Raw genomic sequence first — 72,089 nt, 5'->3', positions numbered from 1 at the left:
ATATTGAAAGCAAAGGTCTGTCTTGTCTTTCAGATATACTTTCACTGAACAATGAAATGATGTAACAAAATGTATTCACTATTTTAAGAAGAATTTCTGTTCAACACATAAGCACTATAAATAACTTGAATATAAATGTTGTTCATAGAAGCATAATCCATTCGCGTGTACATTTGTTCAACGCATTGTTTTCCAACCACCGCATTTATATTCCGTGTCTGTGAAACTGACTGAAAACTAAGTACTATCACGTGTAAATCAATATGCATTAATAGAAGTTAAAAACAAACAAACAACATAGCAGCAAAAACGAGAACTGTGTTGTCCGTAATTTGTATAGGAATAACGCCCAAAACCGTCGAAACGGCTTTCGACGTTATTTTAGAATTGGCGCAATGTATTCCCGCCATTTCAAATTGTTAACCCTTTTATAGAAATATCTCTTTTTCCATTCCGGTGACCCTATCGTTTAATTTCAAGGTTTTTATTTAGATGTAAACAACGCATATTCTGTTGAATACTCATCGAGACATTATTGGTCAATTTGTTTTAAACATTATTGTTTTATAGTTATTTCACATTAAATAAAGGCGGGAAAATTATTATATCAACTTATCGCTATTATTTTCCCCTCAGAAATTGGTAATATTATTGAAATAGTTGTATTAACAACTTGGTTAACAGAACAAACCAGTTTTATGGGAAACCAACTTTAAAAAAAAATATTACACTGCTATTGATTAGAGGTCCGTATTTCCAAATTCCATGAAAGAGACGGCGTTCTAAATCGAAAACGAGGTCGGTGACCCCATTGTTTTATTTGCTTATTTTGAAGCTTTTACCTAACCTAAAGTAAATATAAAATATAAAGAAGATATTATTGGTAGATCTGAATAGAAGGATTAGTCTTTAAGTGGGGACCTTACTGTATTGTTGGTGAAAAGACGGGGACATGTAAGTCATTTTTTAGCATGACCCTTATCGATAGAAGGGTGACCACGATTTTAATTGTTAAAAATGTTAGCACTGATCGTATTTTTAGATAAGCGATTTTGAAGATTGAGACGTGTAGATAGATACCTTTTGAACGAGTTAAGTATTTAATATTTTTCCATTTCTAAGCTTCACATTTGTTTTTTGTTTGTGAATTATATTAGAAAGAAGCAAAGACTGGTGTCCAGAATATGAACCAGCATACAATAAATTAAGTTATGTGAAAATGATAATTCTGTTCAGCTAAAGATGTCAAACGCTATCCGTATTAATTACCCGAAAAAGATAGGGTATATCAGGGTAGCGACTGACGTCTGACTAAATAGAAGAATGGGGCTCTATATTGAAGTACTACTTTTTGATAAATATTCGTAAAGTAATAAACTAGAGATGTTCTCGCTCGGACACACACTCCTTAATCTAGTATATTATAAGAGCATAAAACCTGAAGCACGGGTAGGCACTCTACTGTCTCCACACGGCACTAAAGACAAACTCTGTAAAAAATAAAATATAGAATAGAAATTGGGATTGTGCCAAAGAGACGACAACCCGACCATAGAACAAACAACAGCAGAAGGTCACCAACAGGTCTTCAATGCAACGAAAAAATTCCCGCACCCGGAGGCGTCCTTCAGCTGGCCCCTAAACAAATATATACTAGTTCAGTGATAATGAACGCCATACTAAACTCCAAATTGTACAAAAGAAACTAAAAGTTAGAATAATACAAGACTAACAAAGGCCAAAGGCTCCTAACTTGGTGTTTACCTATATAGTATGTTTGTTTTGTTCACGCATCGTTGCCATTATCATGAAATATGATACTACTGTCATACAAGTGAAAGGTTTGACTAGCTATACAACCAGGTAAAATCCACCTTTTCCGACATAAGAAAATGCTTGAACCGAGTCAGGAATCTGACAGTTGTTGTCCTTTCGTTTGGTGTTGTATACATTTTGATTTTGCATTTTGACTACAGACTTTCCGTTTTATATTTTCCTAGGAATTCAGTATTTTTGCTCAGACAGAGAGTTATTACCTTAGCCGTATTTGGTACACCTTTTTGGAATTTTGGGATTATCAATGTTCTTCAACTTTGTACTTGTTGTATTTGTTTTGCTTTCTATTTTTTTATCTGAGTGTCACTGATGAGTCTTAGGTAGACGAAACGCGCGTCTGGCATATCAAATTATAATCCTTGAACAGACAAACAGAAAAACAAAAGTACATAAAATACAAAATCGAAAACTAAAGACTGAGAAAGACAAAACCCATCTAAAACTACTCAACCTTGAAAGGTGCATGTCAGGTCTTCATGCGTCACTTGACATTGACCTTAGTTTCACGGTCCAGTGTTAATGCTATCCATTTGTTTGACCTGTTTGAGCTTTTGATTTAGTCAATTGATTAAGGACTTTCCGTTTTGAATTTCCTCGGAGTTCGGTATTTTTTGTGATGTTACTTTTTACAACACATATATTCCATTCTTTGGAATTGGTTCTGTTTTTTTATGAATAGATATCCATTTAATTTATTAATATGCTTAATACATTCATTGAAAATATGTGTGTTCACTGTTGTGTATGTGTCAATAAACTATCGGCACTCCTATGAATGAAAACCAATGGTTTAATCTACATGTAAATGAGAAACGAGAAAGATTTGTGAACCACATCAACAAATGACAACTACAGAGCATCATATATTTGATTAAGGAAATGTGCAAACAATTGCAGCTGTTTTGAATTATGCATGCATGAGAAAGCACCTGTATATGACGTATATATCCAGTTGCTGTTATATCACATACACAAATATCGCGTTTCTTTTCATGGTTTATTTGATAGTGGTTTGATGCTTAATGGGAAGATAAAGAACTGTTAAGGCAAGTAACATAGTTCCTGCTCATTCAGAAACACACGTTATGTTATTAAATAAATGTATAAAATGTCTTAACTAAGTAAAATTAGGGTTAAATCATGTTTAGGTAAAACATAATATGCTAATTTTTTACAGGGTTAGACACATATTATTAATTTGTTGATTAATTGACTAAATGTATCAAAAACTTCTTAAAAGAACTCGTGTGTATAGGCCGTTAGTTTCTTCGTTTGGAATGTTTTATAGGTGACTAAACGGTACGGGCTTTGCTCATTGGTAAACATGGTAAAGGCCATACGGTGATTTTTAGTTGCTTTATACGTCATAAGGTCTCTTGTGAAGCGTGAAGCAATTATTGGCAATCATACAACATCTTCTCTTTTTTTTTATCATGTTTTTTTTAATTATACATGTTGTACATGTAGTACTTCATTCATATATGTATATATATTATAAAGGAAGAACTTGCTTGAAATATTCCTGTTTTAATTTTTGCAGATAACAGGGATTAAAGCACTAGTTGGAATAGCAAGTGTAATATTGTTATCTTTCAAAGCAAGAAACCAGATTTGAACTTCCCTGTTTAATCTAATGTAAAGGTAAAGCAACTTTCTGTTAATGTCAGTTTATTCATATATATATACAAATAACACATAGCTAAGAGGGTGATAGAGCAGATTGTTACCCCGAGAAAACATTGTCAACCGCGCCGAAGCCAAGGTTGACAATGCTTTTTCGAGGGGTACCAATCTGCTCTATCACCCTCTCAGCTATGTGATATCTTATTTAGTATACTGAATGTCCTATCATTAAAGTCTTTTTACAGATTAATTTTATTTTAAAAGTGTTGTTCTACGACGTCATGTACATAACAACGTTACGGGTATTAAAAGACTCCTGACTTGGGACATTCGGAAACCTGCGGTAGGGATAAATTTAACATGTCAAACATATAGATTTTAAGGTTCCTGTATATTTATACATCCCTCATTTTCAATGTATGAGGTTAAGGTGGTACCCAACACATTCACAAAAAATTAATTTGGCTCGTTTTATTTTCATAAAATTGAAAAGTATTCACTTTGACCCTTTGACAAAAATATAAAAAAAATCAAAATTTAAACCAACCATTTTGTTAGGAAATTATACTGGTTAATATATAGCAGTTTGACAAACACTAATATTGATCGTTAAAAAGCTTAATATTCCCATAACAACACAACGTAATTAAAACTTTAAGCTGATTTTACAGAGTTATCTCCCTGTAGTGTTAGGTACCACCTTAAACATTTCTTAGATCTATTAGGGTTAATCCAGAAAAGCACTAATAATGCACTAAATTCATAAAATGCCTTCTCATAAAATAAGCTCATCTTAGATACCAAGATGGCATTTGTATTTGTGCCAGACGCGCGTTTCGTCTACAAAAGACTCACCAGTGACGCTCGAATCACAAAAAAGTAAAAAGGCCAAATAATCCATCTTCAATTTAAATAATAAAAGATCGGTGTAACTAACACCAGTGTTTATACAGTTTCAATAACAGCGAAATAAGACCTTGATGCGCTCATCTACTGAATCTGTTGCAAGTGGATCAAATACAAAGTCTTTCAACTCTTTCTCGCCTACGGAATTGACGTAAGTCTTTGGATCAGCATCATTTACTGATATACTTCCGGAAAAAGACCTGTATTTACTGTCGCTGTCGGATAAAAAGTACGGAAGACACGGTTCCCCCTGTTTGTCTGTAACGCTTACATATGCCTGACTTGTGCCGAGCTTTGGATTCCTGACGCCAACAAATGCGTAACTCCACATAGGGATACCTACATCATTTACAATGTAATTTTTATAGCTTCCTCGGTATGTTATTCCATTGGATTGGACAATTGCAACGGTTTGTTCACATAGATCTGTACTGTTATCTTGATATTCACATCCAGAAATGTTAGTGTATCTAATACTTCTTTTTATAGCATTCTGATAGATTATTTTGATTGGAACAAATACGCAGTCGTCCATTGTCCCGTTGTTTGATATCACTGAAATAGTATGTTGTGGTGAAGATAAATGATTTGTTTCTATCCATTTTTGTTGATTTTTAACTTTTCTAAGTTTTTTCCCAACCGGAATGGCTCGACATCTATTATATTTCACATCACATTCTAGATATGGAGAATTTGAACAAGCAGGGCATGCTGGGTATTTTTCGTATTCATAAATATACTTTGTAAAGTATTCACTATACCCATCAATTTGTCTTAATGGAAAAAATCGATCCATGTGATCATAAGGGTTGTGCATTTTACTTTTGGATATGACGAAATCGTCTTGCGGGTGTTTGTTGCGATTCTTTAATTGTATGCAAAATAATTCCCAAATAGAGTCAATAAAAGGATGATGAATCCAAAAAAATGGTCCCTGAGAACTCGTTTCAAAATTATTCATTTGTCCTCCGATAAAAGAATGAATATTAGTGTGTATTGCCTCAAGGTTTGTTCCTCTGTCAGCCGTTGGATGTACTATTTGACGATGGGTTTGTTTTTTCAAAATGTTTCTAATTTGATACGGATATATTAGATCACCATCTTTGCCAAAATGTCGAACTAAGGGTTTTTTCAGGATTGTTTTCCAGTTGGCAAACGGTCCGTTGATTACTTTTCCATTTCCGTTTCCCATGAAGTCTTCAGTAAACATTCTTGATTTTCTCGCGATTCCTCCTATTGCATCTAATGAGCTTTGCCAATAGCACAAAGTAATATTTGGGTTAACTTTCCTGAGTAATTCTTCAAATCTGAAAGAAATGATTAATAAAGAGAAAATTCATCGCATTTGAACCGGGAAATATTGTTAAGGTTTATACAATTAATTTAGATGCATTAAGCGCCCACCCCCTTCAAACCCCCTAGTCCTGCTTGTTCTCTCAATGTTCTTCCTCATTATCCGTGAATTATCACTTTATTAACTTTCCTATACTACAACAATTGATTAAGTACGGGAGGTCTCGAGTTCAAACCCTGGCTGGTCAATCAAAAGACTTTAAATTAGGTATTTATTGCTTCCCCGCTATAAGCACGCGGTATTAAGGAGTAAGAACAAATACTGGCCGGCGTTCGGAGTCAACATAATGTATCCGGTTTAGGTTACATATCTTTCTGCGGACTGTTACGTTGTGAACTAGCTTGTTAAATTACAGCCTCAGGGTATCGGTCCAATACAAAGCTGGTAACATATTTTTGATTCATACATTAACATTTTCTCGTCATGAATAAGCATATTAAATTGCAGTTTGACGTTAAGGAAATATCCACCACCATCATCATCATCATAAATGACAAACTCTTGAATTGTTAGTATACCAAAATAGGTTTTGTACATGTATGTGTATATTGGTGACATAAATAAAATACGATCATTATCTGATTGTATTGTCTGCCAAAAGTTCCATATTATTGTAAGGTCGTAGACAACATTACATCTGACAATCTAAAAAAGTAATACATTTAATGTACGTGCTTATATAATTTCATAAATATAACAAATACGTTAACATATATTCTTCCATTATTTGTCTGTAAGAGGTCCGTTATTGCAATTGATACTAGATACATTTTTTTCTGTGCCAATGATTAGAAACATGTTTTGCCGGGTCTGTTTTAACACAGTGAATCAAAATTCACACACGTTTACTTTTATTTATGTATATTGATGTATATACTTTTATGTTACGCTATAATTTGTTCATGTTAGGGTAAAGGTTTGCGTCTGTTAAAAAGATAAAATCTGCTACATTTGTTTGCACCTGTCCTAAGTCAGGAGCCGATTAATCAGACGTTCTCGTTTGTTTGTGTGATTCATTCGTTTTTCTCATTTCTAGGTTTATATATAGATGGCCTTCGTATGTTGTCTGCTCTATGGTTGGCTTGATGTCTCTGTGACACATTCCCCATTTCTCAATCTTATACCGTTGGTTTTCCTGTTTGAATGAGTTAACACTTAATTTCATGTTGCACCCATTTATAGCTTGCTTTGTAATGAAGTCAAGGCTCCGTGTTGAAGATCTTACTTTGACATATAATAATTGTTAACATTTTACACATTTTGAAAAACAAATAGAGAGTTGTCTTAGGCAGCAACCAGGGGGGGGGCAATGGATTTTTTTTTTTGCGACAAGTCGAAAACAATTTTTTTCTTTCAATTTTAGCATAACATATAGTGGCAGTTGAGGGTAAAACAAAAATTTTTTTTATTTCTCAGGGTGAAAGAAAAATTATTTTTTTCTCTAAAAACTGGAATCAAACTTTTTTTCCCCATAAAAATTCATATCCCTCAGAAAATCAAATGGTTGCTGCCTTAATTACTAGCTTATTGGCACTCATAAGACATCTTCTTATATTTATTTGCCTTACTTCAAAATAAAAAATCTGTGCCATCCAGGGAAGTTTGGACCATAGTGGACAGAATATACCATGCGCTTGGTGTGCATGTTAGCAAAATTGTCATATACATTTGGTGAAAGACTCTGAAAGAAAAATCGACATACAAGAACAAAGGCATACATGTACTTTAAACACAAATATGTTTTGTTTATAATATTGAAAGTGGTCTACAAACTTTTTAATTTCATAGAAAATAAAACAAGTTAATCATTGCACGTTCGGCTGTTTCCGTAAGATAAAAGCAGATTCACTCGATATAAAATCAATTCCTGTTTTTATTGTTAGATAATTATGCATGGTTTCGAGTTGCATGCGCGTGACATTAGTTAATGAGATAACAATTGTATTGAACTGAAAATATTTGTCCGATATTTAAAACCTAGCAGAAACTGTAGACTATCTTTGTTTTTTGCGACACTTTAACAAAACAGGAAGTTGTCTAAATGACTTCGTTTTTTCCCGGATTGGACTAAATGCGATAAGGTGTATGCTTGTTTAATGAAAATAACACGCTATAATATGCCACTAAGCGTCATAGCAAACGTAAGGGATACATGTCTATCCCTTCCCGATATATCCAAACCCTTTTAGTTTTTGCAAGTAAGTCAAAATTATACACCACTCTAAAAACGTGAATGGTGGCAGATAATGCTTATATTTTACTAGGTAGAGACGTTATAAAGAAATGATTGTCCGTTTGTGATTTAACTTTAAAAAAAAACATTTGGTAGCCAATCTATACCAAACTAATTTTCAAAATCGACTATGTTTGTTTTCATCAACGTTATAATACTTTTTTGACCAAAAATCGTTGACGTACTAAAACTGAGAGATGTGATAATATATTAAGAGGAAAAGAATGCTGATAAAAAAAAAACATTTAATTTATTTGTATTTCGGACATTTTTCATTCGTTTGGTTTGTATTTCTAGATAATGTGTAACCTTTCCAAATTTTAACATTAGTTTATTTCGACATCATGTGCCTAATGTAATAATTTTCACCAGATCCTATTGTGGTTCTCCTTATAAAAACAGCAGATAGACAATGCAAAACATACATAAATGCATTTTACATCATATACGAATAAGAGGAACTGTTAAAAGTAGATTTCCGTAAAGGGTCCTACGACAATATAATCCATACAAGACTTATACATATAAAAAAGAAGATGTGGTATGATTGCCAATGAGACAACTATCCACAAAAGACCAAAATGACATAAACATTAACAACTATAGGTCACCGTACGGCACCCCATGGCCTTCAACAATTAGCAAAGCCCATACCGCAAGGTCAGCTATAAAAGACCTCGATAAGACATGTATGTTTTCCTCATAGTCATATAATATGTAGCTAAAAAAAATTAGGTAAAAGTACAAGTTCAAAATGTTTTTTATTCATGTTTGATTACTTATTTCCGATTCCATAACTAGATCTTTTTAGTTCCTGAGATTTTTTTTTTAATTTCACGAATATATCGGAAAGGAATATTGTTGTCGCTAAAAGAGATCAGAAAAATGTATCGTTTAATAGCATCAACAAAAGAAGACCCAACAACAATGATATATACTCACCGTATCTTGCTTTAAGGCATTAAACGCTGCAAAAAGAGCCTCTCTTTCATCTTTGGGAATAGCTCGGCATTCACGTCTTATACGTTTGACTGGGTGCCAATAAAAATCTTCTCTGATTCGCAAGTGAATCTCGTTTCCCTCATCAGCAATCCAATCCGTGTTTCTAAATTTCTCTTGAATGCACTCATACTGAGCTGTTTTATTTTTCACGTGACATATCGATAGGTCGTCTGGTAGTCCGGAATTTACGACATCACAATTGACATCATTTACACATTCTTCACAGATGAGTAAGAGCAACACGATGAAAATCATGTCAAGCTAAAATGAATATTTCAAATAGATGAAATCGGATTTTTGTTATTTCTTGTCAAAAGATAATGTTGAAAAGTAGGAAACAGGATAGCCGTGAAAGAGTAAGAATAAAATGCACCTACGAACAACGGCAAAATGCATTTTAATTCAAGGTTTTCGAAGTGATCAACCGCATCTTACCATGTAAAGGGAAGAACGAATAGGTGAATAAATACAGATCTTCAAGGTATCAGTATGTAAAACGACAAAAGGTAAAAAAACAAGTAAAACACAAGACAGTAGAAACCATAATTGTCAAACGCTTGTTTATAAACGGAAAGCTTGTTAAAAGCTGATGAAGAATCCATGTGTACATGTTTTGGTACTGTAATATTGGTCGCTGGACTTCAATACGTTGGACGTATATTTCAATGAAATAAATCTCAAAGGGAAAATGGACGGTTGATTTTAAAAGTTCAGTATCACTAGCCTTCAGCACTGAGGTTGTGGCTTCGTACAACTCACGTGACAGGAGCGTACAACACGCTTACACTATACGATTGTCAGAGTTTTTCTACCAAAGTTTAGTGTTTCTTTCCTGCCACTCTGGTTTCCCCGACCAACAAACCTGCTACAATTATAACTTAAGGGCATAATTCATGATTCCAGAAATGAGTTTCTGAAAATGGATATACATAAAAGAACACTTTACTGTGTAGGTTTAAAATAACTTGAATTCATATGTCTGATAATATCTAGGTAATTAATATTCGTATATAAAAATCATGCGTTACTCGTCGTCCGTTATAGAGGAAACAAAAAAGGATGCCGCCAGCAGTTATTTCTGTCTCCATTCTGACAACGCAATGTCGTTTATGTGGTGAAGTTTATTCCTTGTTTGTGTCATAATAGGAAAACCGTTGTTATTTTCCTCTCATAGGCGACATTACCAACATTTTCTTTATTTACCATTTTTTATAATAAAAACCAGGACAATTCTTTTTTTCTTTTTTTAAACTATTATTTTATCATTCTATTTTAAAAAATGAAGTCAAATTGAGAATGCCGTTTTATTACGGAGTTTGTTGATAGTATCCATAACATCCGGATTTTAAATCAAGTCTTTGACATTTTGAACTTTTTTTCGAATAATTCTTAAGAACTTTTTCCAATTGTTCAAACACTATATTCTAAATATATACACTTCAGTTATTCGTAAACATTTTTTAAGTTGACTTCCTCTATCTGCCATTGAATACAAAATAATACTACTTTTTTCTATGCATACATGTATACAGTCCGCCAAAAGTTAAGCACCACCGAAATATAACTGGCAATATTTTTTTAACTATTGCGAAAAAAATATTAATGTTTGGTGTTATGAATTACCTTCAACATACACTAAGAAAATCAATTACGACCAAAAAGATTGAACTCCGTTAAAGCAGTCAAGCAACCTCTTATCAAATGTCATCTGCGCGTTTACAAATACACAGTTTCTCCAGGTGGTCGTGTAAGTGTTCGTGCATTGGTCAGTTGACTTCTCAGAGGCAACTGAAGAGCAAGTCTTGGTGTATAGAGACCTGTACTTACAGGAAGGCACTCCACCGTCAGGTTTTAATGGGATACTGACTATCTATGCTTGAACATAAGAAGCTGACAAAACACTCATTGTTCAGATGGTAGTCAGTTTCTTTTACTGCCAGTAGACGCCAAAATACGAATTTCGTGGGGAAACAAAACGGCCTATGACCAAAAACAATGTTTGCACAAGGACTGCATTCAGTGCTGGAGGTGTTCCAGTACGGGGTTGCTTCTTATACCGTGATAAGCTGGGTATAGCATAAACGGACAGACAAACAGAGATTTGAAGCCTTTAAACATTGTAGTCTCTCATTTTAATAATCCCCAACTTGCGTCTACATTGCCAAGACTCGTGTACATGGACGACAACGCTAGAACACACAGAGCAAGGATTTTAACCGATTCCAAAGAGCAACAAGCCATTTTCACTATTGTTTAGCCTTCCATGTCCCCATACATAAACCCTAACAAACATGTCTGAGATGCCATTGGCGGAAATCTCAATCACAGAGATCCACCTTCACAATATTTTGTCGATTAAAAATGGTATTTGTTGTTTAATGCAACAGATTTCCTAAACTAAAGCTTGAAGGCTTATACCGAGAATGAAACGTCGTGTTTTGAAACTCTACCGGAAGTGAGGTTGTTTTGCATGCTATTGACTCAAACGTCGTCATTAAAATTGCCAAACATACCAAAGCTTATGTGTAGAAAGTTTTAATAATATTGGGTGATCATTTTTTGTAAAAAAATAAAATCAAAGTGAAACTTAAATTCTGTTTCTGAATTCAGTAATTTGCACTATTTCTATGAACGGAAAACCAACATGCATAGAACCTTCATAAGTGACTAAAATTACATTTCTGGTTTGTTTATGGTATACATTAGCAAAATTGCTATATGATTGTTTAATTTTTTTCGTGGAAAATTGATTTTTTAAATTTGAAAAAAAATCTGTGCAATAAAAACAGGTGGTGCTTAACTTTTGGCGGACTGTATATATCTGTAATATCTGTAATAATGTACATACATGTATAAAGCAGACCGTTGATTTCCTGTTTGAATGTTTTTTACACTAGTCTTTCGGTGTGAGCCAAGGCTCCGTGTTAAAGGTCGTGTTAACTTTTAAACTATAATGGTTTACTTTTTATTATTTGTCACTTGGATGAAGAGTTGTCTTACTATCGCTCATACCACATTATATAAATAACACTTACATGTAGCTGAGAGGGTGATAGAGCAGATTGTTACAATGTACCCCGAGAAAACATTGTCAACCGCGGCAAATCATTATACTTCACGTTAAAATGCTATATTTTGATTGGCTAATACGAGGGTGCCATTTACTATATCACATGGCTGAGCGGGTGACAATACACGTGATGTCATAAAATACTTCTGAAATAAGATTAATATGTAAAAGACCATAATGATAAGACATTGAGTATAATAATTTAAATAACACTTAGCTGAGAGTGTGATTGAGCGTATTGTTACCCCGAGAAAACATTGTCAATGGTGGACAATGCTTTTTCGAGGGGTACTAAACTGCTTTATCACCCTCTCAGCTGTGTGTTATTTATATTATATCTATTTTGCAAGGAAAGAATAAATTTGAAGCGTTTCAAGCATGTAATTGTGTGGCTTACAGTGCCCGCATTGGTGTTTTGTTTTAGCTAACAATTTACAAAAAACGGACGAAGACATATATGTACATGTACTTACTAATATATCAAAATAAAAGCCAGCCCATAGACAGAGCCCGCTTTTCTTACAAACCTATTTTGTCTTTGATGTTAAGTCTAGGCAGCTGCTGTCACTAAATTTCGTTTCTTACAAATTAAAAAAACAAAATAAAATATACCAAGAGAAAAGAGAAAATAATATATTACATTTAAACACACAATCCATACCGAAGATGCACAGCTGCCTTTGAACGTTAATGATAATTGGTTAAAAATATTATAAATGCAAAACAAATTATTCATGGTCTAGTAACATATTTCTTGATTTGAATTTGATAACACTGTTTAGAACGTTTAAAAGAATTTGATATACATTGTAAAGATATTCATGACATTTATTATAAATCTGCAGTAAACTCGGTCTAAAATATTAGACTAACATTATAATTACATTGATAAAATTGTCCTCATCTGGGTTTTTTTTTTTGTTTGGTGGTTTTTTTATGTTTTTTTTTTTTTGTCGAGCATTTGCCCATAGTTTTGCGATCGTTGTTTGCATCCTGATCATTTAGATTCATGTTGTATGTTGTTAAATTTTTGTCAAATCTATATGGAATTTATCAAACTTTGACAGCTTAAAGATTCTTTATGATATTCAGAGCATATTTATGTCAACAACATTTTGATAACATTATAACATTTCCCTGTTTCTTTTTTTAATATGTTAGATATCGTAAAATTAAGGATATAAATCGATGTCTGACCCCACCGTTTGACCCTTTTATTTTGACCTGCTTTGAATTTATTGAGTTGTTTCTGCTTGTATATTATTATACGAGTGTCTTTGTATTTATCATAATAATGTCTCAATTAAAGTTGAAATTATAGAGTTGTTTCCCGTTGTCCATTGTTTAACATCATATAATACACTAGTCAACAAAAGAAACGATACCCGACTTTGAAATAAAATTAATCAAAAAGTGTTTAATATAAAAAAAAAAATGAGATACAATATTTTAAAAAGCTTTCATTTGCAATGTATTCACAAGTGATAATAAAAATCAAAACTTGTCGGAAAGCATCTTAATTCAGTGTAAACGATCGTAGGGTGCAAATAAGTTTTGCGGAAAGTTGAATAAAAAATCGACACATAATTTTCTAAGTCCTAAATAAAATTTATAATTTGTTTAAAAATATTCAATATGCTAATCAAGTAATGTTCATGCATGTTGTAAGTAATTGGTTGAAATATTGTTTTTTATTTTATTTTTGGAAAAAAAGTGTTTTTTCAAATCTCCAAAAATGCAAAAATATTTTTTTTATTTTTGTCTCAAATCAATGCTTTAGATATGAAAACAACACACAGTAAATTTGGAACCTTTTGGATAAGTTTTAAGATTGTTACCGCTTTTTGAATATCACTTAACACATACTGTCTATGGTAAATCAGTTGATAATGTATACATTTTAACGATTTCTCGTGTGGACAAACTTTGCTTAACAAATAAACGAAGAAACTGTATGATTTTTAAAAACAACTTGATGGCAAAACCTGTCTTTACCTTTAAATAAGAGGTTGGCATCATTTTTTGGAACTTATTTTTTTTAAATTGTAGTTTTATGTAAAAGTTTGTAAAAAAACAAAAAATCGCGAAAAAAACGTCACGAAAGGAAAACAATTTTTTTTTTTTAACAGATTAATATTCCATAATAATTAAGTATTACTACCTTCATTATCGGTCCATTGAATGGAAAACTTCAATTTGAAAAAAAAGTCTTGTATCGTTTCTTTTGTTGACCAGTATATATATAATTATATAGTATTATACAAGCGAGTCTAAATTAAAAACTACGTTCAAACCTATGATTGCGTTGGATAAAAACCGCATTTTTTATACGTGTGCATGTAAAACAGATTTCGTACCAGTACACCTTACATTATATAGGAATTTCTTTATTGGCTAATACGGAATTACGTCTCATAGTTTTATTTGAATGTCTTATCAAAAATTGTCAGGGGCGACGAATAACTCTTCCAAACTGAATCCTCCAACGAGCAACCATTGTACATTGTATACCTTGTAGAATAACCCCAATGAATTGAAGCCTCCTTCGAACAACCTTATTATTTACCAGTGAAAAAAAATACTTCTTCAGATTTTTTTTGTTATTACAAAGTTACTTAGTTTTTTTAATTCAAAATACCAAAATGACGTCACCAAACCTTAATTATGGCATCTTATGACATATTTCATTCGCAAATATTATTAAAAGGGGAACGACTTTAAAGTCATTTTATGCTATATACATGTACATGTTCATGTCCAACAGTAGTTGTCGTTTGTTTATGTAATATATACGTGTTTCTCGTTTCTCGTTTTGTTTATATAGATTAGACCGTTGGTTTTCCCATTTAAATGGTTTACACTAGTAATTTTGGGGCCCTTTGTAGCTTGTTGTTCGGTGTGAGCTAAGGCTCCGTGTTGAAGGCCGTACTTTAACCTATAATGGTTTACCTTTTAAATCGTTATTTGGATGGAGAGTTGTCTCATTGGCACTCACACCACATCTTCCTATATCTATGTAATCACATATTATTGAAGTAACATGGGCAATCATTCATTTTGAAGAAAAATAACCTTTGCGGATTGAAATTAAAAGTGTGTATAAGTGTGTTGAAAAAATATTGAAAAAATCAATTATGGCTCGAGGATGGGTTTTTCCTTTTGGGTCGCCCGAAGTGATATTACTTTTAGAGTAGCAAATTCAAGAAAATTGGTCGTGTTTGAGGATCTTCACCATAATGATTCCTTCCAAAAATTAATCAACTTTTTCATTGTACTTGTAGTTAACACTGCATATTTTATTTTCAATTCAAGGAACTTATTATTTGGGTTGTTGACAAGGTTTATCATATATCCAGCAAAGTTTAATTTGTTGTATGCAATCATTACCGAAATACTGAGTGTCATTTGGTTGAATATAGATTGGTTAGCATGCATAATGTTATCGTACATCTCTTGTTTCGTAAGTGGTTGATTATAATTGTTTGCCAAACGTCCAGTGGCAAGTATTGGATACATTTTCAACACAGAAAAAAATTAAACAATAAATACAATAGAAAGGTCCATCACCGGAATGTATGTGGGACATGCAGACATTACGTAACGCAGGTGGATAAAAGGTCCGCTGGTGTGGGACAAAATAATTTTTCATAGATTTATTCGCACTAAAATATAGTTCCCTATTTTGATCAATCTTAATACCAAATATGTTAAATGTGACTAAATACCAAATGTTAACCAAATTGCCTGACGATTTAATGTTTTTCATATCTAAAGCACCGATAGTCTGATGTAACCTACACATGCACAGTAGTACAATGCTGACCCTAGATAACCTTAAAATATTTGTGTTTTGTACAGTCTTCGCACTTGAGATATTGTTTTACATACATGTTCTGAATGTTCTGCTCGCGACGTTGTTCACGAATACTGCACGTCTTTTTTTGTACAATTTATTAGGAACAGAAAAAAAAATATTCACACTATCTTCGATGTATATAAGCTAATATTACAATTCTATTAAACTTCAATTCAACTTCATAAATACTATGAAAATCAATCATGAATTTTCTATGCACATCAATATTATGTCATGCGAAAGGCGATATGTATATTTTCTTAAAATTGAGATGAACAGCTACATTTGAAGTCAAGTGAAAATCAACAATGTGATGTGACTACGACAATCCGTTAGTCGTCTATCTTAACTGTTTGCATTCTGATTACCTTAGTAACCCACATCGATAGAAATATATTAATACAAAATCATTGCAATGCATGTTGGCTCGTCATAGCCCTATTAAATAGACAGCTTTCAGCAAACGTTTAACCAAAGCAGAGGTTTTGGTACATTTATATATGAAATAACAGCATAAAAAGTACTACATTTGTTTCAAAGTAGGCCTAATGTGTATACTAAATGGTCCTGACGTATATTGGTCGAAATTGAGTTTTGACTCCTGCACAGTAGGTTTACTTTTTTAAACTTCTAATATTTACATTTTTTTTTAAAGTAGTTTATTTTAATAAGTTGTATTGCAAATTGCAAATTGCAACACTTTATACATGATTTAAGTATGAACCGAGAGTGTCTGTTAGGCATTTGTCTCAGAAAATAATTCCTATAGTGTTATTTTACGGTACATAGTATTTTTTATACTATGACAAATGCCTGCATATGTAACTGCTACATGTAAATGCCAATATTCTGGGTTTTTTTTCGAAATAATAGGTTCTCAGCTCGATTAGTCAAAAATGCCCTTAAAGTGTGGTTTAGTCAATATATTTCGTCGGCTATAAAGTATAAAATGAACAGTGCACCGTGCTCAATTTCCTTATTTCCATATATATGCGAGGCGAAGAAGGTTTATTTTAAAGATATTTCTTTGTTGTTGACAGCTGAATCTGACACAAGTTTAACAACTAAGCAATGTCTTCTTCCAGCGATGGATGTGTTATAGAAATAGCCATTTTTTTTTATTGTATTTGGGTTGCGATCGAAGCAAGGAACCTATATTTTGGTCATGAAAATTTAAGTCGTAACTACATGTACAATCCCCTTCCTTTTTATGAATGTGACCTACCGAATTAGACTATTTACCCGATTTGTTATCACATAAGCAACACGATGGCTGCCACATGTGGAGCAGAATCTCCTTACCCTCCCAGAGCACCCGAAATCACCCCTAGTTTTAGTGGGGTTCGTGTTGTTTATTCTTTAGTTTTTGATGTTGTGTCATGTGTACTATTGTTTGTCTGTTTGTCTTTTTCATTTTTAGCTATGGAGTTGTCAGTTTATTTTCGATTTATGAGTTTGACTGTCCCTTTGATATCTATTGTCCCTCTTTTATACCGACTCCGAGGAGACCAGTATTTGATTTGACTCTTTAATGCTGTGTATTTAGATACAGTAAAGCCATATTTTATGTCTTTAGTTCGGGGATATCCAGTTATAACCCATGATTACCATCTCTCCGGTAGAACATGCTACTATATAACGAACGATGTGATCAAAATGCTTAAGTTTTTAAAGACTAATTTTCAAACCTGCAGTATAAATTGAGGTGATAGCGGCTTAGTTTGGTTCAAATCGCATGAATCGATTTACAAAATATAATTCAACTTAACAAAAATAACACTTAGGGAATCCTGGAAACTTCAAAAGGGAGCATTGCCTGACGTGTCGACAGGGTAGTCGTCTCCTCTTACGCTTGTATCATCTACTTTACAAATCTATAATCATTTTAAATGACATAATCAAGATCATCGCTATTTTACAAAATTTTCCATTACTCTTGCTGACTGATAATTACCTTTCTCAGCGGGGGGCACGTGGCGTTGTCAATGTCGTCAAAGGTAAAATAACGATAAACAAATTAGCATTGATCATCTCAACTCGATTGTTTTTCTCACTTTCGCCGTACCGACTCACGCCAGAATATTAATTTCGTTGAGATGATTAACCATAGTCTAAAAATATCACTTAATCGGAAGATATGCTGATCAGACAACTATGTTGGTATCTAAGGAGCAAAGATTACAAAATCATATCGCTTGTGTGTTGAAACACAAACAAACCGTATCGGTCAAACAATTTGTGATGATGAACTTACAAGTGATGAAGTGTTTCGAGTATTCCCTAATGTTAATCATAGAATGAAATTCAAAACAGTGTGGCTGTGGCTATTGATTGACAGATTCAATTCATCTATTGACTGGGACAATTTACGTGAACGTTTGTCTGTAACGACTACTGTTCACGACGAACCTACAATAGACACCAAAGGTTTCTAAACGCCTTTAATTATAAAATAATTCCAAAAATTAAATAGGAATAATCTTTATGTTTTGATTTATATAATTAATATAAATCAAAACATCGTGTTATTTCTGATTAATTTTTCGAATCACTTTATTTAGGTGTTGAGAACCTTTGGTGACCCCATAGTTTAAGAGTCTTTTGACAATGCATAGTGAGCAGTGCTCGTTACATACAAACGTTCACCTAAATTGTTCTAGTCAACGGATGAATTTAATGTGTCAATCAATGGCCACAGCCACACTGTTTTGAATTTCATTCTATATGATTTTTAGACGACAAGTTTAGTATTTGATATTTTTTCTTTCAATCGCATGCCAATTACTAGTAACATGATTAGGGAAACTAATACTGGTTTTCTTGATGTTTAACGGCAATCAAATGTAAATTAAAACAAAATTCATGCCTTCCATCAGGTTTAATAGCAAAGGAACGCCATTTTAATTCTCGGATCAAGAGTATCCGCCTCTAAAGGATTAAATGGATATCCATTTTCCTCTGCTTCCTTAAGGGTGTCATAGTACATCCTTGGTTTCTTATTTGTTACGGAAATTACTCCTGGACATGACCGATACTTTTTCGCTTTTAGATCAAGACAAAATGCATCACATGGCTGGTGGTTTTTGTCGGTAACACTGATGAAAGCCTGACTCGACCCTGTTCCTGGATCTTTAACTCCAACATATGCGTATACCCACTGAGGAACAGAAGCATCGTTTACAATATAATTTCTATATGTCCCGTGGTACGTTATTCCATTGGATTGAACTATGGCTACAGACTTTGAACATAAATCATCATATCCGGCTCCTAAATATTCACATCCGCCGATAACATTTTTCTTAATGGATTTTTCGAGAGCATTCCGAACAATAATTTTAACCGGGATATAGACCCAGTCTTTATCATCTCCTGCCAGTACGGTGAAATCATTCTGAGGTGTAGATAAATGGTTTGTTTTTATTCTTTCTGGGGGCGTCTCCACCCTTCTACGTGGTTCGTGAATCTCGATGCCTACACATTTGTTTGATGCATAGTCACATTTTAGATATGGAGAGTTCAAACAAGTAGGACATTTTGCAAAATCACCATACGAATAGATGTTATTGGCAAAGTAATCGCTATAACCATCTATATTCTTCATTGGAAATAGATGATCCATATATCTCTCGGGTCTGTGCATTTTGTTATCGACGATGACGTAATCATCTTGTGGATCGATGTTACGATGACGTAACTGCCGACAAAAAACGGTCCAAACTGCGTCAATGAAGGCATGATGAATCCAGAAAAACGGATCTTGAGAACTAGTATTGAAATCATTCATTTGACCACCGACGAAGGCATGGACCATATTATGCATCATTTCGACTTGACTGTTAGGATCCGATGTCGGGTTCGTTATTTGGACATGGTGTTTTTTTGATAATACGGTTTCTATATCTTTATAAGAAATGGGATTTCCTTCTCTTCCTAAGTCTCGGACGAGAGGTTTATTTCTTATTGTTTTCCAACGTGCAAAAGGTCCTGTTTTGATGGGACCTCTAGCGTCACCAAAAAACTCTGATGTAAACATCAAGGATTTTTTCGGGTTTTTCATATGATGGTCTAATCTTGAATCCCAGTAGCATAATGTTACATTTGGGTTTACTTTTCGAAGAAGCTCTTCAAATCTGAAATATCATTGATAAATGAATACAAATTGTATAATTGTTTACCATAATTCGTCAAAATGAGATAGATCAATGAGACATCAGAAAACAGTGTTTATATTAATATGTCAGTTGAAGACAAAAAAGAGGATCCCGAAAAGGAGGCCAACAGAATAGTCATTCATACACAAAAAAAATTGGAAGAAATTTTATGATCTATTTTATATTATAACGAACAAGACAGATATGAAATAACAATACATTATTCGAGCGTCACTGATGAGTCTTTTGTAGAGGAAACAAGCGTCTGGTGCAAATACAAAATCCTTGTATCTATGATGATTGTATTTATTTAATCTACATTACCGACTTCAAATGAACAATTTTGTACATACTTACTTTAAAATATACATTTTATGCCAGCCAAAAAAGTTTGAACCAAAGTGAACTGAATTTACTGCTTCGTTTGTATGGTAATCAGCAACGAAGTCATACACATTCGGAGACATACTCTACAAATAAAACCAACATTACAAGATTATTTGGAGGCGTATATCAAATGTCAATATAACTGTGATTTTCAATAATTTTCAAAGTTGTAAACCCTTAATTCTGGTGAGAAAAAAAATAGTGAAGCGGAACGAAACTTCAACTTGACCTGTAACTCATGATGGTTAGCTCAAATACCAAAAATCAGCCCAATATCTGAAAGCATTTAGAAAAAAGGTCCGTACAATTAGTTATCAAAAGTACCAGGATTATAATTTTATACGCCAGACGCGCGTTTCGTCTACATAAGACTCATCAGTGACGCTCAGATCAAAATAGTTAAAAAGCCAAATAAATACAAAGTTGAAGAGCATTGAGGATCCAAAATTCCAAAAAGTAACTGTGATTTTCAAAAATTTCACATAGTTCATTGCCATAAATTACAGCTAAAATAAGCAGAGCGGAACAAAACTTAAACTTGATCTGTAACTCATCATGAGTAACTCAAATACCAAAAATCATCCCAATATCTGAAACCGTTTAGAAAAAAAAAATCCGTATAACTGTGATTTTCAACTATTTATTAAAGTCCAAAGCCCGTTATTTCGATAAAAATTAGCGGAGCTGAACGAAAGTTAAACTTGATCTGTAATTCATCATGATTAACTCACATACTAAAAATCAGTCCAATATATGTAGGCCTTTAGAAAAAATATCCGTGTAATGGTTTGTTGCGAAATGACGGAATTACGGAATTTCGGACAAGGGTAAAACTATATGGCACCGACAACTTCGTTGCGGGTCCGTTCAAACAAAAAGACAACTGCACTGGAAGAGATATAGTTTCAATGTTGCACAGTCATGCTAGGGTTTTTGTACAAGGCAATACGTACCCTTTGGATTGCCATGTTATGAAAATATAGTCTACCAATAATATAACCATGATTAATGGATTTCCATAGGAAGTAGAGTGCATTTACATGTTTAATAGATTTTTTGGTGTCAATTATTCTACTTTTTAATTATACAAAAAAAAACATTCCATATTTTCCAAATGTTAAGAAGTACTAAGTTTATTGGACTAGCAAGACAATACCATCTTAACCTTTTTCTTAGTATAGAAAGATAAACATAGTCGTCGATTTTTATTTTTGATAAATAGGTCTGGTTTTTAAATATTTAGACCTACTTTTTTTTATAGATTGCTAAATGCATTCAGTTCAATTTTTTAAAGATATGATTATATATATATATATTATGTATATCCATCTTATATTTTAAAAACTATATGATTTAAGTCTAATTTAAAAAAAATCAACTTTTTTCACAGAGTGAATCTTTTTATTTATTTAAATTCCAAATATTTCCAAAACGAACAGAAAATATTAAAAATTACACTTAATCTTTTTAGTAATGTTTCTTCTAAAACAGCTTACTTTATCTTTCTTTAAAGCGTTTATGGCATCAACCATTTCTTTAAATTCTTCTCTCGTTAGTGCTCTACATTCTCGTCGTATCCTTTTTGTTGGATGCCAGTAAAAGTCTTGTCGTAATCTCAGTTTTAAGCCATCTGCATCGTCACGTGACCAATCTGCTTTGTTAAGATTTGACAGTATACACTTATATTGCTTTTGTGAGTCACGATCCCTACATTCGGAAACCAAAGCCGGATACTGGTCAGTTATGACATTGCAGACTGATAATAATACGGAATGCCATAGGAACAATAGCAGTAGTTGTAATGTAGGCTTCATTGATATCTAGAAAATATGAAAATGCAGTTTATTCATCCTAATTCTACAATTGAGAATTGAAATTGAAAATATGTCAAAGAGACAACAATCGAACAAACGAACAGATATCAGTCGATTCTATTCTTGAAAGAAATATATTTGTAATGTCAAAGATATCAAAATCGCAGGTCGAATATGTTTAAATATATGTGTACGAGCATTTAGTAAAAAAAAAATATTCTTACTTATAGATAAAAAAAAAAAAGAATTGTAGGCGTAAGTATAATTTTAAGAATTTAAGAAGTAGAATTAGGCTTTTTTCAAAATGTACAATACTCATTTCACGTCACAGTTTTGTATTTTATTGAGTGGTGAGTGGACAATTTTTTTCAGTGTGGCCACAAGAACACTTGAGAAATGGTTTGTCTATAGCTGCATTTGTTTTCTTCTTGTTATGTGTGTATTCCTCAGGGTATGTAACTGTTTGAGCTATCTCTTCAGTCAAGAATATATGTTCAGTTCAAATTAAAACATAATTTATCAAAACACCATGATAAATGCAAACAGGTTTGGTTACTAATCCAAAGAGTTTTCTTCTATTCATAAAGTCTTATAAAAACTAACAAATTTTCTATGATTTCTGTAACTGTTACTGTAGATTATCATTATATGCAAAATTCTAACTGTTTTTTTTATGTACGTTGATGTACATTTTAAACTTTGAATAGAACGACCGACGTGCAATGCAATGCGCCAGAACAGAACCCCATCACACATTAAAAACAAATTCATCATTGCATTATTTTCATTCCACATAGTACATCTCTTCCTGAGTTGAATTTAGTATTGAATCATTTGTGGTGATTAAATAGGAACCAATAATCCTTATAATCTTATTAATTTTTGTTCAAATGAGTGCCTTATTAGAAAACTCATAGATTATTTACTATTTGTCTGCCTGTAAATTTACTCCTTGCATAAAATTCTGATTCACACATATTTTCGCCGTCAAACAAATGCTTTACATTAACTTCTTTTTTTGTCATATACACAATGAGTTCTTATATTGCACCGCACAATGCACTCGGTAAAAAAAATGAATATACAAGTACATTAATACTCGTATGGTAATTTGTCCCTTAAATTGTAAAATTTGAAAATTATTAAGTATGACGTCATTATAAAACATGTACCTTTCATTCCAAGCTGAGGTGAAATGTACAATAATCCATTTACATAATCTTACATCACCTTTTATGCATACAACACTACATATACAATGGAAAAATACGTCAAAAATATTTAAGATGTAATTTTGAACGTTAGAGATGAAACATCTTGACCGATCAATATGCTACATGTTAAAATCAAATGTCAAAAACAATCAAAAACAGAGTAAGGTAAAGTAATAATGGTTGTTTTCTACTTGTTAATACAATTCAAGGAAGGTTGTAGTTAGCAGTTTAGATTTAATATAATGAAAAATACATAGCAATGGGAAGATTTGTTCCGTTTAAGCATTCTTTTCAAACGTACATGTATAAGATTGATGAAAAAAGAAAAAAAAGAGCTGAATTTATTGCAATATGTGAGATATTTAATGGAAGAAAAAAAACAGCAAACTTACAAACAACGTATTAAAGATCAATGGCCTTTATATAAGCGATCGTAAGTGAACACGTTTTGGCTGGATGGCTTTTTATTGGAGAGGATTTGTTGAAATGGGGGTCATCTGAAGGTTTCTGGGAGGTATGGGATAGTGGAAAAGTTTTGGTGAAATGGTTGTGAGAAGGAAGGCTTTGGTGGGATCCGATTAGTGGTTAGGTTTAATAGAAAATTGGTCGGTGGAAAAAAAATTTAAAGCATAGAAATAGAAGTTGATTTAAATGTATGATATATGATATCATAAAAAGCATTTTGAATGAAGTTTTCCAATTTTTAAAAACAGTTCCTTTGAAATTCTGCTGTCGATTGTTTATGTTACAATCACTCAATTTTAGTTATAAACTTTTGTTTTCTTTAACAACCATTTGTCTTAAGAAAAACGAATAGCTGAACTTCCTCAGATAGATGGAACAATCAAACAATGGTTCGTTAGTCAGAATATAGATGCACTGTCGTAGTCCGTTCATTTGTGGACATAAAACTACTAATACTACTGAAAAGATCCTACTAATTCATTCGAGGTGTATTCGTGCGAAGTCACGTGTAAAACAGCTATCAACCCCTACAAGCTGTCGTCTTCTAACTTTTTTAGTCCATACAGTGTAGGTTATCTCCGTTGAAATCAACCATCCGTAAAGTTGAACGAAGACAACATAGTTCACTAGGAAACACATTTGTATAGTATTTTTTTTATCTGTCATTTTTAATATTACTTTTACTGTTAAGTCATTTTTTTAGATATCCATTTGACGTGACTGTGTGCTTATGTATCCCATCATACTTTAACGACAAAATTATCTTTGTTATTAATATTACTTTTACTTATGTATCTTGTCATACTTTGAATGACAAAATTATTTTATTTATTAATATAAGTCTGTTTTTGTGATATACATTTGACGTGATCCTGTACTAATGTATACCGTCATACTTTGAACTACACAATTATTTTATTTTTATTTATTATTATTAATTTTACTGTTAAGTCTGTATTTTGTTATATCTATTTTCCGTGACTCTGTATTTATGTCCCGTCCTACTTTGAACAACAAAATTATTGTATGTCTACCTGTGAAAATTTCAAACGCGCAATATTACACCAGTACTGAAAACCTTACATACTTTATGGGTATATTTTACATAGATAAATAAAATCGTATAATATAAGCGAAATGAGGATGTTAAATTGGTAAACGGAAAAAAAGTCAAAGGAAAAAAAGTCACAAAATCCCTAGGAAAAAAAGTCACAAAATGTTTAAGTAAAATTAATTATCAGAAGTCACTATGTACAAGTCTGCAATAAAACTGCATTGTGTTTTTAATGCATAGAAAAAAGTTATAATATACTTGTACCAGATAACTTATCTTAATGATAAATTTTTAATCTTTAAAAATCATAAAGGAAATATATATAGACTAATAAAAGCGTATGGTTTTTTTTTCAAACTAGACTTTTTAACAAACAGGGAACGCTGATTGTTTCCTTTTATATAATATTGAGCATACCTTGTATTGCATTTTCATGGCTCCTATGAAGACAGGAAGTGAAAGGTCTAAAAAAGGGGGGATGTGCCACAAGAAGCCACACATCAATATCAACAGTCCCAAATTAAATACTGAAGCTATGAATAATGGCAAAAAGTTGTTTGTTTAGCACTAAATTGAAGGATACTTATCTTCAAAAATCAAAATTTCATCTAACTTGAATTCAAATTGAAGGAAATTGTTGCTGTTGAACTCACATCTCTTTCACGAGAGATATAAAACAAAAATAATTACAACAAATCCACTAGCATGTACACGTTTCATTTAAATGATTTGCGATTTATGTCTAAATTTCCAAAGTTAGTCGTATAAAATTAATTAAAAAATGTCAATTTCCTAACAAAATATCTATTAGGAATGTTTCTCCTATTAATACATGTATGTGCAGACCATAGGACTATTTCATACAAACAATACATATTGTGACTTTTTTCCTGTGACCTTTCTTCCTGTGACTTTTTTCCGTGACTTTTTTTCCTGTGACTTTTTTTCCTACATTCGTTAAATTTGATGTATGCCTTTTTGTGCTTGTATGTTACATTTGTTAATTGTTTTTATAGTGATTAAGATGATAACACAATGTTGACTGCTGTACCCCTATTTTTTACATTTTACCTATTATGTCTGTTTGTTTTGTTCACGAATCGTTGATAATATAACGGAATTTGATGCGACTGTAATGCAAGTGGAAGTATTAGCTAGCTATAAAACCAGGTTCAATCCACCATTGACATAAGAAAATGCCAGTACCAAGTCAGGAATATGACAGTTGTTGTCCATTCGTTTTCGAATTTTCCTCGGAGTTCAGTATTTTTGTGTTTTTACTTTTTTCAGTAGTTTTGTTATTCAAGAAATGATTGATGCAGGCTATACTTTATTACAATTTTATCATAGGTAGGCATTATAATCGTTATTCTTTTTGCCCAAGCGATAGTGAGAGCTAAGATAACACGAATATGATGCCGATTCATGTTTCAACTAAAAAAAGGTATAGCTTACATCAATTATTTCGAAACTGATTAGGACATTCAAGGTTAATTCTATGTTCGATGTGTAAAAGTGTAGGCTCTTCCAGGAGCCTTCCTTTTTGTTTGTTAACAAGCAAATGACTAGCAATATGATTTTTCAGAGGGAGGAGTTTTTAACAGCCGGCATGAACGGTTGTCGTATCTAGGTCAAATATGGAAATTTCGAATTGCAACACATTAGTGTTACACCTCAGGTAAAGTTGACTTTAGAAGAATTTGGCTATTTATTTTAGGTATTTTTGACATATACATGTAGCTCTTCAACGGTTCGGTACTTATAACCTCGGACTTAAAATTTTAACTGTGAGCGTTCCTGGTGAAGGTAAATTCAGAAAAGCGCTTCGGACGCATTTAATTATCAAACGTGTTGTTTTCAATTTTGTTCAATCAGTCATAAGCAATGCACTTTTGAAAGTTAATGAAATATATTAAATGCATGCCAATTTGATAAAATTCATTATTTTGCAGTAGTCAATATACGCTTGTGCAAACATTTTTTATTGGATTAAGAGCATGGGTTTATTCACAATTTGAATGAAGCACGTCATATTTGAATGTAAATTCAGGTACTGAACATTTACGATAGTAGACGATCATTTTAAAAGCATATTTCATTACATTGCGCTTAACCAAAAATGTTTTTGAATTTTGCAAGGAAAGGGGATGAAATGTGTATACATACCATTTTCGACCAACGGCCGTGATCCCTGCTTTACTATCTTCGAAAAACTATTTTAACCAAAAAAGTTTGAACATGGTGAAATGAATACTAGTACTTGATATAAAATATGAAAGGCATCAGAAAAAGGATGAAATAGGTTCCTGTTGAGATATACTGCAGAAGTGATAAATGTACCGAATGAAGGAACCATTTAATACAAATAAATCTAGGGAAAAAATTTTCAGAGAAACTTACAGAGTACAGAGTAAGTATTATATTGAGTGATAACGAGAAAATCCCCCATCCCCTTATGAAAATAATAATACAGAAATAAATAAACCCCATTGAGACCCACACACATATACTTCGCTTTCATTATTATGATGTAAAACATCTATTTAGTGGTGTCAAATTTAAGCTTATTCTTCGTAACATATTGAAGGTACAAGTATTTCTTGGTTTATATAGGTTAAACAGATTATAGGATTTTTTGTTTGTACAATAGAAATAAAAAATTCAAATACATTTCAAGTAACATATATATTTGAAAATAGAAAAAATGAAGCCATTTATATGTTTAAATAGGTCGATGATTTTTCAAAGGAACCCAGCAATTGAACTATGTGATTTTAATTGAATAGCTAAAAACTGTTTATTTGTTAGATACAAAAGAGGGGAAACCCCTTCAACAAGACAATGTCCCCGTAAAAAAAATCGGGAAATTAACGGTGCTACAAAAATTCAGATATTCAATAACTTTTTTGCAGATTAATTAACATTTGAGACCGGAATTGCTTATTATTTTGTATGTGTAAGATTTGCATAATTTCAAGAGATTCTATGAAAATCAGTCCTGATCATCAAACCTGTTTAAGGCAAAAACAACTACAATTCAATATACATTATATAATTTCGTTTTTAATCCTCCATATTTAGCCCCTCCTCATTCCCCTCCCGGTCCATCTTCATTTTTCCAATCTTAAATTGAATAAACATTATGCTCGTTTATAATGTTCGTTTAATAAGTTAGAATAAGAGAGGTTATATATTTCGATTGATTTTTTCAAATAATCAAAGCGTTCCATTTTATCTTGATTTGTATCTATATTTTATCTGTAGTGACAAAGTATTGATTTCAATGTACATGAAAAGGATTAAAATATATGTTTACATATACTTTTACTTTAAGTATTAATTAATGAAACGACAGTAAGAAGTAACATATTGCATCTAAATAATTGCTAGGATATAATAACTACATGACAAATTTTAGATCTTAGGTGGTATCAAATACATTGACTTAAATAAATGTGGCTTGTTTGATATTCATAACATGCTGACAAAATATTAACTTTTTGATCCTTCGCCAAAAAAATGAAACTTTCACAAAAATAGAACTATCCATTTTATTGGAAACATTTCGTTGGATATATAACATTTTAACAAACACAACTTTTTATAATTGAGAAATTTGATACATTTTGTATTTCCTTAACAATATATTGTGATTGAATTGTTTTACTGATTCTCACAGGTTTATCTCTCTGTAGTTTTATGTAACACCTTTATGTAAACTGCTATTCTCCATAATAATCTTAATGCGGAAAAAAACGTATTCGACGAATTAAAAGGACTATTGTGTATATTAACTTTGTTAGCTGTGCCAGTACAACAGAAAAATAAGCATAAAAGAGTGGAAAGGCTACAAAAATTGCAAAAAAAAATCATATATCTTGTTTTAGCATTCAAATCACTAAAGAATCATGTAAAATTAAAAAAAGTGTCAAGATTTTTGGGTGTTAAAATCTATAAAAAAGGGAATATAAAGACACAATAAAAAAAAAGATAGAAAAATAGACGAAACAATTAAAAAAAAAAAAGAAATGAAGCCCCCCCCCCCCCCCCTCCACATTCGTGAACATCCTGTATAAATACTGCTGGTAGTCTGTTAGGCTCGGGTGTAATTAGCATATACCTCCTCAAATTTTCTATCTCTTAAACTTTCAAGTTTTCAGTTAGGATTGTTCCTGATATGAGTACATAAAAAATAAAAACTTGTGACGTACCAATTTATAACGAGTAATTGCAATTGTATATATACATAACCTAATCTAAAATAATATTATTCATTTGTGAAGTTGTTTCCCCTATATTAGATTATTGTTATCCAATCCCTACATTGAAGAATCACAAGAAACATATATTTTTTTTAGTTATATTAAAATCGCTTTTGATTTTTCCATTTGATTAGATACTTTAGTTTCATCGGAATTCAGTATTTTTGTGCTTTTACTTTTTTCATTTATTTTTGTGGGTACCAATTTTCGTGAATTAAGGAGAAGTAACTTGTTTCTGGATATTTATTTTTATGGTTTTGCCAAAGTCTGCATACACCTTTCGAAAATTTGTTTTCTGTTGAAAAGTTAATTTCGTGGTTCACTTGTACCCAAAAAATCCAAGAAAATTGGTATCTAATAAATAATAATGAATACACATGTTCTTTAATTTGTTACTTAAATTTCATATCTATAAGAGTCTTCGCATATTTACAGATAATATATGAATACAATGTATATAGTTTTGTTTTTTTGGTTTTTTGTGTGTTTCTCTGTTAAATACAGGTTTTAAAACTTTTAACGTTTTGGGTTTACGCATATATTATGTGCAATTACAAAGTCGATTTCTATTCGCTGATTAAAATGAGATCCAAAATTAATTAGTTAAAGTTCTCATTAAAAAAAATTCTGCTTCACGTATGCAACAATGGGATAGGATTATTGTATTATTATTGAAGAACATTGTTCAACCTTTTGATCGCAATATGATACACTGCACAGGGAAAATAGTCCTCAATATAAGAACAATTATAATCATTGTTTACTATTCTAACACGACGTCCTTCAAACGCTTTGAGTACACACCCGTGGTAAAATGTAAATATATTGATAGGGCTGTTCCTATTGTACTCCCACGTCATATGTTTGTTGATGAAAGAGCTACCCGACCTCATAGAACAACGACGTCAAAATATAAGCATTATACGGGAAAATACACGCTTGTTAAACCGAAAATCATCACAACAAGCAAACATAAAGAAACGATGCTAAGATGTGATATAAGCCATTTGTTTAAAAATATGTAAGACATATAAGTAAATTAAGAAATAATTCATGGAAGCCATAGATTTGTTGGAAATTTACACATGGCCTGGGCCGTGATATTCGAATTTTATCCTGAGCGTTAGCGAGGGATAAAATTAACGAATATCACGGCCCAGGCCATGTGTAAATTTACAACAAATCTATGGCTTCCATGAATTATTTCGATTCTAATAGGACAAATAAGTTAATTTAGATACGGAAGCGAGGGTTGGTATGCCGTGTGTGGAGCTGTTCTTTTTTAGTCCTTGTTAGATAAAGCTCAAATATTCTCATACATTTTTAACTTGCATTAATTATTTCGTTAATAACCGCTAGAAAAAATATGTTTAATTCTCAAACCCAATATTTCCGATTTTTAATTTACATGTTTTCTCGTAAGCTACCGTCAAATCCAAAATTGACATTTCGTAAAGAAGGAGCTGCCATGTTGACTCGCTGAATCAAAGGCAATAGAATAGAAAACCTCAGAATTCAATTTTAATACAATATTATACGAACTTCGTTGGTTACAAAAAAGTTTTTATTTTTGTGATATTGACTAAATATTGTTTTTATATTGCAACTTAAATTAGTATATTTTTTTAAATCGTAACATAAATATCAAGCTTATTTGCATCCCTTAATGAACCCCTCATTGTAGAGAAAGTGCTCCATGATGAAATTGACATTGCACAAAATATACAGTGTTACTATATTTAGGAAATGAACAAATCTAGTTGCAATACATTAATTCTTTTTATTATGCATCTGAATAAGAATAAATTTTAAGTTCTGTAATGTTTTTGATTAATTAAAATTAGTAATACAATAAAATTGGCAAAGCGTTTGCAATGTAGGTTCAAATACATGTGGATTTACGTGGGAGGTATATTGTAACATCCATTATTATGTATATCTCTGAGTCTGCGCTAAGTATAGATATATCGAGAATTTTCACACAGTGTTGTTTACAAAGCGAAAGAAGCACGTCATATTAGAATTATCATTAAATTCACCCAAAACTATCTAAAAACATTATTGTTAATTGTTTAACATGTCACTAGTTCCGTTCTTTTACGCCAATTGAATGGTGCGTTTATTTATGGGAACGGCAAATATCAGCCTCTACCTAGAGCGCTTCGATCCAAAAGAAATAATTCATGGGGGCTTGAATATATCTAGATTTTAACACGGGTTGTCCCTGTATGCCGATATTTTACCCCTCGCTATCGCTCAGGGTAAAATATTTGTCATAAAGGGCCAACAGTGGTAAAATCACGATATATTCAAGCCCCCATGAATTATTTCTTCATTAGTGTTATAACATTATTGAGCTTGGATTATATATTCAAATGATTCAGAAATATTATTGATACTTCCGCCAGTAACTGTAATATACTTGCCTATATCTTATTTTAAATATAAAACAATTGTCTCTTTCTTTAGTGTGATTAAATGTATAAACGTTAAAGAAATTCAACTGAAGCCTATACATCAGTATTTATTTTTTTTTAGAAATACTTTCAATTCAGGTCGATTTCAAAATAAGGGATAATACTTGCACGTGGTGCACTTCTTAAAATTATTTTTTCAAGTCTTTATATCTATCTTGACAAATACTAAATTTAATGACATTTTATTTTGAGTTTTAGCATTTTTATTCTTCAAAGATTGAGCTATTGAGTTGAATTAAGGTTAAATATATTTAAAAGGACGTCAAAAAAATATAACGTGCGGAATACAGTACAAATTCGACACTCAACAATCGATTTCCTGTAAAAACAACATAAATATTATACTAGTTAAAGTCAAAACTAACATCCTGGTAGAGGCTTATCTCATTTAAGGAAGAAGACAGTTACATAATACAAATGACTGACAAAAACCCTAGACCACAACCGGACTTTAAAGTCAGTTAACTTACAGAGTATCCTTTATATTGCAACACATGTGTTGGCCTTAAAACAAAAGCTTGATTACAGTAAGCAAATGAAAACAGATATAATAGGTGTTCTTGTTTCACTGTTTCTTCAACAAAACACAAATGGTTGATTGCAGGATAAATGTATGGTATCATACATGTATAAGCGTACAAATTAATTAAATATCACTATGTTTACAGTATAGTTAAAAGTATGAACTAGCATACATTTCAAAGTTTATGTAGATAACTATTGCCACGTATAAACTCACATTTGATCGGAACAACACAACAAGTAACATTTCGACAATGTGGTTCAGTGAATCACTGTAACGTTTTCTACCATTGATTGTTGGAAGCTTAACGTGCATTGGCAAATAGTTCATCGATGTTTATGACGAGATTATACATTCGTTTGATGTGATTGACCTTATGGTTTTTATCGTTTGATTATGAACTTTTCTATTTGAATTTATCTCGGAATTGTTTTTTAGGAGTTAATTAAAGCAAATATTTGAATATGTTGTATACATAGAATTATTCTTATCCTATTGTATGCAACATCAAAATGTCAAAAATGTAAAAGTTCACTAAATTGAATATACTTCATATCAGTCATGTCAGTAAGGAATGCATCTTTTATTTAATTGTTCAGTGAAATTACAGTGTGAGTTATCTTAATGAAAACAAACTGTTCATAATTTACAATTGTACAATAAAGTCTTTCGTTATAATACATGTATTTGTCTGTTTTGTTGATAAGCAGTATAGTGCCATTATAAATCTATGTAGTTGATATTGATATTTTTTTTGAACAAATATGCAATATTATAATTTTTTTATAATTCTTAGATTAATCAATTGATTGATTAGTGTTCAACGCAAATTTCATCACTTTTATACAATTAAATGGCGGTCAGTTTTTATGGGTCGAGGAAGTCGGGGTGCCTTGAGAACACATTCGACCTTCGGTAGACAAAATGACAACCCAAGTTAAATAAAATTGAAGTCGAAAGAACCTGCTTATTCCGGGTTCGAACTCGCCATCTGTTTTTAATACCATGAAAATTAAAGTTTCCGTTTAAAAAAAACACGCATAAACATTGCTTCCAGTTATCATGGTTATATAATATAAATAGTGTTTAGAGTTTCATGTCATAGTAATTTTTTTTTAAGGTAGAACAAAATGAATATTATCCGATGAAAAATAAATGCTGGGTTATGGTGCAATTATTCATAGTGTTGATTGTTTTTTTTCAGTTTTTAACTTCGAACAACATAGAAATAAATTCCAACAGATGTCGTTGTCAGTACTTAACCAGATGTCTGTTGTCAAAATGTACTGGGTGCAATTTGATTTTTATACATACATGTTGAGGTCAATAAACTTTGGATTCCAATGCAGTATGATGTTCATATCAAAACAAACTCATGGTCATTGAACATAAGTGTGATTTATGTATCAAACGAACGACATTCAATGATATTGATGAAAATATTTTAGTTTCTATTTCAGTATACTAGAGATTAAGAGGAAAACTCTCTTAAAAATGACCAATTTAGGTTAGACGAATTGGAATTTTTGCTAAAATGTGCGTATAATAAAAATTCGTAGTAATTGCCTTGGTTTTCCATGTTCAATTGTTAATAATTAAAAATACGCGCATGCGATTTTCTTTCATCCTGTAGAAATTTTTGTAATCATGTCAAATATTTAAGATTTTTTTTTGGTCTACGAAAAAATAAAATAAAGATGTTATGACACCACATTTTTATGTAATTTTAAAAAAATGGTACCAAAATATTACAATCATTCCTTATGATTTAATTCTCAATTCTATTGTAGGGCGTAAATCATGAAAAACACGTCGATGATATCACGGTCACATTACAAAATTATGTTGATGAGTTGAAAGACAAAATTGATGAAAATACGACGAAAGTTATCTTGTCCAATCTAACTTACGAATATATTGTACATTGTGTTTTGGTAAAATTTCGCTGATTGTTAAAAGACAAAACAATTTTATAAAAAGACAAGCTTGTAAAGATCAAGTAAGCAGTAGTTATTTAAACGTTCCACGCAATTGTCCAAAGCATAGTCCTAACATATAAAAATCAGTGCTCTGTTAAAGTATTATACGTTTTAACAAGTCTCGATTTTTAATTGGGAGAACCCATTACATGTAAGTGACATGAAAACATATTTTTATATGTAAATGTTCTTGGACATGTTGTGTTATTCTGATACAGATTTTTAGTGTGTAGTCTTTTTGGGGAATAAAGGCAAACTGAATACTTTAAAAAATAAGGCTTTCCTGAGAATATAGATTAAACAAATTTTTCAACAAGCATTTTCTTTGAATTAAAAGTACACACTGTATTTATATACATGTATATGAAATCATGAAAAGTGTACGTGATGAAACCATGTTTCTTTACATGTTTTATACGGATTACAATATGAAACATAATCAATTATTCCACTGTATGTTAATATTGAAAGTCAAACATCATTTGATTGCTAGAGACTATCCGACGTGATATTGAATAAAATTCATATTCTTATCCGAGTTTATTATTCCTTTTCAACTTTGGGATACATGTTTACATAGTAATAGTATAGTTATTATCGTACCAAAATTATTTCAGACTGAAAAAAAGACAGAAAAAAGCTTTTCAGAGAATAAATATGTCGTGTGTAGCAAAATTGTGTTTACACATGTACAAAGCATAAATTACCAATAGCACTGAACTCCCTAAATTACCTTTCATCAAAATTAAATACAATGCATTTATTATTTATAAGCGTTAAAGAGATCCATCATTTATTGATGTTGAATTTAATAATATGAAAAAAACAGTAACCAAACAATCCGAACAAAAGAAAATATTGCGGCTATAATTTTGTATTTACCATGAAACTCTACATTGTAAAGACTCACCAACGAAAGGAATAAATCAAAAAATATAACGATTTGGTTCTCCCAACCAGTAAAAACTAAAAGGTTGAATTGTAAAAAACCCAACATAAGACGACCTCAACAAGTGTAAGTGAACTTAATACCATATTAATTTAAAAGCCCGCTGAAGATATCGGTCTGGTTGTGTTTTCCAACCTTAATTTTCGTGTTGAAAATCATTATTGTCTTTTAGACCTTGGTTTCTTTAGTGTTTTGTTTTTATTTCACCTGTTGGTCTATCCATTTACATTTGCATAAACATAAATATAAATGTGTGTTGTAGTTCCCTTGCCCATCATGTTTGGTTTTTTTGCAATGACGAATGCCCGCTCTTTTTATGTCAGTATAAAAAAAAGTCAACTAAAATCCAATAATTCTGATAACCAATATTCTGTTAACTAATTATTGGTGTAACGCCTCGTCAGCGCAAAACATTATTTAGTAGACTTTGGTCGGGTGTCTATAATATTTACTTCCTTCCTTTTTGTTTTCCGATTATATACCTGTATACTCTTGTCTTTATCTTTATGTTATACCCTTTCTTTAATTTTTATTTTGTCTATTTTTTTAACTATTCTTTAAACCAATTCTTATTAATTTCAATATAAAATTCAATTTTCTTAATTGATCTCGATAAAATGGATCGAATAACTGGTATGATTAGGATTTTTGAATGAAAAGGTTTTCAAGACCTCCTATTTAATATCACTTTAATGTATACTATCGATTAATTATTATTCGTTGAATACCAATTTTCGTGGGTTTCGTTGGAACAGATAAACCACGAATTCAAATGTTCAACGAATGACATATTTTCATACGACATTACAGACATAGTTTGGAAAAACCACGAAATTAAATATGCACGAAAATGTAAATTTTCATTAATCCACGAAAATTGAAACCCACGAAAATAAAAGAATCCACATTACCATGATTATCCTGATTTCATTTTTTTTTCTTTAAAGAAGAAGTTTATTCATAATTTCATGTAAGAGAGATTATCGGGTATCAAAATTTTAGATTTTTAGTATATATTATTTTATTCAATTACAGTATTAAATATTGACGTGTCATTATCTTTGATATTATCTTGATTGTAATAACATTATATATTAGTAAACAATCAATCAATTAATCATATACTAAATATATGTTTAAACTTTCCCTTGACTTTTATCATTCATTCAAAACAATTATCTATTCATTGAGCATCTGTTCATATCCATTCAATTATTCAAATTTAAAAATAATATACAGATCAAACCTGGAATAAACTTCATCAACCACCAAAAAGTAGGCTATTAATTTAATACAAAACAAAGATACTTACAATGAAAAGCCGGCGTATTATTTTATCTCTCTATTGAATACATGTAATAGCAAGTATTATTTTAATGTAGATGTTACAAGTGTAATTTAACGATCAATAATTATCAGATGTTACTCTTGTTTTACTTTGTAACTTGTTCAGAAAAAAAATAATAAAAGAAAACTTGTAGTTTTTATTTAGTGTGGAAAATTCACATGTAAATTGACATTTATCTAAAACAAATATTCAGAAAATAACTATATTTCTTTCCTGAACATTGTTTGTTTAAATAACAGTAAAAGCTTATTTGAAGTGTTGAAAACGTTTAAAATGTTTCTTATATGGACCTGACTATTTATCGCCTGACGTATTTTGGAGGAAGTTGCCACATCTGCCTTTGTATTAAGTTAAATCACTAAAAAACGGATCTCCGAGGAAAATTCAAAACACGGAAATTTCCTTATTGAAGGTCAAAATCAAAAGCTCAAACACATCAAACGAATAAGTAATAACTGTCATATTACTGACTTATATAGAACTAGTATTGTCTGAAGTAGACAGTGGTGTTTCAAACCTATTTTTATAGCGTTTTATATTACGCATGCATGTTGGCCCTTAGTTGTAGGTTGATAAAGTTAAACCCTTTTTATTGTGGGTTTATGTTAGTTAATTAGGTAAGCCGTGATGGAACAAAGAGAACTTCGTATTTTTTTTAAATTAATTTTAGGACGCTAAAATTTGCTTGTCAGTTATCCTATTTCAGCAAAGTTATATATTCTGGCTCTGATTATACTATTCTCGAGCTAACAACCTGCACTCAATATATATGTTTCACTATCAAAATCGAGCGTGATGTATTTTTCCTTCTAATGTTCTTATTTTTCCCGCTCGAATTGCCTTGTCAGTTCTCGTATTTGGTCAATTTTAAATATTCAGACTCTGAAGTATAAACTTTTCTCAAGCTAACAATCTGCACTCAAAATATATGTTTTACTGTCAGAATCGATCGTGAACTTTTGAGACAAATTAATAACAAAAATGTGTGTCTTGTTAATATGCTGTAATTTGTATTTTGTGTTGTCATTATCTTATATACTTTACAACAATTGATATAAAAATTAATTTAAATTATATATGAGTGTATGTTCGATTTTTTTTTCAGTTTGTAACACACATGTTTTTGATTTGTGTATATGATATTAAAAATTTATATTGTTAAAACAAAAACCAGCACATTATTTTAAAATCATATATATGATACATCATCATAATGTGACACTTTATGCCTGCAGGATAAAGTCCTGTTTATTTTGATATATAGTATGGAATATGCATATATTAGTAACTCATCAATATGGTTTTTTTTTTCAAAACATTTATTATAAGATATTTCATTTGATGAGTTGATTTTTAGTTAATCTGACTCTTTTTTTTTAAGTACAACGTACCAATTCTAACCTCCTTATTTTGGCTTTAAAATCCCCCATATTTCTGAGTTTGGATATCCCTTTGGTATCTGTGTTGTTTGAGCATTTGATTTGCCATTAGATGAGGAACTTTCAATTTTGAATATTTTTTGGAGTTTTGTTATTTTACTCTTTACTTTTTTTATCCATGTCCATGTAGTTCTCCTATTTGACGAGTGATAAGGTTGTATTGATTGGACATTTTGCTAAGTCAGGATTAAAACCTTTAGATCTGTAAATGTTTAATACAAAATGAATATAAAAGAAATGCACTACGAATTAATTGTGTTCTCGGACCAATATGTGTATTGTGTAATAGATGATGACGAATTATTTATTTCATTACAACAGTTCAGCACTGTTATTGTTATAATACAGTTGGGCGGCATTACATTAATTCATATGTGCTCAGAAAATATAAAAGAGATGTACATGATATATAACATTTGTAAATTTCTTTTCCGCGCATTTGATCGTAAACAGGGTTATTTATTATCAAATACTATATAGATCATTATTCTTTTTCAGATGTATTTATTTAATAAAGGCAACAGTAGTATACCGCCGCTGTTTGAAATTCATAACTCGATTGAGAAAAAAAAATCCGGGTTACAAACTAAAACTGAGGGAAACACATCAAATATGAGAGGAGAACTACAACACAACAGAAACACAATATTAAAATGTAACACACACAGAAACGAACTATAATATAACAATCGCCATTTTACTGACTTGGTACAGGACATTTAAAAAAAAAATAATGGGTTGAACCTTGTTTTGTGGCATGCTAAACCTGCCGCTTTTATTGCAATGTTAAATTTAACATTACAATGACAAAATTACATGATAGGACTACAATACAAACAAAAGGGAGAACGTATAGGACAGAGAAACACAAGAAAAATAGCTAACAGAAGGTGCCAGGTTTACAATCCAAAACGCTAGACGCGTGTTTCAACTATACAAGACTAACCAGCGACGCTCTGATGAAAAAAGTTCGAAAGCCAAATCCAAGTGCAAAGTTGAAGCGCATTGATGACTAAAATTTTCAAAAAGTTGTGCCCAATACGACTAGGGATGTTCTGCATGGTATAAGCGAACAGTAAATTATGTATATGTTACAGGCATTTTCTAAATTTGGGCATTTTGTAAAATACCTGAAAATGTTAGACATTTTCTAAAATGCTTGCAGATTCAAACATTGTACATAATGACTTATTTCTAGGCATCTTATAAAATGCCTGAAAAAAAATGAAAGCATTTTACAAAATGCCCGACATTCATTTATAGATTGAAATGAAATTTAATATTGAAAGCGTTGAACACCGGAGCAATTTCATTTATCATAATTACTGAAATAAAAAAAAAGTTAAATAAATATAAATCAAAAATAAATTTGACTGAATAATTCCAAATCAAAACAAGCACAGAATTGGACAATTTTTTAAATCTTTCTGAAAATATTTGGATGACAAGACTGATAAACATCTGTGTCCTGATTTTTTGCAAACACATTGATTGACGCAAAAATCTGGTTTTAATACTTCGACCACATTTGGAGATGGATGTTCACTAATTCTATGACTAGTTTAAGATAAATATTGCAATTATCTAGTGAGTGTTCATGTTTTATTGTGTTTCTTAGTGAATTATTTATTTCAAGGAAAATTGGTGTTTATTTATATAAGAATTTCAAACTCTCACTGGAAGTGCATTTCATAACCATTTTAGCAAGTTGCCTAGCTTGGAGATATATAGTTACTCTTGTTGATCCATGTTTATACACAAAAGTATGGTTTTTATCAAATCACTCTCCTTTTTTAACATGTAGAAAAAATGGGAGATAAAATTATCAATTATATTTTATATTTGGACCACTGTATTTATATTCAAGTAAGAATCTCTGATAAAATAAGACATTAAGGTCAGAACATTGCTATTTGAGAAGTTATTAACAAATCAAAACTAGTAAAATTGAAAAAGTGTCATTTCTGTCACTATTAGTATCTAGATGTAGTTTTCTTTGTTTGACGCATCTGTTACTACCAGTCCAATTAGAGCTTGAATTCAGTGATACAGTGTTTTGACAACAGCTTTATGTGTTTTTAATGTTATAAATAGAGCATAGAAGGAAATTAAGCCAAGCAGAAGTCAATATAACAAGTTTAGTGCTGTTATAGGTATAGAACCACTAATTCAGGACTGGTCGGAACGAACATACAAGAAAGCAGTACATATTTTTAACAAAATTGTTCTTACGCATAGCTGTATCTTTGCCAATTGCAGGTATATTTAGTTATTTGTGCTATCAAATGAAAGCTTTGGAACTTGGGATCACTGTAGAACTCTTGTTGAAAGATTTCTTTAAATTATAAAGAAGTATATGAATTTTTGTTAGAAGGGTACGTTTGACCTGTTGCTCAGATCAGAAGTTCCTGTTTTTGTACTATCAAACTTCAGGGAACCAGTACGCTCTAATATGCAATTCAAGGTATCTTAATTTTTGCAGCACAAGTGAGGATAAGGTACAGTTTTGACAGGAAATAGCTGCCACTTTATTTGAACTTAACACAAAGAAGCCATTAATGCTTAAAATTGCAGAATTTATCATAGTAAGCAAGGGTTAAGAATTAGTGATTTTACACCTGTTAATAATAATTTCTGCCCAGTTTTATGGTTTTAGAATCAATTATTGCAGTCGGTCAAAATCTAGTCGTTATAATTGTGATCCGTGGATTCTGAACGATAACTGAAGTTGATTACACAACTTTAATACTTTTTTGTCGAAATTTTGGTGATATATTACCATGTTTCCAAGTCTGATAAACTTAGTATGTGCTAGCTTTCTGAGAAAAACCAAGGATCTTGTTGAAAACTGTTTCTACAAAACACGTACCGACACATGGTGTCAATCTGAATAAAATATCAATTGCAGTTATCGTCCTTTAATATGGATGTTTACAATTTTCTCAATAATTTATTAAATAAAACATGTTTCGACAATTAAAGTTGAAAAGTACATAGAATGATGAAAAACCATCATGCAAATGATAGCCAAATATCATAAACATCCTTTTGTAAGATAAAACTGCAAGAAGTCATTTGTAAAAATACCAAATCGAACAACCTTTTGGTTAAGATTTAAAGTTTCATGTCAAAAACAATTAAACTTGCTCCTCACCTAATGAAGTTTAACTGAAGGTGAGTGTGCCTTCCTTATGATACTTGTAGACAATGGTGTTCTCCTGGATGTACTGTGATTTTTCACAGCGGAGTAGAACATAAGCATTGCATCTGCCAGTCATTGTCATAGAAGTGGACTAAGTCCTATTTGGTTGTTAATTGCCTAGGAGGATGTCTAAGGAAAGGTAATAATTAATGGTAAGTAAGAATGAGAGAGTGAGTGAAAAGGCTGGAGAGAGCGAGTGAGAGAGAGTGAATGACCTGGACAGTGAGTGAGTGAATGAGCTGGAGAGAGAGTGAGTCAATGAGTTGGAGACAGAGTGAGTGAAAGAGCTTGAGAGAGAGTGAGTGAGTGAATGAGCTGGAAAGTGAGTGAATGAGCGAGAATGAGAGAGGGAGTGAATGTGAGTAGGCGACAGAGAGAGAGTGAGTAAGCGACAAAGTGAGTGACAGAAAGAGTGAATGTGCGAGTGAGCGAGTGGGAGATACAGTGAATGTGTTAGCTAGAGTGAGTGCGTGAGCTAAAGCGAGTGAAAGAGCGTGAGAATGAGTGAGTGAATGAGCTGAAGAATGAATGAGTGAATGAGCTTGATAGAGTGAATGAGCTAGATATAGTGAGTGATTGAGCTTGAGCGAGTTTGAGTGAATGAGCCTGAGATAGATTGAGTGAATGAGCTGGAGAGAGAGTGAGTGAATGAGCTGAAGAGAGAGTGAGTGAGTGAATGAGCTGGAGAGAGAGTGAGTGAATGAGCTGGATAGAGAGTTGGAGAGAGAGTGAATAAGCTGAGCTGCAGAGAAAGTGAGTGAATGAGCGAGAATGAGAGAGAGAGAGAGTGAATGAGTGAGTACGCGACAGAGAGAGAGAGAGAGTCAGCGACAGAGTGAGTGACAGAAAGAGTGAGCGAGCGAGTTAGACATACAGTGAATAAGTGGGCTATAGTGAGTGCGTGAGCTAGAGCGAGCGAGTGAGCTAAATAGAGATAGAGTGAGCTAAATAGAGATAGAGTAACCAAGAGAGAGTGGATAATGAGGGTTGTCAGAATTGATGTTACATTATTTATTTTGTGTTACAAATATAATAGTGTCAAATTACAGCCTTCAAATTGTTACACTAAGGAAGTTTACCCTTTTTTTGGACATTCAGCATGCACACAGTTAAGATTTTACCTGAAATTTTATTTTTTGCATTTTCTAGCACTTAAAGCAATGAACCTTGTATATTATGACTAGTTTAAGAACAATATTGTTTTTGGTTCAATTATCTCATATTAACTTTTTAGCACTTTCATTACCATTTTTCATAACACACTTAACATTCAACATCATTTGGTATCGTAATGAGCACACACATCACACATGCAAATCTTCTTTTTCATATGTTCCCAGAAGATTCGATGTACATTATTATGATTAGTATGAATTGTATAATTTGGCTAATAGCTTTTACCAGACTGAACTCAGTAGATCACATCTGCCCATATGCATATCGGGTGATGCATATCTGTAACTGGAGTTTACTTGAAGCAGTGAATATGAAGATACTCATATATTGGCACCACAACCATAAACCGCCTTGTTACGTGAAATCCATGCTTTAGATGGGCAAGCGGCAGTCATAATTCCTGTCCTTTATCCAGAATAATACAATGCAGAAAATACCCATATGAATTATAACATGTATAACCAAATCACATTATAATCTGAAAAATGTATGAAATATTTGCTACTGAAGCAAACGATCAGACAATATGAACAAACCTCTTTTACTCTGTTTCATTTGTTTCACTTCACTGCTTTGAATCTGGACTTTTTAAAAAATCGTTTGGAAAGTTTGTTCTATTGAAGGAACAATTTGTTCTCCTGTCTTTATGACAAAATAGTCATAACTTTACTATCTGACATACAGAGTGATTACATACTTAACGTAGTTTCACTAAATAGAACACATCATATGACATGATATTCTTCTTTTACAAATTGCCTGAAACTGAACAGGAAATTCGTGGAATTTCGTTTCAAAATTTCAGTCATTTTTACAAAATGACTAGGTATTTTTAGTCATTTTGTATAATGCCTGTCAAGGGTAGGTATAAAATGTATAAATTTAGAAAATGCATGTAACATACAAATTATATATTGATGTATCAGTTATTGTATTTTCATATTTAAATTGTAATTACATGTCATTGTGCGGATGAGCAGTATTTGCTTACAGTATTAAAATTATTGATACATTAAATGTGTCATTCAAACAGGATTGTGAAGAATAGCAAACAAGTAACACCTTTACAAAAACAATATAAAGATTACTGGATTTGTTATATAAATAAGAAACTACTACATCATATAGTTAAAATAACAATATTGATAGTATATGTATTCTTTGAAGTCATTCCTGTACCTTGGTGAATTTGAAAGAAAAAAATGAAATCTGCTCTTCAACTTACCATAGACGCTAACGTCATCGTCATTTTTCATCCCCTGCTCTTCTTCATGTTTCTATGAATGATTTATTCAAAACCTGTTGAGTATTTATAACATTTATTTACTTCCCCTGTAGAAACTGTATTCACTGTACACCTTATATTTGTGTTTGTCACAACTGTTACAAAATAATAAAATAAAAAGATACGAAATCTAAGGAATATTCAAGTCCTTTGTCAAATGGCAAAATCAAAAGCTCAAACAGATCAAACGAAAGGAAAATATTTCAGACTTGGAGCAAGCATTACCTCATGTACCAAATGATGGATTCAACCTGATTTCATATCTTCCTAAAACTCTCACTAGTTTGCATTCAATTATACTGACCTCAATGTGTGAACAAAGCAAATAAACATAATAGGTAAAATGTCTTAAAAACAGGTAACATCAGACAACGTTGTGTTATAATCGTAATCAGCAAACAAACAAACATGTCGTCACAGAAAACTAATAAACACTTACTGCTATCATCGCTGATATGGACTCTTATTCCCTAGACCATACTCATTGTAAAAGATAAAAGGTAGAAAGGGTCATCACAAAAACATTCCTTTGCCATGAAAAGTCTTGATTCAACTAACTTTGGCAATATATTTCAACTTAAATTAGTTTACTCGAAAATGTATCACCACTTAGAGGATCAGTCTGATCCTTTCGTCTGTTATACTCATACCAAACTCTTTACAAACAAATTTTTCAATTACAAACGCGTGTTACAGAATGTCAACATTGACGACTTCAAGAGTAAACATCCTGAAGGCACATGTGCAAGTTCACCATTTATACATAAATTATTATACACTAATAGAGAGCCGTGGTATAGTGGTTAGTGCATTCGACTACTAACACAAATGTTTCTGGTTTGATTTCCGTTCGGCATGAAAATTTAAGGAACTCAATGTTCCACTCTCCCTTGACACCCTTGCGAGTATGGTCTTGAGGAAACGATAAAAGTCCGTCGGAGGGGGACGATAAATGGCTGACCCGTGTTAAGAGAGAGCTATATCTCTTTTGCGACAAAGAAACCCTTGTAGATTTCGAAAAAGAGTAGGCTAATGCCGCTACAATGCAGCACTCGCACCCGCAAAGTGGAAAGGAATTGATATAAGTTGCAAAACTTGTTTCCCAATCCACTATAAATAAATATGTTTAAACTATTCAAACATACAATAATGCTGGCCACTTTAAGACCTGTACATGGGCGATAGCACTTATTTGCGAAGTTAGTTATTAAAGGCCCAAAATATCCTAAATCCATCATTTGGCAAGTAACACAATTTCAAAAAACTGTTGGATTTAGTAGACGTTTATGTCATGCAACGGAAAAAAGTGGTCGTATACGTTGATATTCCTTCCTAATGGGTCAAGGATGTGAGAAAAACTAGTATTAAAACATTCAGTGGTGAGTGAAAACGCATGCTACAAGGTTCATTGATCTGTTACGACCCAAATGTAAAAGCACCTATCGTACCTCATGATATATGTGTTGTCATACCGGAAGATAAAGCTTCTTACAGCATGGAATAAGACAGTTGTTATCCATTCGTTTGCTGTGTTTTGGCTTTTGATTTTGCCATTTGATTAAAGACTTTCAATTTTGAATTCTCGGAGTTCAGAACTTCTGTTACGATCCAAATGTTGCTAAGCACCTATCCTACCTTATGACAAATGTGTGTTTATTCCCGAAAAAAAAAGACTCTTACAGCATTGTTTTGTGTTAATCATATAAAAAAAAAAGCTTGAAAAAGCAAAAGGTATTGACAATAACATTTTTAATTCAATTTTAATCCCACTACGCTTATCATGGAGGAAATCCGGAATAAACATAAAAATAAAAAAACAAAAATTGATCACATAAGAATATACAAATGAGGAGATACTGATGCCAATAAGACATCTATTCAACAAAGTTCACATTAAGCGAATGTAGGCAATTTTAGCCAACGTGCAACAGTGACAAATACCTATACCGTATAGTATTGTATACAAGGCGTTGACATCTGAACAATATGAGACGATTCAATTAGGAAAATAGCGACTTATTCATAACAAACCAACTTGCAATAAACAAATATGACAGACATAAACATACAACACTTAATGAACTACATACTTCTACCTTTGAGCAGGAACATACAGGATTTGGATTTATTAGAATAGTTTACTGACGACAAACCCACCGCTGAACCTGAGATATTGGTGTAAAACTTCAAAATAAGACCAAAGTATAAAAGTCAATTGAAAAGGGCTTTACTCCTCGGATCGATACAAAAACTAAGGATAACAGTAGGTAACCGCTGTTCAATCGTCACGAATTAATAAAGCAAAAAAAACAAATCAAGGCTACAAACTAAATCGCAGGGAAACACATCATCTTTTAAAGGAACTCTAAGGAACAACAGAAACACTGACCTGCAACAAAACAAAACACAAACATACATACAAACAGACTGTTTGATAATAATTGCCACATTACTGGCCTGTAACAGGACATTTTAAGAAAACATGGACCTGATTTTGTTGGATTGCCAAATATGCCTATATGGCAATATTAAAATTATTATAATTAAAGTGTCCAACGCAGAACACTTCAAAATAAGTCCTTAATTCAAGTCTCCTTTTATAAAGATTTTATAAGTCCTGGATTAAATATAAGGCTATATGGTAACCAAATAAAAATGTGACAAATTTTTGTATGTAGAAGAAATTAAAAGAAAAAATGATTAAAATCATCACGGGTATACCACAGCGACAAAATAACTGAATGTAGCTGAGTACTATATTGTGTTGAAATAATAATAAGGTTTCGTAGACTAAATGCAAATTAAATAAGCACCGTTTTATTATTTACCCCGGACCATTTTTAGTTTATTCATTTTTAAATTTTGACAAAGTCTGTTCCATTCCATTCCCGTATTGCTGATGGTATAAATGTGTAACTTCTACTCTTAAATCTACAAAAAAAAGTCGCATGATATATTTACAACTTCTCAAACGATGTGTTGTTGTGTTTGGTAAATTTCATTTTCTATTGAATAATAATATAATTCAGATATAGTGTTATCGGTGGCTGACATTGTCGGTATTGCGTTTTGAGAATGAGTTATTAACAAACAATCAACATTTCATGGGTAATAACTGTGTTCCCCATTTTTCTTAAAGCTCGTTATTTGGAAACCAGGAGTTATTACAATTTACTGCTTGTTCCACTATGCATATATGATATGTCCTTTCACTACTTATTCAAAGTTTAGAGCCTACATATATCTGGAACGCATCTATATAATCGATCTTGAAATAAAGGACATAATAGATTCATATATTAATTTAAGGGTAAAAATTGGTACTTATCAAAACGTTTAAACCCGCTACATTTGTTTGCACTTGTCCTAAGAGAGGAACCTAATGTTCAGTTGTTGTTGTTTGTTTATGTTGTTCATAAATATTTCTTGATTCTCGATATATATAGATAGGATCGTTGGTTTTGCAGTTTGAATGGTTTTACATTGGTAATTGTTATGGCCCTTTTTATCTTCATGTACGTTGTGAGACAAGGCTCTCTGTTGAAGAACCGTAGTTTGACTTTTATTGGTTTACTTTTACAAAGTGTGACTTGGATGGACAGTTGGCAATCTGGAGATTTACAATATAGATCAATTGAAAGCAAATCTTTATGTTCCAATTGTAATTTCGAGTGTCCCGTAGTCTTTTCATTAAATGTGACCTGTTGCATTATATGTATCACCGATTCTGTTCTAAAATTAGCAACACGATGGATGCCGTATGGAGTCCAATCGCATAACCCTTTCGAAGCACCCGAAAAACCAAGGCATTTGTAGGAAATTATGTTAATCACTCTTTAGTTTTCTAGGTTGTGTTTTAAGTGTGTGCTGTTGTTTATTAATTTTTTTTTAAACTACATATAATGATATATCAAAATTAAATTAAATTTCATGTATCAGCTTTATACGCATAAGTAAATGTGCTCTTTTGTATAAAATATTAAAGCCAGGTTTTAAAACTAAATGACAGTGCTCTTTATTTTTAAATTTAGAAAAAAAACATTTCGTTATTGGACAAGTTATAAAACTGATCATGGTTGTGTTTTAAAGCCTTTATATACGAGATATATTACAAAGGTCTGCATATAAAGGACATAGAGTACAACAATGTTTTTCATAATCAATTTCATTTTCAAACACCTTGCAAGACCTTGCATTTACTGTGTATCTTCTTATCGTCATGTCTCTTTTTAGTGTGGTGCGTCGCCATTTCCTAATTTTTCATAAGCACTTGTGTCTTTTAAAGACACTTTATTGATTTGAATTAATACATATATACCTCAGTATAATTAAAACACTTAATAAGTATGAATAGAATAGAGAATGAAAATAAGGAAGAGTCAAAGAGACAACAAATACCTGTTAGTAAATGTATTAACGTAGATTTTCCAACACCCATATATGTATCACCTGGTTACTCTCATTTGAACAGCGTTTATACAAGAAAAACTACAAGTATTTCAAATAGATCGCTTTTAACTGATCAGATCATATTATCAAATAAGTTTCTAAAATAAATGTGTTGGAAACAACCATGTGCTTTACCGTTATATAGATATAGGAAGATGTGGTGTGAGTGCCAATGAGACAACTCTCCATCCAAATAACAATTTAAAAAGTAAACCATTATAGGTTAAAGTACGGCCTTCAACACGGAGTCTTGACTCACACCGAACAACAAGCTATAAAGGGCCCCAAAATTACTAGTGTAAAACCATTCAAACGGGAAAACCAACGGTCTAATCTATATAAACAAAACGAGAAACGAGAAACACGTATATATTACATAAACAAACGACAACTACTGTACATCAGATTCCTGACTTAGGACAGGTGCAAACATTTGCAGCGGGATTAAACGTTTTAATGGATCCAAACCTTCTCCCTTTTTCTGAAACAATAGCATAACATCACAACATAAAAAAACATACGATAAAATATCAATTGGCAGACTTAACTCAATCCAAAAACGTATGATTACACAATGAACGAATACCATTAATAATGTCTGTGATGTATTTTCATTATACCCAAGAAATTATGTCAACAGTGTAGTACCTGATATTGGTAACCTGATATCATCATGTACCGTATTAGCACTTGACAGAAAAGATTCAGATGTTTATTGAATTAAAGAATTTCTTAAACAAAAAAAAGGTGAAACATGCATACTAGATAGTTAAACTCCTCAGTGGAAAACAAACTAACAACGCAATTACAAAATACTACCAAAGATAAATAGTTGAAAAAGTACAACGCTGAAAACTAAAGACTTAAAAAAACTACTTAAGTTAAAACAAACTTTATATTCAAGCAATTGGTAACACTCCATTTACTAGTTGAACATGTACATGACTTTCTTGTTCAGCAATCATTAAGATGTCATCGCTTACAATGTACATTTCAATCTAGTGCTTTTTAAAACTTATTACTTTTAAAATACGCAATATATTGAACACTAAATGTCCAGTGACAGCTTCATTATGGTGGTTTTGGATATTTAAAAGCTGTAAATATATCTTCAACAACTTAGTTTTCTTAAATAATTGAAGTCGATAAACTTAAATGATAAATAGTACATTTGATGAGTTAAAGCTTTTTATTCTATAATAATATCATTTGCTTATTACTTTTCGGACGGTATTCTTGTTATTTTACGCTATCATCATGAATTATCTCTCTTTGCTTACCAATATAATAGTAACTAAAAAGATCATTCTACACACTTTAATACATACTGTATATGCACAATCAAAGGGAATTCAGTTTAGTCTTAAATGATTATAAATTGTGTGGATATGAGGTTGAACAGACAGGAATCAGCTTTTTATAACTTATACTCCATACACATAAGGAATTATTCTATTCTTAAAACATGTATCAAATAAGTCATGTTAAATTGATAACAATGATTCTTTTTTTTTCAAATAACTCTAGACTAGTGACAACTGATCAATACATGGGAATTTACCATTGTTTACTTTTAGCAACAGCATTGACAACTTATTCAAACAAACGTTCACTGTCTAAATAATCTTCAGAGATTCAATACTAACAGTAGTGTTTATTGTTTAATTATTATCATTTAATAAGTTATCAATTGAAAACAGTTTTTTTTTCATTTATTGTATCTATTCTTTATTTACAAAACAAACAAACCCCAATTTTGGTCATGGCATATACATAGACAAAACAAACATAATGAAAACTATATTTGTATGTATGGTCCGATCGTTCAGTTTCACTTTCATCGGTATAGACTTTCGTCGTTCATTTCCAGGCTTCATGTTGTTACTTTGTCCCTCATATATTTGAATTCGACGATTCATTTAACTTTTAATCTATCTCACTGTGAATAATATGACGGAAATCCTCATATTTACTGGCGAAGTTTCACTGAATTGTTTCAGATTTTACAAATCAGTAATGAATTAGTTAAATTTTGAAACTGTTTCAAAGTCAAAATTATGATCGTTTGGAATACTACTTGTGTAACTGTTTGAACAGTATCAATTTTGACCAATTGATGATCAGGCACGGTTTGGTGAACATCTGATTTTTCTCAATGTTGAAGGTTGTACTGTTGCCTATATTTGATAATGTCAAATTTATATGAACTTTGATGTATAGTTGTCTCATTGACAATCATTAATTTTGTAGCATAACCAAGTGTAGCAAAATTCAAACATACCATTGAGTTTTAATGTATATATTTCGGTACACACAACCCAACGCTGTTGTTTGCTATTACTCGGTCTTTAGATGTTTATATTGTGTTTTGTGTACTGTTTATTTGATTGTTTATTATATACAGTATACAGGGTCGGTGAATTCTGTATATGACTCGAGTTTTGTTTGCTCTTTTCTATCAGGAATAAAACTACCTCGTTTATATCGTATAAGGTCACTAGCACACTATATAAATAATCATACACAGCTGGTTATGCAATATAAGGGAGAAAACTAGACTGGATGTAAGTTGTTTTGTTATATGGTAGACCGTTAGTTTTCTCGCTTTGATGATTTCTCTCTTTTTTTTTACCATTAATAGCTTTCGAAACGGTATTTGATTTTCTCAGGGTTAAATACCATACAGTTACCTAAAATGGTAATAGCCACGTCAGTTGAATTTGGATATTTATTTCATTGGGAATCGTGCCACACCTCTACATTAGAGAAAAAAATCAATTTACTGTAATGTGGAAAGAACCTTTGTTGTAGTAAATGGTTTCTTTCTTTGTTCGCTAATGTTTCTTTTTCGTTTAGTAACCAGAAGACATTACTTGTCTGGCTATTAACTCACTTTACAAATATAATTATATTTGACATTTACATGAATTTAAATCGTACAGGACATTCTACCTACTTCTTTTTTCCTCATGTATTTATATTCGAATATTTTCACCACTTCATTCACGGTCCTTTCCCTGATCTTATTCTCCTCTTGTATAGAAATGATTTATAACAATCATTTCTATTTTATACTAAGACGATATAATAATTACTTGTCGTTGGTTTCTGCATCTATGTTTGTTGTTATTGTTTTATTGTTTTGCACTTAAATCAGATGTAGAAGTAGTTAATTTACTTGTTAGAATAGGTTAACATTTTCATGTTTGGGCCTTTTACATAGACTATATGGTATGGATTGTGTGTATCGTTGAAGGAGGTCTCTAATTATCTACTATCATTTGTCCATATTTGTTTAAATATATTTGATTTAGTTTTTGGTTTAGACCTTATCATGCTTATGGATGAATGTCCAGTGTTTACTTTATAAATAATACAGGATGGTCCTGATTGTTGATGCTGACATGCCAGTTTTCCTGTCATTTGTCTTTATACTAATATATTATTATTATTTAGATTTTGGTCGTATGACTCGTTGCGTGGTTCGGTATTTGTGCATCCAGCTTTTACAATTGGGCTATGGAAATTCCAGAAATTCCTGAGCGCCAACAATTTTTTTAATATTTAGAAAGTGACACACAAATGAGAGGTCTAGCTATCTATAAAACTAAGTTAGATCCCCTATTTTATTCGTTTAATGCCGAAATTCAATTGAGGGCTTTTTCTTCTTTTTTTTTACTTCCCCTTTTTAATTTACCTTGGAGTTCAGAATTTTTTTTTAATACTTTGAAACATATCACTCTGCGAACCAAATTCACTTGTATGAAGAAACATTTCCTCAGAAATTCTTCATCACTAATACCCCATAACCATAGTTTGATAGCCCAAATTAGCAATTAATGCATTAACCATGTTAACCAGGTAATTATGTTTCCTTCTTATTCAAACACTGTCTATCTTAGTACCATTAATATAATCAAAAACTCTTTTCCCCAGTAGCTTTAATAACACAAAAATGATAGTTTAATACGTGGATTCAGCGTATCCACTTCCAATGGATTATATGTAAATCCGCTACCGTCTGCTTCCATTAGGGTTCTCGAGAACATTTCTGGTTCCGTATTTGTTAACGAAATAACACCCGGACAGGACCGATATTTTCCTGCTTTTATATCCAAACAAAAAGGCTCGCATGGCTTATGATATTTGTCTGTTACACTAATGAATGCCTGACTCATCCCTGAGCCAGGATTTTTAACTCCAACGAAGGCATAAACCCACTGTGGAATAGAAGCATCATTCGCAATATAGCTTCTATATGTTCCGTGGTATGTAATTCCATTCGATTGAGCTATTGCTACAGACTTTGAACATAAATCATCATATCCGGGTCCTAAATATTCACAACCACCTATTACGTTTTTCCTAATAGATTTGTGTACTGCATTTCGAACAATTATTTTAATTGGAACATAAACCCAACCATTGTCATCACCCGAGAGAACGGTCAATCCATGTTGAGGTGTAGATAAATGGTTGGTGGTTATTTTCCCTGGTGGTTCGAGAATACGTCTTCGTGGTTCGTTTGCCTCAACGCTTACACATTTGTCTGAAGAATAATCACATTTCAGAAATGGAGAGTTCAGACATGAAGGACATTTTGCAAAATCGTCGTACCTATAGATATGATTATGAAAATAATCGCTATACCCATCGACATTCCTCATTGGAAACAGTCGATCCATATATCTATCGGGTTGGTGAAATTTATTATCGATAATGGTGTAATCATCTTGTGGATCGATATTACGATGACGTAACTGCGAACAAAATTGTTCCCAAACTGCATCGATAAAAGCATGATGAATCCAGAAGAATGGATCTTGAGAACTTGTATTGAAATTGTTCATTTGACCACCAATGAAGGCATGGACCATATTATGCATACTTTCAACATTGGTTTCGGGATCAGCCGTAGGCGTGGTAATTTGAACGTGGTGTTTTTTCGCTAACATACGATCTATAAATTCATAAGATATTGGATTCCCAGTTTTACCAAGATCTCGAACCAACGGAATATTTCTTATTGTCTTCCACCCTGCAAATGGACCTTCTTTTATTGGACCTTTGCCATTCCCAAAGAACTCTGATGTAAACATGACAGATTTTGTAGGGTCATGCATATGGTGGTCTAACCTTGAATCCCAGTAACATAATGTTACATTAGGGTTAACTCTTCGGAGAAGCTCTTCAAATCTAAAATAAATTCATATAAATTATGGTTTACGTGTTGTTTTGTTCTTAAATATGTCATTAATGAATACGATAAAAAGTAAAATAACCAAAAAATAACAGAATCCCGATGAAAATTAAGAAAGGAAAGTTCCTTATCAAATCGCAAAAAAAAAACAAGAGCTCAAACGCATCAAACGAATGGAAAACAATTGTCGTATTGCTGACTTTTTACAGACATTTTGTTATGTTTTGGCATTAAATGACATATTAATACTCATCATGTCAGTGTTTGATTTCTATCACTCTGTTATGGTTTTAGTGTCACTAAAAGTCATATATACACAAAAGCGCGTCTGACGGGCCTGACTTATAAATCTACATTTTTAGTTGAGGGTTCTTTCAACCCCTTTCATAACAAGAAGATTAAGTTGATAGAGAGTATGTTTTTGTTCATTAATCTAATGTTCTGTGTACTGAGGAATATAGAAAAGTACCGACGAGACATTAAAAACCCATCTCTCAAAGGGAAACTGACAATGTCATGACTAGAACTGAATGAATCTAGACAAAATACATAGTCCAACTTTTAACTATACTTACTTTAAAATATACATTTTATGCCAGCCAAAAAAATTGGAACCAAAATGAATAGACTTCACTGCTTCGTTTGTATGGTAATCAGCAAAAAAGTCATAAACACTTGGAGACATAGACTGAAATTATAAAACTCGTGTATACTTTAGTAATATTTAGTTGCTAAATTTATTTCTTGGCTGAAATCACAAAGGAACATATGACCTATGAGTGTTTACTTTTATATATTGTAATTTGGATGGAGAGTTGTCTCATTGGCACTCATTGGCACTCATACCACATTTTCCTATATTTTTTCATCTTTAATTGTTTAGGTTTTTTTCTAAGTTATTGTCCCTGTAAGAAAATATTGTCCAAAAAATTGCTGTATTTCTGTATAAATCATAATCAGTTATTATAATGTGATTTACATACAAAAACAGGTTAATATCAAATGTAAACTTTTAAGAACAATGACATACGGGTATGTTGTGTGCTCTATGGTCGGGTTGTTGTCTCTTTGACATATTCCTCATTTCCATTCTCAATGTCAAGTAATAAATCGTGTGTATGTTGTCTGCTCTATGGTCGGGTAGGTGTCTATTTTACACGTTCCCTATTTCCATTCTCAATTTTCTGTGATTTGATATTTGTGTTTTTATATTGACAACGCAGTATATTAAAGGCAAACTGCCAAAGTCTTAACTCGACAGGAAAATGTTTTACAGCATTATAAGACATCGGGACTTCGGAGGCGGATAAGTCTTGTCTTACATTTATAATTATCGTATGCCTATCGACACTAGTGCTTCTTGAAAAATATATAAAGTATATCATCAGCTGCTTCTACTAAGTAAACGTAATATAATCTCAAGTACATTTGACTACTAGTATCAATCACCAAACAATTTATACGTTTTATAACTTCAACATTACCTACTTTATCATTCTTTAAAGCGTTGATAGCGTCAACCATTTCCTGGAATTCTTCTCTCGTCAACTGTCTGCACTCGCGTCGAATCCGTTTTGTTGGATGCCAAAAGAAGTCTTGTCGAAGTCTCAATTGCATGTCAGGGCCGGTGTTAGGTATCCAAACTGGGTTGTCGAACTTTGACAGTATGCACCTGTATTCTTTTTCAGCATCTTGATCTCTGCATTCCAATATGATACCAGGATACTGGGACGTTATGACTTCAGATACAATTAAAAATCCCGAATTGAAGAGAACTACCAATACTAACTGTACATACTCCATTGTTGCCTGAAAAAAAAATATATTGGTTTGTTTATTATTTTACTGCTGATAAAATATCATGAAATAGGGAAGAATGAAGTATGAAATTTCAATACAAAAAAAAAATACGCAGCATGTTATAGATACCAAAGAGTATCAATGATACATGACTTGCAATATACGTCCGTCCAAAATTAAGAACCTTTGAGTTCAATTTGTCATTGGAGTCAGATATATTGTAGTTTTTATTAAATTCATTCACTATTTTTTTCGCGATTATCTACATCTTGCTATTATTTACTCTATTTACTGTGTGTCGTTTTCTCGTTGATGTTTATTCCGCTTCTCACTTGAAATACATAAAATAGATACTTACTTCTACGTTATTTGTCTCTTTGGGGAATTTGATCATTAGCAATATTAATAGGAAGAAGATTATGCTCACCATCCCGTTGCATCTGAGATCATTCCTGGTTTTTTGTTGGGTTCATGTTACTTAGTCTTTATAAGTTTTCTATGTTGTGGTTAATGTACTATGGTTAATCTGTATGTTTTTTTTCTGGGTTTTTTTTTTAGCTATAGCGTTGTCAGTTTACTTTTGATTTATGAGTTTGAATGTCCCTCTTTTTATCATGCCACGTCTTCACCTGTGGATTAGTATTTGATAATCGTTAAAGAGTGTCATTAAACGCTTCAATTATTTTGTTTTTCTTAAATACTAGTTTTTCTTTTTGTAAGTTTCCTTTAACTGAAGTCTAAAGTAACAGATACGATACAATATGTTTTAATTGAGGTGAGCAAAGGATTGATGTTCGTTTTTTAAATCAGTTTCTTACTCACAAAGTTGCACTTATCATTTCAATCAATCAAATCATTGTTTTTTTCATGCTGACGATTTTTAATAGCTTTTAAATAATGTAAAAACATGTAAGATTAGTGTAAAGCAAGATGTATACGCAAGTGATTTGCATAATGAAGAAGTTCACAGAAAATTATCGCATATATCTAAGGTATTTGAAAACAACAGATGTCAGTTTCATCTCCTGTATTTCACATTATGACGCCAAACAGGGTTTGCAATGATTGGCCTAGAGAAGCTGAACTTCCGAATATAACTACTTATATTAGTCGATATCAATTTACTTACAGTTTACATGTTAAAGTAAATAATAAATCAATCAAAGATTTTTAGGGGTAAACTCGTTTTGATTTTGCAACACATCATAATAAAGGGGTCTCATTGATTCTGAGAGAATGATAAGTTTTAATTAACTTTTAAAAATAATATAACATAGAATTGCTTTCATTACGTAATATACATGAATATAAATATAAATGAATAAAAAGCATGGCCTCATAAAATATAAAAATAACGTCGGAAAGTCATTCGCTTTTTCCGACTTCATTTTAACCTTCCGCCTGATTTGATAAGTGTCACTGAAGTAGAAAATTAAAATTAAGAAATAATTCCTTCATGTCATGCTCTATGCTCATTTTAACATGGGTAGGCATTATATTTGTCAATATTTTACCCTGAGCGTTAGCGAGGTGTAAAATGTGGTCAAATATAATGCCTACCCATGTTAAAATGAGCATAGAGCATGACATAAAGGAATTATTTCGATTCTAATAGGAAAAATGCAATATTTTTATAGGTCGAAACGTAAGAAAATACCGTAAAAACGTTTGGCTTTTTCCGTTTCCTCCCCTAGGTGTCTGTGCATTACAATTCATTTTTGATAAGTTTAAAAATTACGAGCAGGGTAAATATATGTTGTTTTATAAAAATATATAATAAAAGTTTATGCTAGCTGCTTAAATAGATATAGGAAGATGTGGTGTGAGTGCCAATGAGACAACTCTCCATCCAAATAACAATTTAAAAATTAAACCATTATAGGTTAAAGTACGGCCTTCAACACGGAGCCTTGGCTCACACCGAACAACAAGCTATAAAGGGCCCCAAAATTACTAGTGTAAAACCATTCAAACGGGAAAACCAACGGTCTAATCTATATAAACAAAACGAGAAACGAGAAAGTATACATTTTAAAGGATAACGATGAAAATAACGTTTATATACACAGTAAGTTCGTGCGCATGTGTCAAACATATTTTTATGCTCATTAGAACACGACTTTGTTTACAAAGCGTAATAAGGACGTCATATTAGAATGTTCATTTTAACTTTTATATTTTTTATCGTGTTCGTAGTAAAATTGTCCAAAGAAATAAGTCCAAATGACGTAAATGATGGTAGGTACATGTATATACTAAGTTACTGTACAGCCCGCTATAGATCCCTTCATGACCGCCAAAACTGAGCCTTACTGTATAATAAGCTAAAAGTCCGCGATGGCGATCCAATGGATACATCTGTTGTAGAGTTGTCACTGACTCAGACGTACTTATAAATATGATTATTTTCTGTGACTGTTTCTTACATTAATTTGTAGGATCCTTTACTATAGATAATTGAGCTGATCTAAAATAACATCTCCATGCCTTATATATCATATACTGTAGTACGCCGCTAGATTAAAACTGACGGGGAAAGGTAACACACGGCCACTGAAAGCTTTATTATTGTAGAGCCAAGGTGGTCGTGCGGTCTAGCGGGACAGCTGTAAAGATAATAAAAAAAAAGCGGGACAGCTGCAGTGCAGGCGATTTGGTGTCACAGTAGCAAGGGATCGAATCCCGGCGAGGGAAGAACAAAAAAAAATGCGAAAGCAAATTTACAGATCTAACATTGTTGGGTTGATGTTTAGACGAGTTGTATATATAAAAATATATATATAAAAGAAGAAGTGGTATGATTGCCAATGAGACAACTGTCCACAAGAGAGCAAAATGACACAGTCATTAACGATTATAGGTCACCGTACGGCCTTCAATAATGAGCAAATTATGCTTTTCTTTACATTTAATTTTTACAACTGTACTTCAAAAATAGCATTCCGAGTGATAGAATGTACATAAAACATATAACATTTTATTCTATTCATCATTTCATAGTTAATTTAAATTAACAATAGGCTTAAAACGTGTTACATCTTCAAATGATACATGTATAATTAACGTGATGAATTGGTAAATTAAGCATTTTTGCACTCAGGTGTAAAGGGTCGAAATAGAACATTCATGTCCACAGCATTTCGATCTAAGATTAAAAATGGAGAGGAAGATACAAATTGGGTAAAAACCACATAAATTATATAAAAACGTTCCTAATAATAAAATTGAGAATTGAAAAGGGGGAATGTGTCAAAGAGACAACCAACCGACCATAGATCATTTGACAATCAAACGCCACGATTAGGTCTTCATCACAGCGAGAAAATCCCGCACATGTAGGCGGGCTTAATCGGCTAGTCCCTTGAACAAAAGTATGTACAAATTCAATGGACGTCACACTAAACTCAAAAGATACAAATGAACTAAAATTGACAAAAACAAACATTGTATATACGTAACGTGTCTTTGATATTTTTTAGTATTTGAACTATATTTCAGGAGTACACTCAAAACTGCAATGTTTTTTTCTTAAATGTTTTGTTTGATATCCATAGTTTGTTCTTATATAGATGGTTTGGCGTCCACATACAAGCTAAACCCTCACCGCATTTTGTATGAACCTATTTCATGTGGTTGAAATTCAGTTATCGTTTGTTCATGCTCATCTTCTTTTTATATTATTGTTTTCAACATAGACAAGGACGCTAAATTTCGCGTTAGCATTAGATTTGTGGAATGGTGATATATAGTATTTTACTTTTTTTATTTCCTATTTTACAAATCTATGTCTGGAATGATTTCGGTTGATAAAATGTATATGTCAATGCTTTTTTTATGAATATATATTTTTTTCGCTATTTTGTGCATTTTTCCTTTAATCTTTTTTTGTGATAATTTTTCATACATGTATCATGCTACTCGCTTGAGATGGAAAATTATCGCTAGAAACTAAGGAGCCACGTGGAGTTGCTAATTAAAATATTGAAAACAACACGTTATTAATTTCCTGCGTCCGAAGCGCTTTTCTGGATTTACCTTCATCAGGAACGCTCAAAGCCAAATATTTGAAATCCGAAGATGTATAAGTACCGAAACCGTTGAAGAGCTGTATGTCAAAAATACCTAAAATAAATAGCCAAATTCATCTAAAGCCAACTTTGCCTGAGGGAGTTGAAACCTTAGTTTCTTAATAATTTATAAATTTATAAACGGAAATTTTTTCGAAAAGTTTGTTAAATCATGTCAGTACCGAAATACTGACTTCTGAGCTGACGTTACCCTCAGGGACTGATAGTCCACCAGCAGAGGTATCGACCCAGTGATGTAAAATATTGAAAACAACACGTTTTAATTTCGTAATTAAATTGACATGAAATTGACGTCGTCGTCATAGGTAAAATAGCGATAAACAGGTTAGCATTGGTCATCTGAACTCGATTGCTTTTCTCGTTTTCGCCATGACCTGCTTAAGCGAGATAAATTTAGCAAGTCTGATGAATTTAAAGAAATCAGGAAAAGCGCTTCAGACCTGCATCTATACGCCATTTAAACATGTTTTTAGTTTTCACTTATGAGTTTTTCAACGAGTCAGACATATATGTACCACTAAATAATTATAGTTTTTCAATTAAAATGAAATTACTAAAAGTATCAACGCCTCCTTAGTTGTAATTCAATTTTGAAAATGCATAAAAAGCAGCCTGTCACGTACACACGTATATATCGTTACGCAAATGTCAATTATTCAATCAATAACGCCCTTTGTACTGTAAAAAATGTAAACTTGTCTCAAAAAAGGTTGTCAAAAATTGCTATGTAGGAAACCACTGTTTGAAAGAAGACAGTGCAATGAATTATGAGAACCATTTTTGGAAGTTTGAACTAAAAATAAAAATGTATTACAAATCTTAAAGTATATGATTGGTCAAAGTTTGGTGCAAGAATTGTTGATTTAAACCTGTTTATAATTAAATTGTGGATGTACATGTAAGACGTCATTTCTTTGCCTCTTAGACCAAAAACATAATTCTGTCATGTGATCTACTCCTTAAAAATTTGTTCTGAAAGGTATGGTAATTGGTTAAAAATGTTTTCTACTTTGTTTTTATTTTGAGATCGTGATGATTAGTCTTCTGGTTGTCTGTGTACAATTTAATCGACACTTGTCTTACCTCAAAGTGCTGTTGGCCCTGTGAACCGCAGTTTCACTTACAACATGGTTTTACCTTAGCTGTATTTTGCAACACCTTTTAGGAATTTTGGTACTCAATGCTCTTCAACTTCGTCCTTTATTTGGCCTTTTTAACTTTTTTGGATTCGAGCGTCATTGATGAGTCTTTTGTAGACGAAACGCGCGTCTGGCGTATATAGAAAATTTAGTCCTTGTTTCTATGATGAGTTTATTTGTTTGTTCATCAATCTATATAAACTGCTCGGTAACATAATTGGTTATTTCCAATTCATAAGGGAATCCAATATATACTGCTACGTTATTAAAGAGGAAATCTTAAATAGTTATAGATCTGTTCAGTGTCCCAAATTTCAACCTCAAACGAAGGGTTGGATCTTTCTACACTCACTCTACTGGATAGACAACATGCATAGTGTCTTTCGCAACATCTTTACATAACCTAGCCTGCAAAATTTTCAACAAAAACTGTCTTCATATTACAAAGCCTTTTCTGTCAGCAACAAAAAGGGTACTACCAAATCTAATGGGTGGGGTAATTTCTTGAGGATAATTGATGTTTTAAAGTTGATTTATGTGACGAAGGGTCCGCTTCTCCTTCTGTAACAACATAAACCACCCCGTCGTGGTTTATGTGGCTCATTCGTTAGTTTTTTGTTTTGCATACTGTTGTTCTATCGCAATTTTTTGTCTCTAGGATTTTAGCGTTTTGTTAAGGCCTTGTCAGTTTATGTTCGACTAATGAATTCAAATGATTGTTTTTCTCTTCTGTTTTATTGTGTATCTATCTGTTTAAGAATTGACTGCTTCTTTGTGTATGTAAAATAGTAGGAATGCCTCTCTATTGGTGTCAGCCAATCAATAGAACGGGTTATAATGTGAAACATGCACGCAATTTAAAATAGTAAATCATTCACTATACATCGTTTGAAACTAAAGGTTGGTGAATGCAAGGATAATAATTGTTTCTTTCTTACAATGGAAACAAACGAGATAATTTACCCTTAACAATTTAATCAAAAACTCTTAATAATGATATAAAACAATTTTGATCCCAAACTAGTGAAATATATTGCAAAGTTTAAGATTGAGCATGTATGTCTACTAACATAAATGGTTTTTAATTGTTGTCAGTGCAGTTGTACTACGTGTATCAATTTTGCATACATGTACAATGTAACATATTGCACTGCATTTATGCATCTTGTAAACAAACTTAACACCCACATGTGTATATCTGAAAATTAGTTATTGTGTTTATGTCTTTAAAAGAATTGTGTGTGTATGTCATTTGTTTTTTGTGTGTGTATGTCATTTGATTTTGCTCGATTTTTTATGGACAATTTTTTTTTTAACTAGTATAACTGAGAACATAAAAAAAGAAAATGTGGTATGATTACCAGTTAAACATCTCTTGATAAGAGAGACAAAATGACACATATATATAGGTCACAGTAAGGACTACCTCCGAATCACAAATGTAAAATCATTCAAACAAGAAAACTTCCGGTCTAATTAAATAAATGTAAAACAAAATTAACGAAAACCAATATGTAAAACATCAGCAAACGACAACCACTGAACTACAGGCTCCTGACACTGGACAGGAACATACATTGTACATACAGAATAGGGCAGGGTTAAACATATTAGACTTTCTTTGGTACAGTATTGTTTTGCTTGTCTTTTAGAGAAGTCTAATGAAAACAATTTATCTGAGTTAATTCCCCTTATGATGGAAATTCAATTGCAAAAAAGAATAGTTAAACTTCAAAGTTACTACTATTTAAAAACATATTCACTGAATAATTACTCTAATTATCAGCACGATCATTTAATTTGCAAATATCTGGAAGCAGTTGTGTGTTCTTTGTGCGCTGGGATTCGAACTCATCGTGGCAAAACTACCGGCACTGTGTCCACATAGACTGAATCAAATATTTAGCCTTCTGTAATCTAGTGAAACATTTCTTTGTCATTAGAATCCTAGTTTTAACATGATACACAATATTTTAGGCATTAAGACAGCAGATTAGCTAATTTAATTGTCGAAAAGGATTTTGATTTGCTTTTCACTCTAATATTGGTGACTATATTTCACAGTAGTTATCATAAAGCATCTTTATAACAGCACACGAAGACATAATAGTTTCCGTAACCAGCACGTCCAGGTACAGAACATTAATTTATATTAATTTAATTTCAGTATCAAAATTGTCTAATTCCACTTGACAACTTCACAGTTTTTAAACTTAAAACACTAAGGACAATAAGGACAAGTTGCGCAAAATTTGTTGTAAACTGGTGTTTTCAATATTACTAGTATTAGATTTGTAGAAAGTACCAATGACGACGGCGACGAATGAAAACATCTCACGTTTATAAATATTTATATGAATAAAATGATGAGTGCAAAATTTGACAGAATGAAGCTACATAACCACATTTTATTCATACAAAAGCAAAATATCATGAAGGACCTTGAGTTACTCATAACAAGCTGTTTTCAGTGTGCCAACTATTTTTCCAGCTAGAAGACTGAAAACAACAGTCAGCTGACAAAAAAAAAGGTATGTCAATTAATGATCGCATCCAATGGCATTATGCAAAATGGCCTTGTTTGATGAAGAGGAGAAAATATAATACCAAGACACAAAGATGAAAGAAGATGTTTATGATGTCTTTACACTAAATTCATTGGATGTTGGATATGTACTGAATAATAATTATGTCTAAGATGTAGATTTTTTTATTAGTTTTTAGTGGCTTTGAACAAGCTGTCAGTAATTACGAGTACTCTCAAATCATTACTTAGTGTTTTTTTGTTGTGAGGATAAACACGTACCCGGTCATGTGTTTTGTTAGGTTTATTTCTCTGTGTATCCTTCTGATGAGTTTAGTCTTTTTTAATTGATTTATATTGTTCGTTCTTATGTTGTTCTGTTACACCGCTATCCTAGGTTAGGAGAGGGTTGGGATCCCGCTAACATGCTAAGCCCCGCCAGAGTCTGTATGTATATGTTCCTGTTCCTAGTCAGGAGCCTGTAATTCAGTGGTTATTGTCTGTCGATGTGTTACATATTTATTTTTCGTTCAGTTTTGTACATAAATTATGTCGTTAGTTTTCTCGATTGAATTATTTTACAATTGTCATCTCGGGGCCTTTTATATTTGACTATGTTGTATGGGCTTTGCACATTGTTGAGGGACGTACGGTGACCTGTGATAGTTGTGAGTTTTTGTGTCATTTGGTCTCATGTCTCATTAGCAATCATACCACATTTTTTTTTATATTTAGATCCAATGAACTGTTTCCGATTTTCTTTTGTAATTAATTTTAGCCTCCCCCTCTTTTTTATTTTATCTTTCTCTAAATTTACGCACGTATTGGTGCCTAAAACTAAGCTTCCCTTTGAAATTATTAAAAAGAATTAAAAACAATAAATTTCTTCGGTGGCATCAGGAAACAAACAGATCAGCCATTCATTTTTTTAAAAACAGTTACGATACACAAAAGAAGAAAAGAAGGCGACGAAAGGATATAAAAAATGCAAAGAAAAACTAAATCCGAAAAAAGGTTAACTTACCCCTAAAACGTCTCAGATTATTAGAACTTATTTAAATCTATGAATGGCTTCTTATTCATTTTGCATGTTGTGAACGTGCAACGACACAAATAATGTGGACAAGAAAGGATTACAAAAAGCGTCAATAGCATTGTATACGTCGCTGCCTCATTACAAGTCATTTAACATATATATTTTATACATGTGTTGGCTAAACAATGCACGAATCAATTCTTCAAAAAGATTAACAAACAAAAATAGAGTTATACGTGTTATATATGTCTGGGCATAATAAGATTTATTTCAGTATAAGTTAAGATTTTTATTTCTGAAGTACCTGTGTTCAGCACCAGCGTAACGAGGGTTTGTGTTTTTCAGTCTTACTTGTCCCAAGCCAGGAGCATGTAGTTCAGTAGTAGTTGTCTGTTTCTTGTTGTTGTTTTTTTTTCTTATTTTAAACATAATTCAGGCCTTTCGTTTTTTTGCATACAAATTGTTTACATTTGTCTTTTTGGGGACTTGTATACCTTTTTTGTTGTTTGAGTATTGCTCCATGTTGAAGGCCGTCTGGTGACCAATGGTTTTTAACCTCTATTCATCATTGATCTGTGGGGAGATGGTTCTCAATAGAAGTCATACCCAACCTTCGGTTTGATAATTTGATTAGAGACCGCTGGTCTATGTATAAATAGTATCGAATTCATTGTCTCTAGCATGAATGCTAGTAACATGACATTTAAGAACTATTTCCTGACAATTATATGTTAATACTGCATGTAAGTATTTTTACAGATGAATAGATGAATGACCAATCTAATCCCAAATACTTAACATATAAGAAACATGGAGTATGCCTTATATTTTCTTTGTGGGTCATACAAAATAGCTCAACCCATTGCACTTCTCAAATTATATCATTTCCGATGTCTTATAAAACAAAAACGTAAATTATTACTTCTGGAGCACCATAGTTCATCTAATAGCCACTACATGCAAAAATACTAACATCTTTTTTTTTCATTCTTTCAACAAAAACAACGAGACAAGATATAGTATTTTTGTGATTCCGTGTTTTTAAAATTGTATTCAGATGACAGTATGGCCATCTTCCTGAAAAGTATACTATTTGCATAATTTTGCTTAAGTAACAGGGTTAGCGCGTTGTTTGCTGTATGTAAAATCCGTTTGTTGTTTATTATTTTAAGCATAACTCAGATTGTTGGTTTTCTCTTTTGAATTGTTTCACGCAATTTCGGGGCTGATAAAACTCACAATCTAATTAAAATATTGATATTTGGTTACGTTATATACTACTCATACATTATGTTATAACGTAATCAGAGATCAATATTTTAATTAGATTGATAAAACTTACTATGTGGTAGCGGTTCTGTTCATTATCGAAAGACGTACATGTACCATCGTTAATCTTAGCATCTTTTTAAAGCTAAATCATTGCAAGCATATTTAGGACGATAACATGCTGATAGTATTAATATGAAAAGAACCGTTTTAAAATTGGCATTATGAAGACTTGTGAAGATCTTCTTAGTCACATGATTTCGACTAAAGTCCGCCCATCCTTTGCTGTTTTTGCTTCTTAGTGGAGAAGCAATGCATATACATAATTATTCTTTGGTTTAATACAGCCATATAAGAATGCACGACTCTCGAATGCAACTTATCTTGACATCATCTAATCGGATGTAGGAAATCCAGGATTTCGACAATTCTGGACATCAATAATTTGGAATTCGAATTGGTACAAAATTTAAATATTCAAAATGTAGAGTGTATTCTTTATTTTTTTTCAAATATATGCTCTATCTGTCAACTCTTCTCTTTCAATAAGCTTAAGATTCTAGTTAATAAATTAACGTTTTTGGAAAGACTTCCTGCAAGATAATAACCGAATGATTAAGCTTTTAAATTATTCTGACTTGTATTTGCTGTGTCATTTTCAGTTGTTACCGATTTTCTAGTTTGTATGCATAACTATATAATAGGATATATGTGTTTAACATTTTTTTTGCGTACATTAAGGGGCTCAAGTCTATAAATACGAAACTATATTCAGTCAAATTGATTTCCGATTACAAAGTTTCCTGTTTTATATTGGAATAAGTATAATAGAAATCGGTCAACCAGTGTAGTGCAATCTATCAGGACCAAAGTTCAGTGGCAATTTAGTCAAAAGAAAGGCGAAATGTACCAGAATAATATTCAAATTAAAAAGTCGAAAACAAACTAACAACGCCATGGCTAAAAAAAGTACAAACAGAAAAACAACAGTACAAAAAACACAATGTACATGTAACTAAAGACAGAGCAACACGAATTCCACGAAAATCTGGGGTGATCTTATTGTTAGGCGCTCAAAAAGATCTTACTCCACACGTGGCACCCGTGTTAAGAGTGTATCAAAAATGTATATGGCAGATGAAGTAATCAGGTGATACCATTGGTCTCATCACGCGACGAATCCTGAAGAAAAAACACGTATACACTTGATTATTTTTCTTCCAATCTATTTTGGTCGTATATTTTTTTTACTGATAAAACATAGAAAAGGAAAGATTGAAAATTGTTACCTCGAAAACCCGTTTGGAAATGACAATTTTTTTAACATAGACAATAAATTGAATAATAGTGCATTGACTTAACATATCAACGCGATAGGGATGAGGCTGAGAAACGGGGAAATGCAAGGCCGAAAATATGTTTAAATTAACAAAAGACATTACATTGTTAATAAACGATCTTAACAATAATAAAAGACAAGTTGAAATTACGAATTTGATTATCAAAACTTATATAATATATATTGGAAAAGAGAGGCGAATGATACAAATAGGACATCCAAACTCATAAGCCGAAAATAAACTGACAATTCCACGGATATTAGAAATAAAAAGTCTAACAGAATAATAGAAAAACCAACATTACACAAAGCACAACACAGTTCACTAAAGATGGAGAGCTCTTCACGAACATCAGCAAAAACTGGAAGCATTTTAATATATTTCGGTTTCATTTCACGCGGAATAAGCGTATATACATGATTGTAAATATTCGTATTTGTAATTCATTTAGGACTTCTTAGCTTGTGTGACGTCAGAAGATTGTAAATACTAAGTAATACGATTATTAGTAAAACGTCTCTTTACAAGAGCATTATTACAAATGCTTCTCTTAATGCGTACTTAAAGTCTGCAAGAAAACCAAAGGACTCCATCAGGATATTGTGTACTTCCGCGTTCAATTGTGTTGTTCAGGAAATGACTGCATGTAAAGTTACACAACCGAAGAATTATAAACGTGCAATGAAATGACAAAACACAAATATACAAATGTAGATCGTTTATTTAAAATAATTATTATGTTTGCACAATAAATTCATTCGTGTCGGGAGGTTGATATCAAGGGAGAAGTATTTTCGGGAGACTGCTTTGTTCTGTGTACTATTTTCCCTCAGGTTAACGGGTCAACACAATTATTTCCACATTTTTTTATATTCATCATACATGTAGCATCGAAGACACAATGTGCACGTCAAAGCTATTGTATCATACTTTCTCTTACAAAAGTTCAGTGTCGAAGGTCTCATAAATTTTCAGTTTTCAGTGAATTAACCAGACCATATATAACGTAAAACTATCTTTTCTAAAGACTATGTTTGACATGTGTGTAATTGCAAAGGCTTTTCTCTCTCTCGCTCTGTCGTCGAAATTTTTTTTTTTAGTCCTCTTATCTTTAAATAAATTTAAAAAAGTTAAGTAAGTGATAAGTTTGAAGTGAAGAATTGTAGTTAATTGAATGTGTAAAAATGTGAAAAAAAGTTCCCGCGTGGTAGAACAAATTAGTGCAACAGCATATGCAATTGTAAAGAAAAAATCCTCCGCTTCCCCTCTCCCCTTATTCAAATGGTTGGCTTTTTTTCTTCTTCTACTTAAATATATTTATTTTTCTAAATTGGTCTAGTTTTTCCAAAATAGGTTTCACTTTTGCAAATCGAATATACATGTATCTACATTTAGTGACGCGTATATAGCGATCATGTTTGGTGTCGCCTAATCAAAATGGTGATAATAAACAAAGAAGTTGGTGTTAATAACTTAATATTAACATAGAATGCATTTTTCTGCTTGTACTAACAACTTTAGAACCCTGCGGCCTGCAACAATGAGCAAAACCCATACCACATAGTCAGCTATAATTGTCTTCATATTACAAAGCCTTTTCTGTCAGCAACAAAAAGGGTACTACCAAATCTAATGGGTGGGGTAATTTCTTGAGGATAATTGATGTTTTAAAGTTGATTTATGTGACGAAGGGTCCGCTTCTCCTTCTGTAACAACATAAACCACCCCGTCGTGGTTTATGTGGCTCATTCGTTAGTTTTTTGTTTTGCATACTGTTGTTCTATCGCAATTTTTTGTCTCTAGGATTTTAGCGTTTTGTTAAGGCCTTGTCAGTTTATGTTCGACTAATGAATTCAAATGATTGTTTTTCTCTTCTGTTTTATTGTGTATCTATCTGTTTAAGAATTGACTGCTTCTTTGTGTATGTAAAATAGTAGGAATGCCTCTCTATTGGTGTCAGCCAATCAATAGAACGGGTTATAATGTGAAACATGCACGCAATTTAAAATAGTAAATCATTCACTATACATCGTTTGAAACTAAAGGTTGGTGAATGCAAGGATAATAATTGTTTCTTTCTTACAATGGAAACAAACGAGATAATTTACCCTTAACAATTTAATCAAAAACTCTTAATAATGATATAAAACAATTTTGATCCCAAACTAGTGAAATATATTGCAAAGTTTAAGATTGAGCATGTATGTCTACTAACATAAATGGTTTTTAATTGTTGTCAGTGCAGTTGTACTACGTGTATCAATTTTGCATACATGTACAATGTAACATATTGCACTGCATTTATGCATCTTGTAAACAAACTTAACACCCACATGTGTATATCTGAAAATTAGTTATTGTGTTTATGTCTTTAAAAGAATTGTGTGTGTATGTCATTTGTTTTTTGTGTGTGTATGTCATTTGATTTTGCTCGATTTTTTCTGGACAATTTTTTTTTTAACTAGTATAACTGAGAACATAAAAAAAGAAAATGTGGTATGATTACCAGTTAAACATCTCTTGATAAGAGAGACAAAATGACACATATATATAGGTCACAGTAAGGACTACCTCCGAATCACAAATGTAAAATCATTCAAACAAGAAAACTTCCGGTCTAATTAAATAAATGTAAAACAAAATTAACGAAAACCAATATGTAAAACATCAGCAAACGACAACCACTGAACTACAGGCTCCTGACACTGGACAGGAACATACATTGTACATACAGAATAGGGCAGGGTTAAACATATTAGACTTTCTTTGGTACAGTATTGTTTTGCTTGTCTTTTAGAGAAGTCTAATGAAAACAATTTATCTGAGTTAATTCCCCTTATGATGGAAATTCAATTGCAAAAAAGAATAGTTAAACTTCAAAGTTACTACTATTTAAAAACATATTCACTGAATAATTACTCTAATTATCAGCACGATCATTTAATTTGCAAATATCTGGAAGCAGTTGTGTGTTCTTTGTGCGCTGGGATTCGAACTCATCGTGGCAAAACTACCGGCACTGTGTCCACATAGACTGAATCAAATATTTAGCCTTCTGTAATCTAGTGAAACATTTCTTTGTCATTAGAATCCTAGTTTTAACATGATACACAATATTTTAGGCATTAAGACAGCAGATTAGCTAATTTAATTGTCGAAAAGGATTTTGATTTGCTTTTCACTCTAATATTGGTGACTATATTTCACAGTAGTTATCATAAAGCATCTTTATAACAGCACACGAAGACATAATAGTTTCCGTAACCAGCACGTCCAGGTACAGAACATTAATTTATATTAATTTAATTTCAGTATCAAAATTGTCTAATTCCACTTGACAACTTCACAGTTTTTAAACTTAAAACACTAAGGACAATAAGGACAAGTTGCGCAAAATTTGTTGTAAACTGGTGTTTTCAATATTACTAGTATTAGATTTGTAGAAAGTACCAATGACGACGGCGACGAATGAAAACATCTCACGTTTATAAATATTTATATGAATAAAATGATGAGTGCAAAATTTGACAGAATGAAGCTACATAACCACATTTTATTCATACAAAAGCAAAATATCATGAAGGACCTTGAGTTACTCATAACAAGCTGTTTTCAGTGTGCCAACTATTTTTCCAGCTAGAAGACTGAAAACAACAGTCAGCTGACAAAAAAAAAGGTATGTCAATTAATGATCGCATCCAATGGCATTATGCAAAATGGCCTTGTTTGATGAAGAGGAGAAAATATAATACCAAGACACAAAGATGAAAGAAGATGTTTATGATGTCTTTACACTAAATTCATTGGATGTTGGATATGTACTGAATAATAATTATGTCTAAGATGTAGATTTTTTTATTAGTTTTTAGTGGCTTTGAACAAGCTGTCAGTAATTACGAGTACTCTCAAATCATTACTTAGTGTTTTTTTGTTGTGAGGATAAACACGTACCCGGTCATGTGTTTTGTTAGGTTTATTTCTCTGTGTATCCTTCTGATGAGTTTAGTCTTTTTTAATTGATTTATATTGTTCGTTCTTATGTTGTTCTGTTACACCGCTATCCTAGGTTAGGAGAGGGTTGGGATCCCGCTAACATGCTAAGCCCCGCCAGAGTCTGTATGTATATGTTCCTGTTCCTAGTCAGGAGCCTGTAATTCAGTGGTTATCGTCTGTCGATGTGTTACATATTTATTTTTCGTTCAGTTTTGTACATAAATTATGTCGTTAGTTTTCTCGATTGAATTATTTTACAATTGTCATCTCGGGGCCTTTTATATTTGACTATGTTGTATGGGCTTTGCACATTGTTGAGGGACGTACGGTGACCTGTGATAGTTGTGAGTTTTTGTGTCATTTGGTCTCATGTCTCATTAGCAATCATACCACATTTTTTTTTATATTTAGATCCAATGAACTGTTTCCGATTTTCTTTTGTAATTAATTTTAGCCTCCCCCTCTTTTTTATTTTATCTTTCTCTAAATTTACGCACGTATTGGTGCCTAAAACTAAGCTTCCCTTTGAAATTATTAAAAAGAATTAAAAACAATAAATTTCTTCGGTGGCATCAGGAAACAAACAGATCAGCCATTCATTTTTTTAAAAACAGTTACGATACACAAAAGAAGAAAAGAAGGCGACGAAAGGATATAAAAAATGCAAAGAAAAACTAAATCCGAAAAAAGGTTAACTTACCCCTAAAACGTCTCAGATTATTAGAACTTATTTAAATCTATGAATGGCTTCTTATTCATTTTGCATGTTGTGAACGTGCAACGACACAAATAATGTGGACAAGAAAGGATTACAAAAAGCGTCAATAGCATTGTATACGTCGCTGCCTCATTACAAGTCATTTAACATATATATTTTATACATGTGTTGGCTAAACAATGCACGAATCAATTCTTCAAAAAGATTAACAAACAAAAATAGAGTTATACGTGTTATATATGTCTGGGCATAATAAGATTTATTTCAGTATAAGTTAAGATTTTTATTTCTGAAGTACCTGTGTTCAGCACCAGCGTAACGAGGGTTTGTGTTTTTCAGTCTTACTTGTCCCAAGCCAGGAGCATGTAGTTCAGTAGTAGTTGTCTGTTTCTTGTTGTTGTTTTTTTTTCTTATTTTAAACATAATTCAGGCCTTTCGTTTTTTTGCATACAAATTGTTTACATTTGTCTTTTTGGGGACTTGTATACCTTTTTTGTTGTTTGAGTATTGCTCCATGTTGAAGGCCGTCTGGTGACCAATGGTTTTTAACCTCTATTCATCATTGATCTGTGGGGAGATGGTTCTCAATAGAAGTCATACCCAACCTTCGGTTTGATAATTTGATTAGAGACCGCTGGTCTATGTATAAATAGTATCGAATTCATTGTCTCTAGCATGAATGCTAGTAACATGACATTTAAGAACTATTTCCTGACAATTATATGTTAATACTGCATGTAAGTATTTTTACAGATGAATAGATGAATGACCAATCTAATCCCAAATACTTAACATATAAGAAACATGGAGTATGCCTTATATTTTCTTTGTGGGTCATACAAAATAGCTCAACCCATTGCACTTCTCAAATTATATCATTTCCGATGTCTTATAAAACAAAAACGTAAATTATTACTTCTGGAGC

The 72,089-nt window shown here is 32.0% G+C and overlaps 2 protein-coding genes across 3 annotated transcripts; both read right to left on the bottom strand.

The window, feature by feature from the left end:
- Positions 1-18,758: 18,758 nt before the first annotated feature.
- On the bottom strand, positions 18,759-36,532 carry LOC134701603 (tyrosinase-like protein 2). Of its 2 annotated transcripts, none has more exons than XM_063562745.1 (4): positions 36,471-36,532; positions 21,918-22,241; positions 20,392-20,504; positions 18,759-20,013 (listed from the first exon to the last, which is right to left on the bottom strand). In XM_063562745.1, exons 2-4 carry the CDS (start codon positions 22,233-22,235, stop codon positions 18,759-18,761), a joined length of 1,686 nt encoding a protein of 561 aa, XP_063418815.1. In that variant the 5' UTR covers positions 22,236-22,241; positions 36,471-36,532. The 2 variants fall into 2 exon arrangements, with proteins under 2 accessions (XP_063418815.1, XP_063418814.1); XM_063562744.1 differs by lacking the exon at positions 36,471-36,532 and adding an exon at positions 23,408-23,454.
- A 15,459-nt stretch (positions 36,533-51,991) lies between these two features.
- LOC134701676 (tyrosinase-like protein 2) lies at positions 51,992-55,060 on the bottom strand. The gene is made up of 3 exons (XM_063562810.1): positions 54,746-55,060; positions 53,833-53,945; positions 51,992-53,253 (listed from the first exon to the last, which is right to left on the bottom strand). Exons 1-3 carry the CDS (start codon positions 55,058-55,060, stop codon positions 51,999-52,001), a joined length of 1,683 nt encoding a protein of 560 aa, XP_063418880.1. The 3' UTR covers positions 51,992-51,998.
- Positions 55,061-72,089: the final 17,029 nt, after the last annotated feature.

Source organism: Mytilus trossulus, unplaced genomic scaffold, assembly GCF_036588685.1.
Source record: "Mytilus trossulus isolate FHL-02 unplaced genomic scaffold, PNRI_Mtr1.1.1.hap1 h1tg000247l__unscaffolded, whole genome shotgun sequence".
Lineage (NCBI taxonomy): Eukaryota > Metazoa > Mollusca > Bivalvia > Mytilida > Mytilidae > Mytilus > Mytilus trossulus.
The sequence above is the reverse complement of the archived record's forward strand: the minus strand, read 5'-3'. Positions and strand labels throughout refer to the sequence as shown.

Excerpts from the sequence above, each read along its gene's own strand:
- LOC134701603 (XM_063562745.1), bottom strand. The coding sequence starts at position 22,235 with ATGAAGCCTACATTACAACTACTGCTATTGTTCCTATGGCATTCCGTA. Across the intron at positions 20,505-21,917 it reads ACGCTTTAAAGAAAGATAAA|AGTATGTCTCCGAATGTGTA; the intron begins GTAAGCTGTTTT and ends TTTTATTTGTAG. Across the intron at positions 20,014-20,391 it reads CATAAAATGTATATTTTAAA|ATTTGAAGAGCTTCTTCGAA; the intron begins GTAAGTATGTAC and ends ATGATATTTCAG.
- LOC134701676 (XM_063562810.1), bottom strand. The coding sequence starts at position 55,060 with ATGGAGTATGTACAGTTAGTATTGGTAGTTCTCTTCAATTCGGGATTT. Across the intron at positions 53,946-54,745 it reads ACGCTTTAAAGAATGATAAA|TCTATGTCTCCAAGTGTTTA; the intron begins GTAGGTAATGTT and ends TTATAATTTCAG. Across the intron at positions 53,254-53,832 it reads CATAAAATGTATATTTTAAA|ATTTGAAGAGCTTCTCCGAA; the intron begins GTAAGTATAGTT and ends AATTTATTTTAG.